Source organism: Papaver somniferum, chromosome 4 (assembly GCF_003573695.1).
Source record: "Papaver somniferum cultivar HN1 chromosome 4, ASM357369v1, whole genome shotgun sequence".
Taxonomy (NCBI): domain Eukaryota; kingdom Viridiplantae; phylum Streptophyta; class Magnoliopsida; order Ranunculales; family Papaveraceae; genus Papaver; species Papaver somniferum.
This window is the reverse complement of record NC_039361.1, coordinates 110,142,374-110,214,067: the sequence shown is the minus strand read 5'-3', so window position 1 is coordinate 110,214,067 and position 71,694 is coordinate 110,142,374. Positions and strand designations below refer to the sequence as shown.

The following is a 71,694-nucleotide window of genomic DNA, read 5'->3' as shown; positions in this document are numbered from 1 at the left end:
GGTCTGGAATTTGATCTTTGGTTGGGATTTGATCTTTACTCTGTCCCACTGTGTTACGATCTCATCCCAAATTTTTGGTTATACTCGCCCACTGTGGATGCTCTAACTCCCTGAGTTTCATTCCAACTTAAGGGGAAAAAAATGTTACATACCCTTGGATCGAAAATTCCCCTTCTGGCCTAAAATTCATTTCTAGCGAAAATATGTCGAAATCTCCCTCCCAGTGGTGGAGCTGGAAAATAAAGGTGGTCCCTCCTAATTAGAGATCTCCATAACAACATAAAACTGCCACAGAGAGTAATTACAGAATATGTTTGGTAATCCAAGAACTATATATGTTCTAACTCGAAATCAGCCATAGTAAACTTTACCCGATCTTGTATGAACATGTTCTAGACTCCTCCTGGTATTATTGTAGGCAGTACCAACTCTGGATTAACCAATACGAGTCATTAGAGTCGCACAAGCTGCATCGCTTCTTGCAGCTCCCTCAGACTTGTCCATAAGGTGCCTTAACTCATTGTTCAGTGTGTAATAATAATCACCCAGGGGTAATTAGGTCAGTTCAGTGTGTAAATTGAAATAGTTCCAGTTCGAAAGAGTGTAGAAAAAAGTAAGTACTTACTTTTGGTTCATCACAATAAATCTCATCATCTCCTCTTCCATTAAAAAGAAAAACAAGGTCTATATATTTCTTCTTGTAATTCTGTTTATTTTATTTTTAGTCTTCTTTCCATTTGGGTTTTAATAACTTACTGTCTGTTAAAACCTCATTCAGGGTTTAGTCCTCTGCAAAGTTTGCTTCTGTTGATTTGAAATGGAGGGTTCTTCAATGGATTTTGTACAATTGCTTGATAGTGACTTATCCTCTAAAACTCTGTCGAATTTGGATGATCCATCTGATGTTGTTCGTGTTGCTTGTGTTTCGCATTCCTGGCGCCATTTTGGTGAGCTCAACTGACTTCATTTTACCCTATTTGTTTGCCATTACATTGAAATTGAAGTTTCTTCAGCAAAAACATAGGAGAATCTGACATTCAACACTTGGAATAAGAGATTTGGTGAGCTTCTTTAGCAAGAGATCAGAACCTAGTACAAAAACTGAAGTGAATTAGGTTGACTAAGGTTTTACACAAATAGGACTGAAATTGGCTGCCCACCTCCGCAGCGTTGAGAAGTACCAAGGCCTCTGCATTGTCTAATGAGACTTGAGCTTTCTAGAAGATCTGGAATGAGAAGCAATAATAAAATGATATGAAATTCGGGTAACCATGTGAGTTGACAGTAGGAGTATGTGGTATGCTAGGTGTATGTGGAAAGAGAGCAAGTGTAAGTAGAGGCGTGTAGTCGATAATTTGTTGGCCGACTGTAAATTAACCGCTATTGGTGACAGACTGATGGAGCTTAGCGTCTCCCTTTTCGGGGATACTGAACTGAGAATTTTTCTGAATTTGAGGTTATGGATGAAATGTGTGATTTAGTGCACAACATGAATTTCATAGATCTCCAGTCAAAGCTGGTCTATGGCCGTCTATCTTTTAGTTGTTTCATTTAGTATTTGGAGAGTTCTGCTTAAAATATCTAACTTGTTTCAACTGGTACTTGTTTTAGTAGTTTGTTTGATGAAATCTGGTTGATGGGATGGTCATGCATACAGTACTTCATTCTTTCTTATTTTGTGCGGGGCTACTAACGATCTTTGTCACCCCCGTAATAGATTAAGTGGAAATATTAATAGAGCTAGATGAGCAGTTTCAAGTGTTTTTATTGTTTCCCAATACTGTATTTGACAATTTGAAATACGGGTTCAATGTGTTCTGCAGTGATTGCAAGGGGGTTCTCTAAGATTGTTTCCAGAAACATCAAGCGTTATTACAGCCATTGAAGAATAGTAGAGCCTTTGGAGGTCGAGACTTCCGTTAGTGTGAAAGCGGAGAAGCTGAAGAAGAATCATCAAGTTTATGCTTTGCTAGCACGAGGTCTAGCTCCTTTTTGACAAAACATTGCATTTTCGAGGCTATAAGTCTAGCGCTGATCATTATCCAGAAGAAATGATTCAGCTCACTTTGGAACCTAGTGATAGGGTGTACGGGAAGCCTTCTTAGTGGTCAAGTATGGGAGAGAGTAACCCGGAGGTGCCTCAGACATTAACTTACAAATTGGTATCCAAGTTGTGTTTCGTTACTGAGATCAACATCCAACCGTTCCAAGGTTATTTTCATTTTATTGTGGTTCCTAGTCATGTCGTTTGACTTAATTTTCTGTTTTTTCAGTTCTGATGAAAAATATTTATATTTTCCTACACAGTGTTTTTTCGATGATGATTGTCCTGTATGGACATACACTTCAGAAAAGTTTCCAATGGTTCAGGTGTGTTTTAGTTTCCATTTAATGAATCAACATCTCTCATTAGTCATTATCTATTTTGCGAATGGATGAGGGTAAACTGCAGAACAGATTTTTTGATTGTTTAATTTTTCGTTTGAAATCTGGATTCTCAAATCTTGCCAACTCTAACTGATTTTACCATCAAACAGTAAAATTTGTTTGCGAAAGTTCAAGTTACCAGAACCTGTTCTTGCCATTGGTGTACTTCTGTAGATTGAACTGTTGGGATGGGTGGTGCTTGCAATTGATGGCCTATTCTACTTTTGGTTAGTATTCAACTCTTTTGTTGTTAGTTAAAGAGGAACCACTCTTGTGTCTCAAAGATTTATCTGATATAATACTTGACATCCATGGATCTACTCTAGCACTTATCGAGATTATATTCATCTCTTACTTGGCAGAGTTCGGTAACAATGTTTCTAATTCTTCCTATTTGTCACTGGACTACATTGTAGTTTTACTCACGTTCAAGTTGTAGGACGCCGACTCAGAGATAATTTTGTTGCTGAAATAATTAATCACTCTAGGAAATGCGTCTAGAAGTACAACCCAGAAATAGCTTCCTGTAACAATTGAAGCATATAACTATCTCAAGTTTGTGCATCAGATATGGTGTACTAAGAGTGTGTGAAAACTATATTTCTCTTTTTATCTTTTAACACCTTTGTTATCTCTGTGTCTGTATCTTGGACAGAATCAGGTGTTGAACTGTTTACTCTAATAGTTTATTACTATCAGAACTCCATGGAAAATACCTTTAATAATATTATTAGGTATTCAGATCGCAAACAAATACTTCGAAAAACAGTTTCATTACATTCGATACTTTTCAATCACTTTCCCAGTACAATTTTTCCACATATCTTTTCGGATATGTGGATGGAGCAGTTTAACAACCTCTTTCCTTTATTACTGTTGATGGTAAGGAAACTGTAAACCTGGGGTTTCTGGTGAGCTGTTTTAATGGAACCTTCTCAGATTCTGGTTCTTCTGCTATTTGTGGCTTAACAGTGGCTGGTGATATTTCTCTTCACTGGGATACTTCATCTTCTTATCAAGGTAATGATCAAATTCTAGTTGGTGACTGATTTTGTTTCGATAACACATACTTGCAATGGTTCTTTACTGTACCCTGTTTGTTGCATATTTTGCGAAATATGGTTCCCTCTCGATGTAGAGGGATGTGCATAGAAAAAGATTATTTGCTAAGTTTCCTGTCATTTGCTTGATAGAGCTTATAAATTTGTTTAAGACTTGTCCATACCGTAACTTGTTATTGGAAATAAATGACAAGAACAAAATTAGGTTGACTGTTTCCTTATATTTGGCAGATTCTGATATTGTTCTCAAAGCTCAAGAGTTTTCGACTCTGTTAATAATAGTCAATACTTGATATTTTGTGAATTCAAATCGAATAGATGAGACTGATTGTTACGTTGTTGAACTATAAACTTCAATTTTTACTGTGGTTTTGACTACAGAAAATAAATTACAAGTACATTCAATTTTTCACCTTAAAATCATATAACTAACTAAGTCATTTAGTTAAGTTTGTTCTTATATTATAACTTGGTAAGCCAATGCATGGCTAACTATGTCCTTTAATTGGGGTTGTTCTTATTATATCTCAACTTGACAAGTTTAGAACAGGATATGCATGATACACAATAAACAAATAAAACCAATCCATGAGATTTAAAAGTTAGAAACATTATGCAGAATAAAGCCTGTTGTTCTTTGTAGAAAGAAGAAGAAGATGAAGAAACATTAGTTTTTGTTTATCTAGCTAATGTGTATTTTCACGTGTTTCCAAGCACTTCGTCAACTCATATCCACTTGGAGATGTTCTTAGGAAAGTCAAATTCCCAACCTTCCCAATGGGTAGATGATAGGAAACCGTCTTATCAGACGGTGATTCCTCTAGGAAAAACTCTATAAATGTTTGGTTTGGATTATTTGTCTCCACTGACGTTCCTAATTTAGTTCCTGAACAGACTGAAAGAGGTCTCTTATTGTTACCATAGATTTCATCCCATTTTCCACTATAAACAGAAGGTCAACAGATTAGGCAAAACGTCTTTAATATGTTCACTTCTGCTTAGTTTGATCTTCTTTCGTTGATAATTTAGGCCTCCGGCTATGACTTGAGATATCTGAACTTGTTAATAATACATTTCTGTGGAATATCTTCTCCAAAAAAAAAAAAATGTTTCTTTTTGGTTAAATATTTTTACTTTGTTCTGTTATTAATATGAAAAGGGTTTAAGATTCAGTGACAATATGTATTGTATTGGAGCATCTTCAGTGCTGCCAATTTAATTCAATCCTGTAATTTGACATTAGTTAGAGTTCCAGTACTTACTTTTTGTTTAAATCTCATTCAGGGTTTGGCTCTCTACAAAGCTGTTGTTTTGGATGGAGGCTTCTCAGGATTTTCTACAGTTGCTCAACCGTGACTTATCGTTGAAAATTTTCTCGTATTTGTATGAACCAGCTGATGTTTTTCTTGCTAGTTCTGTTTCGCATTCTTGGCGCAAATTTGGTGAGTATAGTGACCTTAATTTGTTTAATTTATCTGTATGCATTCACCTAATTTACTTTTTTTGTGTGTGGTTATTGCTATGACATAGTTTTTTTTTTTTTGATGGAAATGACATAGTTAAACTATAGGTAATTGGTGCAATACATATGAACTAGTGTAGGGTTGGTTTAAGAAATCCAAGCCGGTTTAATAAAATATTTGTAGCCCAATTATAAGCAGTAATACAAATCCAAGGACAGAACTTATTAACAATTAAGGTGAATTCACCCACTATTTAATAAAATATTTGTAGCCCAATTATAAGCAGTAATACAAATCCAAGGTGATGCTGTCACTATTTAGGGAGAACTTATTGGATGTTTCACTTAGTATTGGGATAGTTTTGTTTTCTTGTATATGACTCGATTCTTATATAATTCCCTTGTGATGTACAAGATCATTGCAAACCACTATTTGTTTTACTTTTCTGTCATTATCTCAATAGAACTTACAAAGAATTTGTTTGTAGGGTGTCCAATGCACCCTTAATTTCTTCAATTTGGTAGATAGGATGGTCCTAAATACTTCATTGTTTCTGACTTCAATACACGTCAACTAAATTTTCAAACACGTGATCTTTGTTATTCCCTACAAAAGTATTAGCAGAACTGGGTGAGCAGTTTCAACTGTCGACTTATGTCCAAATCTTAGTTTATTTATGTTTCTGGAAATGAATATCAAGAACGAAATGGAGTTGATAGTCTTCCAGTATTTGGCAACTTCTAATACGGGCTTTGATATGATGTTCTGCAGTGATTGCAAATGGAGTCTCTAAGAGTCTTAGCTTAAGATGCTGTCCAGAAACATCATGTGCTATAAAAGCCATTGAAGATGACGATATAATAGAGCCTTTGGAAGTCGAGACCAACGGTAGTGTGGAAATGGAGAAGTTGAAGAAAAACCATCGAGTCTATGCCTTCCTAGCACGACGTCTACATTACTATGTGACAAGGGATTGCATTTCGGAGGCTATATGTGCGTCTAGTACAAATAATTATCTGAAAGAAAATATTCACAATACTTTAGTACTTAATGGGGGGACTTCTTACTGGTCAAGTAGAGGAGAGATTAGTCCTGATGTGCCTGAGACATTGACCTATAAATTGGTACCGGAGTTGCGTTTTATTACTAAGATCAGAATCCATCTAATCCAAGGTTATTTTCATGATATTTTGGTACCTTGTTATGTGGTTTGACTCCATTATCTGGTTTTTATTCTATTCTGATGACAAGTCCTTGTTTTCTCTACCCAGCTTTGGTCCAGGCTGTGCGATTTCGAATGTGCCATTTTAGGGAACCAGAACGAGAGGCTGATCTTGCAGGTGACTATGAGCCATATCCTACATCCTTTTGAGGATCACCTTGTATGGACATACACCTCAGAAAAGTTTCCACTGGTTCACGTATGGTCAGTTCCAGTATCCATGAAATGTATCAGCCTCTTCCTTTTACCCATTATGGAAACGGATTGATGGTATAATTGAGAGCAGATTGTATCTGGATTCCCCAAGATTTAACAACTTTGACGGAATTTGCCATTGGCAGAAAAATTGCTTAGGAACGTTCAGTTTACCAGAACCTGTCCCTGGCTCCCTGCCATTGGTGGATATTTGCAAGTTGGATTTTTGGGTCGGCTTCCTGGCTTCTTATGGTTAGTTTTTGTAACTTCTTGTTTGGTCAAAGAGGATCCACTCTTTTGTCATGTAGATCTGTCTAATACTATCTCATCATGAAGTTTACACTAATATCTCACTTAAAGTTACTTGTCTTGCCCTTTGTTGTTTGCCTGGACTACATTGAAGTGTGTCCGAAGTCGAAGTCTTGGGACGCGCACTCACAGGTGATTACATTCTTGAGCCGATGGACCATTTTGGGAAATACTCGCTGAAATATAAACCAGTTAAAGCTACTGGTGGCAAATATTATGAATGGGGAGAGTCTGGGCGATGCTGTCAGTGATGAAACTGTGATTGATTTTGTGTGTGCTTATGATGACAGACACTCTTCTTACCTTACACCTTGTCTCTGTTAGTAAATTAGTATGCTGTATTATTTGTAACCTACTTCAATGGTTATCTGAAAAAACAATCAACTTGGAAGAGTGAAACTCAACCTTCTTGTTGCTTACTAATTACTATGGGGATCTTAGATATCCAACAAGCCTTTGTAGGAACAACAAGCGCATCTGGTGTAGTGGTATCATAGTACCCTCCCACGGTACTGACCAGGGTTCGATTCCCTGGATGCGCATTTTTTCTTTTTCATTCAGATTTGCTCATAATTCAGCCAAGGGTAATAAGGTAAGTTCAGTGGGTAAGTGAAGTGAAATAAGTTCCAATTAGGTATAATTTTTTTAAAAAATTTTCAGCAAATTAATCTCTCATCTCCTGTTCCAATTTTAAAAACAAGGTTTGTATATATTTCTTCTTGTAATTCTGTTTATTTTTAATCTTCTTCTTTCATTTGGGGTTTACTAACTTGTTAAAATCTCTTTCATTCAGGGTTTAGTTCTCTACAAAGCTTGCTTCTGTTAATTTGAATGGAGGGTTCAATTGATTTTCTTCAATTGCTTGATAGTGACTTATCCTCTAAAATTCTCTCCAATTTGGATGATCCAGCTGATGTTGTTCGTGTTGCTTCTGTTTCGCATTCCTGGCGCCATTTTGGTGAGCTCAACTGACTTCATTTTACCCTATTTGTTTGCCATTACATTGAAATTGAAGTTTGTTAAGCAAAATCGTAGGAGAATCTGGCATGCAACACTTGGCGTAAGAGATTTGATGAGCTTCTTAGTAAGAGAATCAGTCAATCTAGTACAAAAACACATGTGAATTAGGTTGACTAAGGTTCTACTATATAACACAAATTGGACTCTATGAAATTGGAAGTTTACTGATGAAGCTGACTGTAAATTTACCACTATTGGTAAAAGACCGATGAAGCTTGTTGTCCCCCTTTTTGGGGATACTAAATTGAGTTTTCTAAATTTTAGGTTATCGATGAAATGTGTGATTTAATTTTATTGCAGAACATGAGTTTCATACATCTCCAGTCAAAACTGGTCTATGGCCGTCTAGTACTAGTTTCCTTTTTATCTTTCCGTTGTTTCATTTAGTATTTTAAGGGTTCTGCTTAACATATCTAACTTGTTTCACCTGGTTCTTATTTTAGTAGTTTGTTTGATGCAATCTGGTTGATAGGATGGTCCTGCATCCTTCATTCTTTCTGATTTTGTGCGGGGAAAAACACGACAATCAAAAAACAGACTAATGATCTGTGTCACTCTCGTGGTAGATTAACTAGAAATATTAATTGAGAGCTAGATGAGAAGTTTCAAATCTTGTTATTGTTTCCCAATATTTGAAATACGGTTTCAATGTGTTCGGCAGTGATTGCAAGTGAATTCTCCAAGATTCTTTGCTTAAGATTGTTTCCAGAAACATCAAGCGTTATTGCAGCCATTGAAGAAAACAATATAATAGAGCCTTCGGAGGTCGAGAGCACCGGTAGTGTGGAAGTGGAGAAGCTGAAGAAGAACCATCAAATTTATGCTTTGCTAGCACGAGGTCTGGCTCCTTCTTTGACAAAAGATTGCATTTTCGAGGCTATAAGTGCGTCTAGTACTGATCATTATCCGGAAGAAATGATTCACCTCACTTTGGAACCTACTGATAGAGTATATGGGAGGCCTTCTTACTGGTCAAGTTTGGGAGAGAGTAATCCTGAGGTGCCTGAGACGTTAACTTACAAATTGGTGTCCAAGTTGTGTTTTATTACTGAAATCAACATCCAACCATTCCAAGGTTATTTTCATTGTACTGTGGCACCTAGCTATGTTGTTTGACTTCATTTTCTGGTTTTTCATTTATTCTAATGAAAAATATTTATGTTTTCCTACTCAGTGTTTTACGATGATTTTCCAATATGTTCGGCCAAGGCCGTCCGATTTCGAGTAGGACATGTCAGGGATTTGCAGCGAGAGAGATATCTTATAGGTGATTATAGGGCAGGTCGTAGATCCATTGAAGATCAAGCAGTATGGACATACACTTCAGAAAAGTTTCCAATGATTCAGGTTTGTTTATCCATGAAATGCATGTGTCTCTGTTTTTCTATCTTGGAAATTGGATGAGGGTAAACTGGAGAACAGATTCTGTGATTGTCTAATTTCCCACTGGAATCTGGGTTCCCGAATCTTGCCAACTCTAATAGATTTTACTATCAAACAGGAAAATTGTTTACAAAATTTCAAGCTACCAGAACCTGTTCTTGCCGTTGGTGGACTTCTGCAGATCGAACTGTTGGGACGAGTGGCGCTTGCAGTTGATGACTTATTCTACTTTTGGTTAGTATCCAACTCTATTTTTTTATTTAAAGAGGAACCACTCGGTGTCCAATTTATTAGATATAATCCATGACGTCCATGGATCTACTCTAGCACTCATCGAGATTATAGAAATCTCTTAGTTGGCAGAGTTCGATAACAATGTTACTAATTCTTCCTCTTTGTGGGACTATGTTGTAGTATCACTCACGTTCAAGTTGTGGGACGACCACTCGGAGATGATTTTGTTGCTGAGTTAATTGATCAGTCTAGGAAATGCGTCTTGAAGTACAACCCAGAAACAGCTACTTGTAACAATTGAAGCATATAATTATCTGAAGTTTGTGCATCAGATATGGTGTATTTAGAGTGTGTGAAAACTGTTATTTCTTATTTTATCTTTTGCCATTGTGTTTTCTCTGTGCCTAAATTTAAGACAGAATCAGGTGTTTCATGAAACTGTTGTAATATTTTTCCTCAATAAAACATGACATCTTTCATGGAAAATCAATTGGAATATTCTATTTCGAGTATTAATCTTTTTGGAATGTAGATGAAGCAGTTGAGCTACCTCCTTCCTTTCTGATGAGCTGCTCAAATGTAGATTTGGAGTCAGTTCTGTAGATTTCTGATGAGCTGCTTAAATGTAACCTCCTGAGATACTGTTTCTTCTGCTATTCTTCGGTTAACAGTGGCTGGTGAGGTATGAGTTTCTCTTTCAATTGCTGTTAATCAACAATTTATGCCACACAATCCATGTTAAAAAAATCAGTTGCAAATTTGTAGAGGAGCTCGTGCTATTGCTAATTATCTTCATGGGATTAAAAGTAATAGTTAATTTTTCTGTTTGGTAAGTCAATGCATGATGTAGCTAACTAAGTCCTTCATGGGGTTGTTTTTATAAGTCAATGCATGATTAACTTAATAAGTCAATGCATGATTATCAATCAATAAATAAAACCAATGAGATTTAGATAATAGAAAATATCAAAAACATTGCAGAATAAAGTTTGCTTTTCTTTGTAGAAAGACAATGACTGGGAAATATTAGTTTTGTTTTTGTTTATATCTAGCTTATGTGTGTCTTTTTACGTGTTCCTAACAGCTTTGCCAACTCATCTTCACTCGGAGAATCTGTTAGGAAAGTCAAACTCTCAACCTTTCCAACAGGTAGGTGATAGGAAACCGCCTTACTAGAGGGTGGTTCCTCTAGGCAAAACTGTATAAATATCTGGCTTGAGGTATTTGTCTCCACTAACAATTCTAAAGTTTCATTCACCTTATAAATAATGAAAGAGGAGATCTCTTGTTGTGTTACCATGGATTTCATCTTCTCTTACATTATAAACTCTGCGGGTTTGTAAATTCGTCTTTAATCTGTGTGTTTTTCTTAGTTTGATCTTCTTTTGTTGATAATTTAGGCGACTTCTCAACACTTAAAATATGTAAACCTGTTACTAATACATTTCTGTAGAATTTCTTCTCAAATTTATTTATTTTCAGTTAAATGCTCTTCCTTTTTTGTTTATTATGTTATTAATGTAAGGAACCATCTTTTCGTCATATAAAGATATGTTTGTCAGGGTTTTGGAGCATCTTAAATGCTGCTCAATTGACATTAGCAAGAGTTCAAGCACTTACTTTCTATGGAAATCTCATTCAGGGTTTGGCCCGAAGCTGTTGACTGAAATGGATGATTTTCTACCACTGCTCAACCGTGACTTGTCATTGAAAATTTTCTCGTGTTTGGATGAACCAGCTGATGTTGTTCGCGCTAGTGCTGTTTCACATTCCTTGCGCGCATTTGGTGGGTTATGGTGACCTTTATTTGATTTATCTGCATACATTTACCTAATTGACATGCCTTATTATTTTCTTTAGAACATTTTACAGCCTTATAAGCATTGCAGAAGACTATTTGTATTACTTTTCTGTCATGTATACAATAGAACTTACAAATAAGTCGTTTATAGTTTGTCCAATGAATTTTAATCTCCTCAATTTGGTCAATAAGATGGTCATGAATACTTTTTGGTTTTCCGACTTCAAAACACGTCAACTTAATTTCGGAACACACTTACAGACAATGTTACTCCCTAAAAGGTAATAGCAGATATACCGATTGAGAACTGGGAGCAGTTTCAAATTTCAAGTCTTTTCTGAATCTTTGTATATTTATTTTTCTGGAAATGAATGACAAGAATGAAGCTGAATTGATTATCTTCCAATATTTGGCGAATTCAAATACAGATTTTATATGTTTTGCAGTGATTGCAAATGGAGTCTCTAAGAGTCTTTGCTTAAGGTGGTGTCCAGAAACATCATGCGCTATAGAAGCCATTGCAGGGACAATATAATAGAGCCTTTGAAAGTCGAGACCAACGGTGATGTGGAAATGGAGAAGTTGAAGAAAAACCATCGAGTCTATGCCTTCCTAGCACGAGGTCTGGATTGCTTTGTGACAAATGATTGCATTTCAGAGGCTATATGTGTGTCTAGTACAGATAATTTTCTGGAAGAGAATATTGGCAACACTTTGGTACTTGATGTGGTGGGATCTTACTGGTCAAGTGCAAGAGAGAGCAATCCTGATCTTCCTGAGACGTTGACGTATAAATTGGTACCCGAATTGCGTTTCATTACTAAAATCAGAGTCCAGCTATTTCAAGGTTATTTTCATGATATCTTGGTACCTAATTACATATGTGGTTTAATTCCATTCTCTGTTTTTTTTGCTTATTGACAGTACTTGTTTTTACTACCCAGCTTCGGCCAAGGCTGTGCGATTTCGAATGGGCCATTTCAGGAAACCAGAAGGAGAGACTGATCTCGTGGGTGATTATGAAGCACATCCCAGATCCATTGAAGATCACGTAGTGTGGACATACACCTCAGAAAAGTTTCCAATGCTTCAGGTGTTTTTAGTTATCCATGAAATGCATCAGCCTCTCTCTTTTATCCATTATGGGAACGGGAGGAGGGGGAAACCGAGAACAGATTGTATGATTGTTTAATTTTCGGTTTTCCCCTAGACTTAACAACTCTGTTTCATTTTACCTTCGACAGGAAACTTCCTTGCAAATGTTCAGGTTACCAAAACCTGTTTTTTCCATTGGTGGACTTCTGCAGATTGAACTGTTGGATCGGGTTCCTGGTGTCTTACACTTGCGGTTAGTTTCTTAACTTTTTACAAACAGGATCCACTCGTGTCTGGTGAATCTGTCTAAAATACTGTATAATCCTTGGACTCATCGTGAATATTATACATACTGATTTCATACTTGATGAATAGTAGTTCAATAGTAATGTTATTGATTTTTGTTCTTTGTATGGACTATATTGAAGTGTCTCAAGTTGAAGCTGTGGGACGCCCACTCACAGGTGATTTCATTGTTGAGCCAATTGGTCGCTCCGGAAAATACATGCTGAAGCACAACCCATATGCAGATACTTGTACCAGATATTATCAATGTGGAGACGGAGACTGTATTCGATGCCACCAGTGACAACCCTATGATGAAGAAGAGAGACAGAAGTGATGATTCTGTGTGTGCTTGTGGGAAGACTTTTTTTGACTAAATTTGTGTATTTTGGTAGTAAAAAAGAAAAAGGAAAACTGAAAAAAATCCAGATGTCATTCATTATAATTTGAATTTCTAATATCAATAAATTTTGTAAATTTCATCAACAATATAAAGAATATTTCCCATTTTAAACCACCAAAGCAATTCCCAAACCCATCAACAAAACTCCTCCAAATCTTGAGCTGCTGCTGATAGTAGTAGCACCACTAGTGGGAGAAACAGCTGGTGCATCAACTGGTGAAGGTGCAGGTGCAGTACTTCTTGGTGCCATTACAACAACAATCAGTTTCTGGCCTTTCTCACAATGTCCTTTAGCTCCACTGATAAAATAATAAGGACCAGATTTGTTGAGCTCAACTTTTGTGTTTTCTCCATCTTTGTATTCAGCAACTGGTTTTGTCAAAACACAGTTTAAGTAATTCTCTCTTGTTACTTGCAACACCGAGTCTTTGCCTGTTTCATATTCCCATACTGGAAAAACAAAAACAAAAATGTTGATTAATTTCAGAAATTAAACAGATTATTAGATATGAAAAAGAAGTAATAATTTTTGCTTACCTAGAGAATCACCAAGCTGGAAACGAGAAGATTGAGCCCAGTGATTTAATGGTTGAGATTGAGGTGATGATGGGATTTCCCATCCATTTGATTTGCCTCCAACTAAGAAGTCTTTAGCTTCTGAGAAGTTACTGGATATGATCAGATTAACAAGAACCAAAGACGTAGACAAACCGACATATATTGGTGAAATTGCCATTGATACTGGTTTAGTTTGGAGCTCAGAAATTTTGAGTGAGTGTGAGAGAAGATAAGATAGATTTGTCAAGGCAGTAAATTATTGTGTTGTAGGTTTTCTCAAATGTTGAGTCGGTAATTTATAGAATGGTGGAGGAAAAACTAGCCGTTGGGCAGGTGCAGAGTAAGTACACGTTGCGGAAACCATCGAGTTGTTTTGAGCAACGGTCAAAAATGAAAAGTAAAAATAAAATCAAAGAAAATATGTAATAGCCGTTGGGTAGTTAATCTATATAGCCGTTGGGGGCCAAAATGATCGAGTAGCAAAATTATTTGCGCTCGGGTCACCTTTTACTGGTTTAGTCATCAACGTGGTCCATGACTTCACTGGATCAGTTCGGAGGTATGGGTTTCCTCTGTAATAACTTGGTTAATCATGAACATTGCTAAACATGTTGGTTACAATTTTGGGAACCTTTCATATTCCCTCTTGTTTGATGGACGATCGAGATTAAATGATAATTCTAAATCCTATGAACCTTGGTCTTCCTTCTACCTATAAAAGGAACTCATAACCATCAATATTGGTTCAAGAATTTTATTGATTCATTATACAAAAGATTAAGAAGGAGAAACTAAGAGTTCCTCCACAAGGTATTACGGCTACGGTGAGATGGTCGATGATTCATTGTGGATTAGCGCTATAAGGTATTTTCCATAAACTCTATTCGTATATTATTTTCTGATAATCATGAAGTTCAACGATCCTGATTAAGTATTTATAAAATAAATCTTATAGTTAACATCTAGAGTTTGTGTTTAGAACTCATGATTATCCATTTTTTATATGCAATAGTCGTATTATCGTTGGTTCAATGACATGTTCTTTTAAGCATGATGTTCTTCCTATTCGGACTGTTAACGCTAACATCTGATGAAAATAACTTGGCCGCTCTAAATATTCGTGCGTTTTCGCTGTTAAGTCTGTTCTTTTTCCTCTATATGAAAAGACGATCTGAAAAAGAATTAACTAAACTATTTTTTAACGGTTCGAATCGTGTTGGAAGGCTTTAGACATTTGTAATGGGCCTGTGGACTCTATGTATATATTTGTCTAAAACGTTTTTTTTTTTTTAAATAAATAAATGAATAAGCCTTCATAATTTAACGTTTCATGCATGAACAAGGGGTCAAAGACGTTTTGTTTCCATTACGAAGTCTTGATCGGACTGTAAATTTTTTTTTTGTTGATCTGACCATTGACATGTTGCTGACCCTTCCAATTCTTTCAGTTGTTTTCAGCGCTTATTTTAGGGGTGTAGTGTTAATGTGAATGTATTAAACTGAAAAGGAGTTAATGTTTTAATGTTAAATTTCACTTAAGGTGTCAAAATGCTTGATTTATTACATGGGTCATTTATATTTACCAATTCGGTTTAAGATCACCGTTTTTCCGTTTAAAAGATTACAGGCAGTCCAATAATGTTCTAGGTCTATTGATTAGGACCGATTAAGCCTGAACAAGTTAATTGTTGACCCGTTAGAGTTGACTTTGACCGGAACCTTTGCCCCTACATTTAGATTTGTTTTGGTATAAGTTTAATTTAATCTGGTTTGGTATGGTTAATAATGTAAGTCGTTCACCGTAAACCAATTTTTTAATTGCAATTAATTCACATATAGAATCATTTTGATTATGATGCGTAGACAATTATAAAGGAGTTCCTTTCACAGAGAAAATTGTGAATGAACTAGTATGCTCCCGCTTTATCGAAACAATAAAGCAATTTTTTTATCAAGTTTCATTATAAATTTTATGATCAAAATCATTTTTTGACACCATTAAATTTGTGTGTGCATCATGATATGGTTTGTGTGCTTGCGCGTTATGGTATAGTTTCTCTCACATTTTTGTTTTTCTTTAAATTTTATGGGATTATACTAAAAATTATTATTGGATTCTTTAGTTATCATCACAGTGATGCTATAATCATAATGTCATTATAAACATGAATTTGCAAACCGTAAAGTGTAGGTTTTTGCAGTTATCGACATCACGTGATAATGACATTATTTTAGTTGATTGGCTATCACCACAGTGATGTCAAATCACTTTTGGTCATGATCACAATTTTGTGAAATGCTTGTAATCTTGTTTTTCTTACATATATCTGAACAAAATTTACCCACAGGAAATTGGAGTTCACATATTTAAGAAAACACTAACTGATATGATTGTTGATCATACATTATGGATATGAATTGATTTAAATCTTGAGGGTGTCTAGTGTCATTATGTTTAATTTTCTTTTGACCATTTTTGATAGAAACGTTCAAATAAAATCATGATTAAGTAAACGCCACATGATTTTTGGTACATACTTTTTTTAAAATGCTTATTTAAAGTTTTTTAAATACTTATATAGAATTGAGTAACCCACAATGGATTTTAATATTTTAAATGTGCAATCAAATATGTTACTTTAAGTCTAAAGCTCGAAGCATTTTTAAAGAAGAAATAAAGAATTATTGTTTTTTGGGTTATTTCTTATATTTGTGAAAATAATTATTTACACTATAACCTTTATTTACTCTGATCCTTAAAACTAGTATCGAATTTAACTAGCGATGCATCAAAGAACTTTCTTTGACGAAATTTTATTATTGATATGTACTTATTTTTTAATTAAAGGGTGTTGGACATTTTCACAAATAATATATGACATACTTTTGAGTAAATGGTTATGATTAATGTTTCAGGGTTACTCATAATTATTTATAATCGACTAATTTTATGAGCAGATCAAGGATGTCCACATCATTGACTAGGACCATGCAATGTCACAAGAAAATCTAGTGTGATATTTGTAATTGTACATATTTTTCGGATTGTTTAGTTATCACCACAGTGATGCTAAACTATTATCTTGTAAGTATTTTATATTTTGAGTCATTTTAGTTTGACTTAACGATTGGAACAATGTTTCGCACAAGTAGTTTTGGTTCACATGTTTAACCAAGCATTAACTTTATCTAAATGTTTCATATACATGTAAAATAATAGCTACCCACCGGTGACTATTATTCCGATGTATTAGGTTGAACATTAGAATTATTTGAGTTTGTTAATACATGATAGAACGATATTATCCCACAGGTGATTCTAGTTGTGGTATTAAACAAACATAATGTTGTGTGTATGAGAAGGTAAAATATATACTTATTTTTTCATGTCTCACATTGTTCCTTGATAAGGTTTTACCCACAGGAGAATCTTATTGAAGGTATGAAACTATTGTAAGCTTAATTGTCATTTATCTCTATTATAAATTTCAGCTTTTGTTCTTATTAATTTATTAATTTTTGATTATTGATTATTTTGTAGACTTTTAATGGTCCAATTTTTGGAAGATAAAATTGTTTATCACCTGATGATTTTTCGCGTTACTGTGTACATCTATCAATTGCATTATGAATCTCAATCCGTGGATGTTTTCTCGAACATACATTACTGAAATTGAGAGGCAATTATAGAGAAAGTAAAAATAATAAAGTCTGATAAAGGTGGTGAATATTGTGAAAGGTATGACAAAACAGGATAATATCCTAAATCTTTTACGTAGTATCTCCAAAAGTTTGGAGTTGTTGCTCAATACACAAGGCCAACTTATCCTTGGCATAATGGTGTATAACAAAAGGAAAAATCATACTTTTATGAAAATGGCTAGAAGCATGATGAGTTATGCATGATGACCATATATCAGTGAATGTATGTTCTCTCAACAACTGCGTAATTTAAATAGATTTCCGAGTAAAACAGTTTCAAAGACACACTTTGGACTAGAATGGCTGGAAACCTAGTTTAAATCACCTTTAAGTTATGGTTGTTCAGTTGGGGGTGAGGGCTTACATTCCAAAGAATGAAAATTGGATTTGGAAATTATTATTGGTTCATTGGTTTTCCTGAATAATCCAAATGGTATTCTTTAACGTTCTAACCGTAGTATGAGACTTATTAAAACCGAAAATATAAATTCGTTAATGATGGCATAATCAGTGGGAGTACGTGGATATATATGTTCAAGAAATCATGATAATGATTCCTTTATTTAAGATAATGAATCTTCTCATTATCATAATGTTAGATGATGAAAGACCACAAATTACTGATCCAATACTCCATAATATAACTACTGCCAATAAAGATTTTTTTTTTATAACAACATGAACCAGCATTAAGAAGGTCTCGAAGGATATTGAAAGGAAGTTATTCATGTTGTTTCGGTAATTTTCTTACAAGAATTATTTCATTTTGATATATAATGGCAAAGACTCGGTTTCCGGTTCACAAATATTATGTGTAATAATTTTGATTAATGAATTGATGTTATGTGAGCGAAAATCAATGGTTGAAAGTTAAGTCTCGGATATTGTTTAATTGCTTGAAGGAAAAATCAGTTGTATGAAATTAAGTGGGTCTTTCTGACCTAACACGACTGTAATAGCAATGTTAAACGGTATAAAACAAGACTTGTAGCCAAAGATTTTACTCTATAACGATGCATTTATAAATAAGTTTTTCTCTCATGTCAAAGAAAGATTTATTCAGAATTATCATAGTGTTATTTGTAGCTCTGTACCTAAGAGTTGCATTAACTAAATGTGAAAATAGTCTTTATTAATGATAAATTATAGTCTACAAATTTCAGAAATCAAAGTATGAAATTTAAGCATATACCTCACATTGTTCCTATAATGGTACATGAAATTCACAAAACTATAAATGTTTCCAGTTTTGGGTGAAATTATTACAGATTTATGCATATACCTCAAGATCAGTGGGAGAAACTCATACTCTTTGTCTTGTATGTTAAAACATACTACTTACGAGTAGTGATCTTGACTATATGCATATTTCTATATTTTTTAAATAAAAGATATCAGTGGAGCTTACCATGTGATAGTACATATCATATGGATTACTAAAGCTCTCATATAAAGAACATATCGAATATTCAAAGAATTTAGAGATAATAACATATTTAACAAATTTTGTTTTATGTTGGATACAAGATATAAATTTAGTCTTCATTATGTCTTATAATTCTGATATAAGAAGATGTTGATATGTTAACTAAATGCCAGAAATGAAGAATAAATTATGGGAAAGTTATCAAGAATCTTGAGATACTAATCTTGAATTATGTTTTACAATTATTTAGCCTATCCAATTAGAGTTGATTGGATTTTCAAACCTCAATTTTGGTGGATTTACGGATTCTATAAAGAAAGAATCCATTAATACTATAGTCCCAAAATTAAGTTTGAATATTTATATATGTCTGCAAGACTTGGGGCCTTAAGGTTCGTCTCCACATTGCTGAAATTTACTGTCTTAGCTTCGCAACATTAAAGCACGATATGATACAAAAGGAACACAACACATGAACCTTGAGTATATATACGTGAATCAAGCAATTTAGAAACAATAGTTGTTCATATATCACTTAAGCACAATTGCATAGGAAATGGACTTATTGAACAGTTACCTTTTAAGACCTCTTAAGAAAAGATTAAAATCTTGAGTCTGTGTGAGTAATTGATTATTGAATTCAGCTAATTTATGTGCCTATGAACATTTCTTAAGATCTTATTAATGTCGTTATGAATTATTTATGTATCCATGTTTAGTATACACTTATGTGAATGGATGAATGTTAACAGATTGTCTTTTTTTGAAGACATCACTGGACCATTATGATATCCCTACTTAAGGCCTGATTAACTAAGTTGCTTGTGTTGTGGTGCATGGAAGGGAACACGTTGGTAACAAGACAATGTGCCACCGCCATGACTCGCATAAGTGATTTGCTTCGTTAAGGTATTACGTTTAACCATTAAATTTTATTTAGCAATGATGCGCGCTTATGTTTTTCTACGATTAACTATTAAATAGATTACAACATGGACCAGTGGGAGAATGTAAGAATATTTCTACACATATGAAATATCCTCTTGGGCCATGTAATAATTTGGTTAATCATGAACATTGCTAAACATGTTGGTTACAATTTTGGGAACCTTTCATATTCCCTCTTCCTTGATGGACGGTCGAGATTAAATGATAATTCTAAATCCTATGAACCTTGGTCCTCCTTCTACCTATAAAAGGAACTCATAACCATCAGTATTGGTTCAAGAATTTTATTGATTCATTATACAAAAGGTCAAGAAGGAGAAACTAAGAGTTCCTCCACAAGGTATTACGGCTACAGTGAGATGATCGATGATTCATTGCGGATTAGCGCTATAAGGTATTTTCCATAAACTCTATTCGTATATTATTGTGTGATAATCATGAAGCTCAACAATCCTGATTAAGTATCTATAAAATAAATCTTATGTCCTCCACCCCCACTCTGTTGCCGGTGAAACTTCATTGACTGATCAAAGGCTAGCAAGCATATCTTTTTTTTCTCAAATTGAATCTTCCATAAGCCTACAAACGAGGGTAGAGATTTTCTTTTGGGTAGAGATTTTCTATTCTCTGTGGTACATAACTTTGTATATACCTTTTCTCTTTTTATATATCCTTTTTCCTCAAAAAAAAAAAGAGCCTACAAACGAGGCTCAAATATGCCCCGTAGCCTAAAATATTCATGTTGGCCAAAAATATGGCTTGTGGCTTTAACTTTGTCGCACATGTATGATCTAAAATCTCCATTGTAACGAGAAAGCTCTGCCATCGACTTAAAAATTGTCGCAGTGTAACACTAAATATGACTCGTAACTCAAAAAACTAAAAAGTAACTCAAAATCCGTTATCCAGCCTAATTTGGGGCCTAATGTGATTATTTGGGGCATTTTACTAAAAGAACAAAAAGGATCATTAAGAAGTAATCTCTAGAAACTCCTTATCTATCTATTTATGTTAATGGATAATATGCCTTATTTATGATGATTAATTAAGTTAGTATTAATCTAAATTAATTAGTGTTTGATAATAATTGTAGTGTTAGAATTAGAGTAGAAATCCATTTCCTTTTCTAAGGTTTGGAGAAGAAGAAGAAGTGGAGGGAAAAAATAAAAACTAGGGTTTGTGATTTTCCTAACAAAAATGAAACTCTATAGTGACGATGGAAACTCTAGTAACCATGAAGAAGTGTGTGCATCTGATAATCTTGATTTTGATCCTACTGAGTTGGATTATTTGTTGAATGAAGAAGAGCATGTCAACCAAAGAAATCTTGAGGATATTAGGATAGTACAAGAACAATATTAATGAGAAGAAGAAGGTTATAATGCTTCCAATGGGCAGGCATGCGTTCTAAAGATCTCCAAACACATATTTGCATGTCATAATCGCCCAAAAAGAGAAAAATTTCAAAACTTTAACCCAGAATCGGTTTATTCGATAGCACCACATAAACCAATTCTGGGTAAAGTCCTCAAATTGGGATTTACAATCGGTCATTGTTCATCACCATACAAACCGATTGTAGCAAACTTTTGGCGCGATAGGTACGGGACCAAAATCGGTTTTTGTTAGTGATGTACATATGCCGATTCCTTCACTTGGATATTCACGTAAAATACACAAAGCTCACAATCAGGTTATTTACGTGTATATGTAATCTGGTTGTTAAGACGAAATGTTCCAGGAAAAATAGGGATAAAAATCGGATTACATGTTATGCAACGTGAATCGACTGTGAAATTTGGGAATTTTTTCAGAAATCATCAATTCCTTAATCGGATTTTATAATTGTACATATAAAAAGTTTCTTGACAATCGGTTGTTTCGACTGTGTTGCAACAAAGGGTTATAAGCTGTATAATCCTAAGACAAGAAAGATAATCATTAACCGAGATGTTATTTTTGATGAATCAAGTCAGTGGGACTGGAATTCAATAGAAGATAGTGTTGTTTCTGAAGAGAAAGGAATTTTAACTTTACAAGATAACATCACCGTTCCTAATAAAACTGAAGTGACTACCACTACTACTATTATGGAGAACATAACACAACAAGAAGGAGAAGCATTAACACGTCCTTTACGTAATCGTGTTGCATCAATATGACTTGAAGATTATGTGGTGACAAGAGATGATGAAAATGAAGATGAAGACCTTATTAACTTTGCCTTATTTGGAGACAATGATCCAATCAAATTTGAAGAAGCATCTCAAAAAAGGTTGGAAAGAAGCAATGGAAAATGAAATTCAAGCAATTGAGAAGAATGAAACTTGGAAACTCACTACACTTCCGCATGATAAGAAATCCATAGGAGTTAAATGGGTTTACAAGACAAAATATAGACCTAATGGTGAGGTTGATCATCTTAAAGTTAGACTGGTTGCTAAGGGGTACAAACAAAAACCAGGAATTGATTACTTTGAAGTCTTTGCTCCTGTTGCAAGGCTTGATACTGTGCGATTATTAATTGCAATAGTTGCACAACACAAGTTCAAAATATATCAGATGGATGTACAATCTGCATTTCTGAATGGTGTGCTTGAAGAAGAGGTATATGTTGAGCAACCTGATGGATATATAAAAGAAGGAGAAGAAAAATATGTATACAAGCTACACAAAGCCTTGTATGGCTTAAAGCAAGAACCACGTGCTTGGTACACACGAATTGATACATACTTCATTAACAATGGCTTTGAAAAGTGTCCATACGAACATACACTTTATATGAAGACTGATTTTCAAGGTAATATGATTATTGTGTGCATGTATGTTGATGATCTTATCTTCATGGGAAACACATGGCAATGATCAATGTATTCAGGGAGGCCATGACTAAAGAATTTGAGATGACTGATATTGGATTAATGTCCTACTTTCTGGGACTTGAAGTTCTTCAAACAGAAGATGGAATCTTTGTTTCACAACAAATATATGCAAAGGAGACTCTGAAACGCTTTAAGATGAATGACTGCAAATCTATCTTAACTCCTATTGAGAGCAGATTAAAGCTTACAAAAGAAGAAACTGGTGAACTTGTTAACCCAACAGAATATAACTGTTTTGTGGGAAGTTTACGCTATTTGACTTCCACTAGACCAGACATTGTTTTTGGTGTTGGCTTAATCAGTCGATTTATGGAATCTCCTAAACAATCTCATTTACAAGATGCAAAGAGGATTCTAAGGTACATCAGTGGAACAATTGATTATGGAATTCTATATAATTCTACAGAAACTATGGAGTTAGTTGGATATACTGAGAGCGCCTGGTCTGAAAATATATAAGAAAGGAAAAACACTTCAGGATTTGCTTTTCATATAGGATCTGGTTATTTTTCTTGGTCATCTAAGAAACAACAAGCGGTTTCTCTATCTACAACAGAAGCAAGATACATATCCGCAGCTTCATGTGCAACACATGCAGTTAGGTTAAGAAGAATGTTGAAGTCTCTATATCATGAACAGAAAGCTCCTACTCAGATAGTGTGTGATAACAAATCAACTATTGCACTTACAAAAAATCATGTATTTCATGGGAGGAGTAAGCATATCGACATCAAATATCATTATATACGAGAGCTAATCAACAACAAAGAGATAGTTGTCGAGTTTTGTCAAAGCAATGAGCAGGTGATAGACGCATTTATGTGTCTATTTTGTTCTCAATGTTCTGTATTGTTAGACTCGATTAAGTACTTATTGTTTTATTTTGTGTTCTTGTAGGAAATTTTAGAGAAATAAGCCCTTGCGGCGAAATGGGCTCAAAAAGCAGTGTTTTACACCCCGGAGAAATGTACCGTAGGCACCCCAGAAATGTGCCGGAGGAACCCAGAAAAATTACTATTTCCACCCCAATTGATATTCGCACCCCATCACTCTGGATAAGGGACACCTTCTTCAACAATTTGAATTTGTGTTTTTGGCGGGAAATGAAGTTCTCAACAATTAGAGTTTCAATCAACAAAATGAAGATGTTTTAGGGAGATTCAATCTCTCAAACTTGGTAGGAAGATGTGATATGGCATGAGGAACACATTATGGGCAGTGGGTTCGATCAGAAGTGGCTGGAAAACGCGTGATGATCCTTGAGCCCAAAACAGAGCACGTGCACTGTAACACGAGAAAATATGGAGTTCTTGTGTGCATGGAAGAGTCCTAATAGCGTTGGAAGAGTGTTGAGGCGTGGAGAAGACATTTGGGAGCGTGCATGATCAAAGTTAACGCGTGCATGGGATTAAAAATGGAAATTTTCGTTATTATTGGCAGCCGAGAATATTTGGATTAAATGGAGAATATATGCAATCAATGGTCGGCTTTTTGGCTCCAATTCACTATAAATACAAGGCAAAACAGTTTGGGAAAGTGTCGAGAGTTTGGGGCCGAGAGGAGGTCCAGAGAAGCAGAAATCAAGAGTTGATGAAACTATGTTGCTGCTACTGCTGCTGATGAAGAACACCAAGAACACGAAGAACGGACTCGCAAGGACAGTCGTTTATGAACAGTGTCTAAGACGCGCACCGGTGGGTCGCAGCGCAGTCTAAACAGCAGCAGCACTTGTCTTTTATCGTTCATTCTGTGACGCTTTTTGTGCGTCGCAGATTACAGTTTTACACCATTTTCTCTTCTTCTCATCATTTGTAAATCATTTTTGAGCCATAATAAATTATTTTGAGAGCATTTATGCTATGATGAGCTAATTCCCTCGTAACCAAGGCAATGGAGGAAGCTATTCACGCAACATAAATGGATAACTATTTCATTTAATTATATAATTCACCTAATCGCTGCTTTTGCAGAGTTTTAAATTGTTTGAATGATTGTCTTAATTATTTGTTATTCAGTTTGATAGGTTATGCTTGGTTTAATCTCTTGATAATATATGCTTAAGGTTTACAAATAATGTTTGAGAATCTTTATGATTGATAGTGAATTAAAGATAAAAGATGACTTAAGAATTGAATAGAGTTTTGAAATATTTATCATTCAATTTTGCATAATAGTGGAATCTAGTGTCTTGGTTACCTCTCGCACCCATTGTTAATATTTTTGTTTATATAATTTTATCAAATCTTTAAATTTAATCTTCACAAGTCCGAGAGTTTGAACCTCATTACTACAACCCACAAAAAATCTTTATCATTTTGGCGCCGCTGCCGGGGATTTGTGCTTAGGTAGAATTTTTAGGTTTTTATTATTTGTTTACTATTATTTGTTCATTTTTACGTTTCTTTTTGTGTCTTTGATTTACAGGTTGGAAGTGGAATACTAAGGACTTGGGAACAAAAAGATTAAAGCTAAAAGAGAAGAAAAAAAAGACATAATTTTTTTTTTAGGATTTGTAAATAGGCTTTATTTTTCATAATTTTTGTAATTTTTGGACTTTTTATTTGGACTTTATTCTGTACAATTGGACTTTATTCTTTTTTTTAACCCTACGGAAGGGTATTATTATTAAAAAAAAAATAACTTCGAGGTGTGCTTAAGAAAGTAACCAATATCCTTCGAAAAAATTTCCTAATAAGCGCGTTACCCTATCGGTCTCGTTCTAGTCAAGTTTTAAGCTTGGGTTCGCGTTAGGTTTCGTTTTCCTAAGGCGGGCAAGAAGGGAGCGATTACTATATTGTCTCGGCCCCTCGGGTTCGTACATGACATAGGAGTCGTGGCCCGAGTCGACTTCAACGGTTCATCCCCGTCTGGTACGGGAGGTAAGTCCATCGAAACACTCGCGAATCTCCTGTCAGCGGGTTTACTGTATTCCTTAAGGTGATTCATTGATTGAGGACGAATTTGGACTGTTTTTAAATTCCTAGTAAAGGGCAAGGCCTGGCCAGTACAAGATAAGGGTTCGGATTTCATCACCGTTCTCTTCTTGCCCGCCTTAGGAAAACGAAACCAAACGCGATCCTAAGCCTAAAATTTTGACTAGAACAAGACCTATAAAGTAACGAGCTTTATAGGAAACTCGTTCGAAAAATATTGGTTTCTCTTTAAGCACACTTCAAAGTTCATGATGGTTTCTGTGAGTTGGATGCGTGACTACGCCGCCTTCTAATGCGGTGAGGCCTTGGGTATCAAAGATCTACTAAGCTTCCCTCGTCTCTATTCAACTTACTTTGACTCGGATTGATTCCATAGGGGTTTGCTCAAATTGTAACGAATTCCCTTTCGAAAGATAGAAGCTGGTATAGAAACAATCTAAGTGGAGCCATCATGCTTTTTGTTTGCTAGAATTTATAGGTTTGATTTGGTCGAGTCAGCCTTGTTTGTGATTGTGTAGAATTCCTCTACAGTTTGTGTTTCCTCGGTGATGAATCCTTTTCAGGAGACGCCACCTGAGATGACGTTACGAGAATATATGTCTAGAAATTCTCGTTATCAAGAGACGTCTTCGGAAATGACTCTTGGTGAATATATGTGTGGGCAGCGATTTATGGATACTCCAACTTTTGTTGAGGAATCACCTCTAACGGTCTATGAGAAATATTATAAACATAGACCATGTAGTTGGGAACAAAGCTTGAGAATTCGTGAATATCAAAAATTATATTGTGATGATGATGAGGAGGAGGATGGTGATGATTATTATAATAATATTTCTAGTTCAAATCCAAATAATTTTAATAATTATTTACCTATTCAAAAGGACAAGGATTTGACTAGAAATACCCTCGTTTTAGACGATGATTACGAAACCGATGATGGTTTAGAGGAACCAGTTTATCTTGAGAGTACTGTTTTCGAGTCAAACGATTTAGAAACAATAGTCTTAGATGAACTCGTAGAGATTAGCGGGGATGAACCTGACTTAGAAAAATCAATCGCCCACTTTCAGGAATCTGATGACCTAGAAATTAGGGAGATTATGACCAGTCTACCTAGAGACGCCGAAAACTCTAAGTTTGGGGGTGATTATCATTATCCATGTTCTTTAACTCTTACAAAAATCCCTCACGTGGGACTTGACATCAATGCCTCAACCATCTTACAAGACTATCTTCGTACTCGTTTTCCCGAACTTAATAATATTCAACACGAGTCTCAATTATTAGAAACCCATCCTCTAGTTGATGAGGTTAGCCCAGGCAATAATACCAAGATTGACTTTGTTTTCCCACCAAAAACTTTTCTACCAATTGTGGGAACATATAAATTTCAGATGTGTCAATTATTAAGTTTTGAGACTAAACCTAATTACTTTAGGAGATTAGGGTCGACACATCTGTTTAAGGAAGACCACCACTCTCTTTGTGGTCAGCTGTGTAAGTCAAATCTGATTGACTTTAAGGATCCCCAGTTATTCATGTTGTTATTATTTTTAATTGAGTTTTTCCAGACTTTTAAACCTGAACTGTTGGATCTTAGCTATGAGGAAGTGCATCCAATGAATATATTCTATCAAGATCCTTTCATGGAACCTGAACCACAATGGGACATAGGTATCTTAATCAGGAAACTAGATAAGGGTATGCAGTACATGTTCATTTTCTTGGCTTGTTGCAGATTCCTTTTACTTGTGATAACTCTATTTGGTTTTGATAACCCACAATTATTTCGGCTATTGCTATATGATTCGAGGTAATTAAACCTTTCTTAGTCTGGCTGAAGACTATAAACTTAGCACTTCTTGGGAGGTAACCCAATCTCATGCAACCCGGTAATATCCTTCCTTCACTCTTTTGCTTCAAATAGTAACTGTCTCTCCCTGTTCATGCTTTTAATTCCATCTTTAGAACATTGAGGACAATGTTAATATTAAGTTTGGGGGTATGGGAGAAACTTTTTAGTTGCAATAAATAAACTCCAGAGCCTAGAAACTTACGCCTATTAAGGATAGCACTAACCAATCTAAGTGGATGGAAACATTTTTGTTTTAGGACTTGAGGAACCAATCTGACTAGATGGAAACATCTATAGAGTCTATTCATAAAAGCACAGAGCCCAGGTGTTAGAATTAACATGATAGTTTCTCCATATCTCGTCGAGTCCTTTTCACTTTCTATTTTTAGTTTTCTTTTATTTCAAGTGATTTGGTGGGGCACACGATTCAATTTGTTACCTTTGCTAGGGTGAAATAGAGTGACTGAGTTACCTTTTCAAAAAAAAAGATCATACCAGTAGACCAATCGGAATAAATACTAACACTTGGATAGCAATATGTGTGTGTTCTCCCTGTCTCCGTCGCCTAAACAAGCGTGGAATGCAGGATCCACGGGAATCACCATGTAATCTGCTGACAAGAAACATGCGCTTCGGTCCACAAGGTCCAATCATGTTGTTAGTTCTTAAATAAATGTGTGTTTAATAAAGTCGACCACTGGTACCCTTGTATATGCCAGTTGTGTTGACCTAGAGTTAGGATTATTAACCACTGGTTCCCTTGTATATGCCAGTGTCTTAATATTAGTCAGACCGGTATCTCAGTCATTTAGGTTAGGTTCATCTTGGCAGAGGCCTTCAGACAGATATGGGAAACACCGTTCGCTTTTCAACCATCTACATTTTTCTTTTTCCATCTTCTTAATCTTTTCATGTGATTAGTCTGACTCCGAGTATGATGTCCATAGTGAAACTATCTTAGTAGAGATCTTTCACTTATATGAATTTTAGTATGCTTGAGTGCAAACTCGTGTACATCAATAGGAATTTCGCATCAGGGTTCTTCCTCCCATAAGCAATAAGTATGCCAACCAATGAGGTTCTTTAGTGCCTTCCAAGGTTCTGCGTAGATAGCTAGGGTCTGGAATAAAGGTTTTGTGGGTAAACCTCTGGTAAACCTTCCCGAGATTAACTCGGTCACTATTTTATTTTGTAGTTTTGATTTGCTCGGGACTAGCAAATAATAAGTTTGGGGGTATTTGATAGACGCATTTATGTGTCTATTTTGTTCTCAATGTTCTGTATTGTTAGACTCGATTAAGTACTTATTGTGTTATTTTGTGCTTTTTATAGGAAAATTTAGAGAAATAAGCCCTTGCGGCGAAATGGGCTCAAAAAGCAGTGTTTTACACCCCGGAGAAATGTACCGTAGGCACCCCAGAAATGCACCGGAAGCGTCCCAAAAATGTCCCGGAGGAACCCAGAAAAATTACTATTTCCACCCCAATTGATATTCGCACCCCATCACTCTGGATAAGGGGCACCTTCTTCAACAATTTGAATTTGTGTTTTTGGCGGGAAATGAAGTTCTAAACAGTTAGAGTTTCAATCAACAAAATGAAGATGTTTTAGGGAGATTCAATCTCTCAAACTTGGTAGGAAGATGTGATATGGCATGAGGAACACATTATGGGCAGTGGGTTCGATCAGAAGTGGCTGGAAAACGCGTGATGATCCTTGAGCCCAAAACAGAGCACGTGCACTGTAACACGAGCAAAAATGGAGTTCTTGTGTGCATGGAAGAGTCCTAATAGCGTTGGAAGAGTGTTGAGGCGTGGAGAAGACATTTGGGAGCGTGCAGGATCAAAGTTAACGCGTGCATGGGATTAAAAATGGAAATTTTCGTTATTATTGGCAGCCGAGAATATTTGGATTAAATGGAGAATTTATGCAATCAATGGTCGGCTTTTTGGCTCCAATTCACTATAAATACAAGGCAAAACAGTTTGGGAAAGTGCCGAGAGTTTGGGGTCGAGAGGAGGTCCAGAGAAGCAGAAATCAAGAGTTGATGAAACTCTGTTGCTGCTGCTGATGAAGAACACCAAGAACACGAAGAACGGACTCGCAAGGACAGTCGTTTATGAACAGTGTCTAAGACGCACACCGGTGGGTCGCAGCGCAGTCTAAACAGCAGCAGCACTTGTCTTTTATCGTTCATTCTATGACGCTTTTTGTGCGTCGCAGATTACAGTTTTACACCATTTTCTCTTCTTCTCATCATTTGTAAATCATTTTTGAGCCATAATAAATTATTTTGAGAGCATTTATGCTATGATGAGCTAATTCCCTCGTAACCAAGGCAATGGAGGAAGCTATTCACGCAACATAAATGGGTAATTATTTCATTTAATTATATAATTCACCTAATCGCTGCTTTTGCAGAGTTTTAAATTGTTTTAATGATTGTCTTAATTATTTGTTATTCAGTTTGATAGGTTATGCTTGGTTTAATCTCTTGATAATTTATGCTTAAGGTTTACAAATAATGTGTGAGAATCTGTATGATTGATAGTGAATTAAAGATAAAAGAGGACTTAAGAATTGAATAGAGTTTTGAAATATTTATCATTCAATTTTGCATAATAGTGGAACCTAGTGTCTTGGTTACCTCTCGCACCCATTGTTAATATTTTTGTATATATAATTTTATCAAATCTTTAAATTTAATCTTCACAAGTCCGAGAGTTTGAACCTCATTACTACAACCCACAAAAAATCTTTATCAACAGGTAGCTGACATATTCACAAAACCTCTAAAGGGTGACACATTTGTGTACTTAAGAGGAAAAATGGGAATGATCGGACAACATAGTATCGACTTTAGGGGGTTGTTGGAAGTTAAGATCAAGCGAGACTATTGGAGATGCAACTAGTTATGCTTGATTGTTACATTTTAAGTTCTGTCTAGAACATTCTGGAAGTTTTCAGAACTAAACTTGGAAGTCACGTTTGTTCTTATTTTTAGTAGTTTGCTTGTCTAGAAAGTTTAGTTATTTACGGAACTTTTACTTAGTGTTCTAGAATTATGTTTGGCTTTGAACTAGTATAAATAGGCTACAAGCCTTAAGAGTTTTGTATGCGCATCAAAAGAGTTTATTGCTTTAACAGATTCTTGTTTGGCAAAGGTCTTTGTGTGTTCTTATCTTCTTCTAGTTTTATCTTCTTGTCAGATCCTACATGACTGACTGGTATAACAGCTGCCGAGCGTAAATATGCAAGTGCCACAGCAGTTTTTGATGCAATCATCAATCGACCTTCCCAGGAAATAGATGATAACCCAGCAACCTTGTGATGCATATGCTCGAAGAGAGTACCATTGGAAACATATTCATAAACGAGTAAGGGGACTTGAGTCTCTAGACAACATCCCATGAGCCTCACCACATTTCGATGATGAACTTGTGTTAAAAATGACAACCTCATTTAAGAATTGCTCAATCTGACTCTGAACAATTATTTGAGACTTATTGATATGTGTATGATCACTCGACCTCTGTACCCCCAGCAAATGCATGAGCAATGACGGAGTCAAAAATCTTTTTTTTTTCTTTTTTGCTCAGCTGACTAAACTGTCAAAATTACTATAAGAGGTGCACTACTATACAGCTAAATGTGTAGTATCGAGCAAGATAGAGGAGAGCACACACGGAAGCAATAAAACAATTACATTGATAATCAGTTTGGTGTACATTTTCTCATGGCTTACTAGCCTACTTATAGTCTCACAAACTTGAGAATCACTCAAAATAGTTTTCTAATAAAAATAAACTCTAAATATAGTAAAACTCTAAAACAAGGAACCGACACAACTTGCTCTTCTAGTTAACTCGAACTTCCAAATATCGCATAGTGTGTCAACTGTTCATGTTGATCCAACTTGAATGTGTCAACTGCAGCAGTTGATCCATTAGGACTGGATCAACATCATATGTTGATCCACGAACCAAAACACCAAATCTTGGTTTAACTTCCAACATCCTCCCTTAAACCAAGATATCATTCAACGAGAATTCTGTAACCCTCTTCTACTCCTCATCTTCTTCCATAGATCGACATTAGCACGTCCTTGTCTTTTATCATTTTCCATTCCTCTTCTTCCATAGATAAACGTTAACACGTTCTTGTCTTTTCTCATTCTTCTTCAAAGATACCACCAACTGCCTACCTCTCTTGAGTTACTTTGTCCCAGCTAAAAGTCAGATATGACTAAAGATAAAAGAAGATAAATGGTTCCAACAGGAGACCCTTGGAAACTGATTCCCCTTCCTGCTCATGTTCAAGTTCCCGTTCTCGTTCCAATTCCTGCTACCGTTCCAGAGCTTCAGTTCCTGCCGAGTGATGGTCTGAGCCAGACCATCCAAGAGGCGTATATATCGAAGATCCAAGGATCTAATTTTAGAATTAATCTCTTCCTAAGTTCCTCTATACGTGCATAGACGACCTTTTTAGGTATCATACGTCCATCTTCGAAGAACAGCGGAATTGCCCTACCTAGGGGTATACCAACATCACCTGAATCCTGAAATTCTGCTGACATCCCTAAAGTTATCTTCATGTAAGAAGCGTTGAGTGGATAAACATACCTCTCTAGTATGTTAAATAACTCAAAGTAAAAATCTCCCAATCGTAGATGTTCGGGTAATCCTCCGCTGAATCTCATAATCTAGGATATCGGGATACTCCTCCTTATAAATCAGAGAAGTATATAAACAACCCGGGAAGTTCAGCCCCATTACTGGAAAGGCTCGGCTTCAAAAACGTACGTGGAGCTTCCGCCTCATACGACTACTCTCGGGATGGAGGTAGGCCCAGGCTTGTGCAGTTAAGGTTGTTGTACACTACTCAAACAAAACAATCACGAGGTCCAGAAAAATTCTGCCATCGCTTTGATTACAACTCCGAGACATTCCAATAGAAAAACAAATTCTAGTCATTTATGCGGATATCAATGGATGATGGAAAACCATCTAGCTCGGATGCTCAGAAACATCGTAAGAGAAGTCGTCCTGACAAATGGTTATTTCAGACCTACGTGGAAAGCTTTCGACAGAAAAAGAAAGTGAGACTCGTGCTGCTAGAAGAATTGATCCGAAAGGTCTTGGGAAGAACATACTTGAATGATGCACCAGATGCACTTCTTAAGCCCAGATAACTTCATCCTCCATTTCCATTAGGCCCTCTATGTCGATCTAGCAAAGAATGGAAGATCCCGTCCATAGACCACCAGTAGATATCCCAAGAAAGAAAGATCAGTCAAGGCATAAAGGAACAACATAACAATCTTCCAATTCACTTAACATAGGATGAAACATAAGCTTAAGAATGAAGAGTCTGCACCTCTTCTCTCCTCTACCAGGAAGAGGCTAATATGATCTTGTAAGAAGGATGTATAGCTAAGGCATAAAGAGAACCGAAGGAAGTATTTTTTTTCTCTTTCATCGGTCCTTCTTCATCTGGAGGAATGTCTTAGAAAGATGATGGCATTTTCAAGATCATTTGTTGGTCCAGGACCCAGGACGGGATCGTGAATCAAGGATGTAGGGTAGTGGTCTGCATAACACGGGAGCTGCAGGGCTGTCGGATTGTGTGAGGCCGCCGGTTAAGAGTCTAAGTCTAATGTGATCTTAATTTATAGGGCCTCAAAGGAGATGTACCCCGAACAGGTATAGGTTCTAAAGGTAGTATAATAGGTCCTTCTTTCTCTCAAGCTTCTGATGTGAAAGAGCTCAGCTTTTGACCACTGTAATAGGTGGTTTCTGCCCGGAAAAAATTGCCTTCAATTTGGTTTTCTATGTCGTCGACTGCCTGCCGAGTGTTGGTCGTTTTGTAACCATCGGAGCGGCTTTCACAAATATGGATAATGTAAATCAGACCTTTCCATTGACCTTTAATTCTCTTTCTTTGTGCATCAAGTTCAAAGAATATCTCAATCTATAATGAAGAAATGATAGTAGATGGTTGTTTTATAGGTTTTATTCTATTCAGTCGAAGGAGTTTAGGTCAGACTTTTAAAGCGACCTTCGACACAAGAATGGAGGCTATTCAAGAAGAATTGCAGCAAGTTCCGAATCCTAACGAAGTCGTTCTTCTGGAAACCTAAAATCGATGAAATACCAGATAGATGAAGACTAGAAATTGCTGAAGAGGATATGTTTACAGCTAGGAGAGATATTATAGCGTTAGGCAGGTGTGGGTTTGGATCTGTGTTCAGTTCTTTGATCGCATCTGTAGCGAGGATGTGAACATAAGACTAGAGCCCAGGCCTGAACCGCTTAATTCCTTTTTGCACCTGCTCACTAATATTGATTGGATTCTCTTATATTGGATTCATGGAGTACCCTATCTTGCATGAGTTGGCGGAGACCAGACGAGAGAGTCGGAATAGATCAACACATCGCCAACGGTACTGAGCCGCCTAAACTGAAGGTCATAAGAGTCGCTGCTTTGTGGTCCCCTGCACAATCCTTTGCGGTATTGGATTAGTTTGATAGTGGAAATGCCATAAAGTGCGAACCAACATCCATGATACGAACACCAAAATCAGAATAAGAAAGAAAAAGATATCGTGATGTAAGTCCATGATTCCTTACTCCTTGATACTCGATAATAGCTCATCCCAACTTCATGATCATACCGGAATTCCGCCAATCAAACTCAAATGAAAAAAAACAAAGCACAAACAGCAAATTAACTAAAAACGAAGCAATCTTCTAATTTTTCTTAACAACAATCTGCAAACAAATTCCATAATGTCGTCTTATAGCAACCAGCACAAACTTTTTTCTTCTTCATCGCAGCGGAACATCATTCTTAACAAATCCTTAACAAGCTACAAACACCTCATTGTGCTCTATTCAACTTGCTAACCAAACACAAAACCAATTTCTTAACTCATCACCGAGCATTGTAGCTCACCTTCTCAACACTTTTTTACCTACTTCACTCGCAGGATTTCCACTCAACTCTTCAAATTCCACACTGGAATTTCTTCACAACTCTAGCCAAATCCCCACTGGGATTGCTTCACACAACTCTAGCCAAATCCCCACTGGGATTGTTTCACTCAACTTGTAGACTTTACTCGCCTATAATCTTGTTTCACACTGACAACCTTGTGACGTCTCTTCCAAAATTCATAGGCTTAACCTCCTTTTGTTGTCTTCTCACACATCACCCCTGGTGATTACTTCTCTTACTTCACAACCTTATTGTTGTATTTCTTCTTCTCTTGTCTTCTTTACTTCTTTGTTCCAGTCACGCTTGTTAGAGTCGAGACTTTCACAGTTCTTTCACAAGATTCTCTCACAATCTTTCTCTTGTTACGCTTCTGCCACAAGCAATAACTAACACAAAGTCTGCCACACTTTGTCAGGTATTCCAAGTTTTTTGCCACAAATTCTTCAACCTTTCTTCACGGTTTCCAACATGTTTGAGCTTACACTCTAACACGCCATCCTCCCTTAAGCTCAAACATCACCATCAAACAATCCTTGTCATTCCAAGTCTTTGAACTCGATCAACTTTAATCAAACTGAACCAAGCTTTCCCATATGCAATACCAAATTTGATCTTCTCTTGCGTATATTTCGAATCCATGACTTAACCCTTTGAATATACCACATACCCTAATCTTCTTACCTTAACCAACATCAAATCAGCTTTCTGCAATGCCTGTGACATCAAACTGTCACAGTTTTTCGCTGTTACAACACTTTCGTCACTGTCACAACTGTGAAACTTTCTTCTATCATACTTCTCTTAAACTGTAACACTTTTCTATAACAAACCTTTGGTAACGCTCAAACTGTTACTAGCTCCCAGTAACACTTCTGTCCAATGGTAGGCCCGGAGATGTGTATAATTGAAGCGATAAAAACGGGGGCCTACAGTAATACCGCAAGTGCACGGTCGTCAGTTGTAGCTCGTGCAAGTACGGGTCGATCCACAGAGATCGGGTGTGTTTTGGAGTTTTCTAGCTATTTTGGGTTCTAGTTGCTATTGGGCTATGAAGCCTTTTGGGTGATTTGGGCTTAATGGGTTTGTTTTTAACAATAAAATACTTTAGGTCTTGGTCCTGTGAAATGAACTGAATCTTGGACTCAGTTAGTTTGGTCTTCGGCTTTTGAGTTTAGGCTTATGGATTAAGCCCACAGGTTGGTTGAATTGGGCTTTGATTTTTAATGAACTGGGCTTCAACTTTTGGTTCAAACCTGGGCTTGGTAACTGTGGACTGGGCCTTAACTTTTTGGAATGAGCTGAGCTTTGGGCTCAGTTGGATTGGCCTTTGCTTGGCTGCAGGAAGCAGCAGCAACAACAAGAACAGAAGTGGAGTGGCAGCAGCAGCAGGAGCAAGAGCTGCACAGCAAGGCCAAGGAAGGCAGCAGCAACAGAGTTGCAGCAAGCCAAGTGCAGAGGCAGTGGGAAGAGAACAATGCAGCAAAGGAGCTGCAGCAGACAACAGCAACAGCAGAAGGGAAGGCAGCAGCAGCTGCAGCTGCACAAGCAGTGCACAGCAGCACAAGGGAGCACACAGCAGGGGAAAGCAAATAGCAGCAAAGGCCTAAGCCACAGAAAACAATGCAAGCAAAGATGAACAAAAGCAACAGAAAACAACACAAGATGAACCAAGGCCTAAGCCAAGGGCAAGGATGATGGTGAAGCTGAAATGAAGCAAGGCTAGGCTAAGGCATTCAGGAGGTATACTAAAAGAATGGGAAGAGAACTAGCTTGCTATAAGCACTAGTTTCTCCCAATGCACAATCAACACTGCATCCTAAGCATACAAAAGGAATGGTAAGAAAATCAGCTTGCTATGAGCACTGATTTCTTCCATTGCACAATCAACACATTGCTTCACAGAAATCTAGCCTAGCATTCCATCAATTGTGACAGAAAATTTAAACATGACATTACACAAACATTACATGGCAGTGAGCATAACAGTGAACATTTAACAGTGAATAGAATTATCAGTGAACATCACACTAAACAGGAATTAACAGAACATGAACATTAACTATAAATAACAGGAGCATTAACACAATTAACATGAACATAACTGAAACTAACAATGAACAATTAACAATGAACATAACTGAAATTTAACTGAAACATGGACATGAAAATTAGCAGAACTGAGCATAAAATGAAACTGAGCTTGTAAATTAACATTTTAACAGAACTTGGAAGTTCTGGATGTTGGCTACTCCAAACATAGTTTTTACATCATACTCACACCCATATATATACCCACAGACAATTAGGGTTTACAATAAAAATCCCCAAATTTGAGAAATTAGGGCTTTTAGAAATTGGAGAAATCTCACCTAATTCTCTGAAATTGTTGTCGACCCATAACTCCTCTGTACTTGTTCTTCCTCCTGCTCCAACAACTCTACTGATTCCCTAACTCGAGGTGTTTTATCTGCCCTCACCTAGGTTTCGAAAGGTGAGAGATGGTAAAACAACTAGGTTAGGGGGATAGTGATTTCGGGCTTTGTTGCTGTCGAGTGAATGGGGTGGTGATGGTGATGGTATGGTGGTGGCAGAAGGTGGCAGGGAGAGGTGGTGGTAGTGAGTTGGTGGCAGAGGTGGAGAAGGTGGTGGTGTACGGTTTCTGCAGAGGGAGGTGATGGAGGAGAGGGGCTCGATGGTTTGGGAGAAGGGTGCGTTTGGGTAGGGTGTAGGTGCTCGGTCGCTAGGGTGTGAGGCGGGTCTATCAAGAGATGATGTTTCGTGAGATGGGCCGTGGGATGTGAAGCTGGTTGGTAGATCGGACGGTGATACGGAGGCAAGCGGGTATCGACCGTCGGATGAATGGATACAACGAAACGGACGGTACTTGATGGAGTTAGGTACTGTAGTGTAAGTCGGAGATATCAAACGTTGATGAACAGCAAGGGAGCGACCGTTGGATTCAACTACCATCTAATCTGAAGGCTTGGAATTTCAGCGTTGTGGTGCTCGGCAGAGACTTCGGATTTTGATGCTCTATGAAGGAGCGACCGTCGGATGCTTCTGAGAACTGATCTGATGGCTGAGAACGGAGGCGCTTTTGTGTGTAGAAAATGAGGTTGTGCGCACCATTCTTCGCGGCTTCCTTGCGTAATTTCTCCCGGCTTTTCACTACTTTTCTGCTCTTTTTGCTCCGCAAGTCATCCAGACTTTATTTATTACCTAAAAATGCAAAATTAAGTAAGAAAAATATTTATTCTTGAAAACAATGAAAATACAGAATATGGGATAAAATGTAGAATTAATGCACAAAAGATGAGTTAAATGCCAACAAAAAGGGATAAATATATACAATATTTGGCACTCATCATCCAACTGTAACAATTCTTCTGAAACTGTAACACAAACCCTTTGTAACAATCTTCCAATAACACTTTTTTTTTTTGAAGCAAAAATTTCCGTTACTCACCTGATATTAGGGTTGTGAAACCCAAAATCTCCAGCAACGTCGCACCATCATTGGCAGCAACATCATCTTCTCTGTTTTTTTCTTCACTGCACCTTCAATTGATCAACAAAAATCACCACCTCCAACTCCTCGGACTCGTGTTCCCAGTCGATGGAAACAACTCTTCTCTTTCTCCCGATCGATAAACTCCATCACCATGGTCAGCAACATCTCCATCGAAGTAACATCAATTTACGGCAAACAACAGTAACCTTGTACCAGCTCTCACCTAGTCTTGGGATTGTGAACGTCGCCCTAAAGCTCTGCTCAATTAATATCTCTATCACCGAAGATCAATGAACTCCATCAGCCAATCACCCTTGTGATCATCAGCATCTCTGCTACTACGAGAACTATCAACATCCAGACCATCTTGACAACTTTTGTCATCCGCTCCGTGACTGTTCTTTCCTTTTTCGAAATACACAGCTCCAACTCCAACAACATCTTCTCTTCTAGTTTACATCCATGATGGACTCGAGCTCTCTCTGGCACCATCGCGATTACCACCACCAACACCTCTCTGCATCCCAGTTCTCGTTAACCCCATCTTTTCTTCACAAACTTCTTATTCAGGTCCTAACCGATGACAAACAACACTCTTTTATCTCGTGTTTATAGTTCGCTTGAACCTGGCAGACAACTTGCAGGGGGTTAGTCCTCGAGTGATTTCGGGGGAGTTGAGAGTATTTTAAATCTCAGGGATTTTGAGAGAGTTTGAGAGAGTGTAGGGAGTTTGAGTGAGTTTTGTGTTTTTGAGTTCAGGGAGTTTGGGGGAGTGTAGGGAGTTTGGGAGTTTATTAGAGGGAGTTTGGGGGAGTTTGAGAGAGTTCACTCCTAACTCATTCTCTTTTAAGAAACAATAAACCCTTATTTGCAAATAACATTGATCTTTAATCAAAAGAAAAAAATAAATGAAAATGATCATATCTCTGTATCAATAGTATGTTATTTTGTGTAACGAGATAATTTTTTTTCCCTTCAATTTAACGGTCTCCATACAATTCTAACTCCCTTTGTTCACGAACATTTTCTCACATATCATCTGTTATACTCTTTCTCCATGCATTAGCTTCTTGACGTTGTTGTTCTTGAGTTTGTTGTGTCAAAATTTCATCGTCATTTACAAGCGTTGATGGATGGCTATCTTCCTCTTCCTCTTCCTCGATCGGAAACTCATCTGAACGGCATTCTTTTCGTAAGAAGTTGTGTAGGCCTGCACAAGCTGTCATTATCTCCGCTTGCACCTGATACGGAAATGGAGGTTGATACTTAAAGATCAAGAAACGAGACTTCACAACACTGAACAATCTTTCAACTACATTCCTCAAAGAAGCATGACGCATGTTAAATGATTCTTCAGCCTTTTTCGCATGATTACCCGTACCAGAAATTCTTTCAAATGATAACGTTGGCCACGAAATGGTGTTAAACAATATCGTCGGTTTGCAAACCCACCATCCCCCAAGTAATATTTACCTGAATAAAACACAAAAAGAAAACTTCTTCAAGTAGAACCCGAATATAACTTAACCAAAAAACTCAAAACTTCACATTAGATAAAAGTAAAATTACCTTGCGGTATTTTCAGTCCATTTCTTTTTGTCATTGCGTCGTTAAGTATTTTCGAATCATGAGCAGACCCTTCCCATCCACTGAGCACGTATATGAACTCCAAGTCGAAGTTGCAAACCGCTAACACATTTTGAGATGTAATTTCATGTCGATTCCGATAAACGGATGCATTTCTTTTCTCTACCATTGCTGGGATATGTATACTGTCCATAGCTCCAATGCAATCCTCAAAGTAAGGATAAAATCGTGTACTCTCACGAATTTTAAATGGAGTTGCACTTGTTGGCTTAGCCATCATCCTCGGGGCTATAGAATTTAAAGCTCGCAACATCCTGTTGAAGTTTTTACTAACTATCCACCGAGAGCGATCAAATGTGTCACGTATTGTGCAATATCGTGAACTTTGGCCAACAACGAGAAAAAATGTACCAAGCATTTCTTCAATAGAAACACATCTTGTATCACATAATGATGTAGTTTCTCTAATGATACAACATAGTTTTAGAAAAATATCAGGGTACATCCTATAACTTCTTCGAAAGTCTTCTGGGTCTTGACGCAAAACTCTCCTTATATAGTTATATCCAAACAAAGTAACTGGGCGTCTCATTGGTCTTTCAATACGCTGACTTTGTATGTATTGCAATTGCTTGATTATATCCATCAACCATGAATGCACCGCTGAAAGTATATTAAAAAATATGGATAGTTCAAATTCATTATTGCTGCTTACCTCTTCATCACCATTGCTTTCTTCTTCTGTATCAAAGGCTTCATCTTCACTATCTGTAGATAAATCCAAATCAGACATGTTCACTTAAAAAGATGATAAAAGTACTTTTTTTTATTAGAATCATCATTATTTCAAAAGCATAAAAGTATATGTATATAGAAAATAAGCATATAGAATATAAAGTTCATAAATTCAATCATAATAACCATAAAGATGTCAACCCATAAAAATTAGTAGCAATCAATCCATAACAATAAGTTCTCAACTAGGAGAAAAGAAAAATTAAATGCTAATAGTTATGAAGAAAAACGATCAAATGTTGTAACTCTAAAAGCCCATTAAACCTAATAGAAACTTGCAAAGATGACAGGTTTATGCTTTTAACTTTGGACCAATCCACAACTTTCTCTCTTCAGGAGTAAAACGTATGAATAAGTTCTTCTTGTGATTGTTGTCCAGAATTTCAATTACTTTCAGCTTATCTTCCAAAGAAATTTCATTCATGCCATAAACAAGATCCCATACTTGGTTATCTTTCTTATCCCTATCAATTCTGCGCATTTCTTTTTCAATTTTGCGGTCTTCTTTCTCTTTCGCAATAAGAGCATGCATTGAATCAATATAAGAAGCAATCAATGAACTGTTGGCAATCAATTTCTCTAGATAATCAGACTGCCCAGTAGGATTAGTTGATGTATAAGAGTCACCAATGTCACACCTTGGTCTTTTCTTTGGTGTCGTTTTTCTGACAGGAATTTTCTTTGTGTTCATATCTTGAGTTTCATCTTTATCTTGTTCATCACTTTCCTCTAAGCCATATCCCACGTATGATACGTTAAAAGAATTATCATATTGCTCTCGTTGAGTATAATCAACATCGAAGTAATCATCTTGTTCATCTTCCTTATCACAGGTTCTAGCACTTGTACCCTCATGGGTAAGATCAACTGTAACTTTTCCAGAAGCACATTTATTCCCAAAAACAATAAGCAAGTCACCATAGTCTTTACCATTATCTTCCCTTAAGTTAGTTTGGTTTGGATGGCTCTGTTAACATACAAAAAATAAATAAAGGATAAAGCATGAATTAGAACTCTGCACAAAATAGAAGAAAAAAATATCAAATTTAGTTTTCAGTAAGTAACACACACATACCTCAAAGTAATTGTTCCACATCTCGTCGGATCCAGTAATCATCTTGTTAGCATCATCCCAACCGAATCCAGAAGTACAAGATTTAAAAAAATCTTGGTATTGACCAAATCTAGTCTTCAGCCATCTATGTTTCCCTTTATAGTTCTCAAAAGATTTGTCACAACCACATGCTTGGTTAAGTTTTCGAAGTATCTCCTCTTCCACTATTCTCTTAGTAAAACATCCACTAGTGTCTTTCTTCTACTGAAGTGTAGCTTCTACCAACAGTTCCAATAATTTCTCAGTCTCTCGAGTTGTCCATTGTTTGTAATTCGTAGTCACTTCCGTTTCCGGTTCCGTGTTCTTATTCTTCCTAACATTCTTTTTCTTCTTGTTGTTTTCAGCAGGTTGGCTGGATTTTTCCATTTTATGGTGTGACATGTTAGCTACATTAGTACTTAGACTAATACTAGAACTTAACAAAGCAAGGATAGTAATAACGCCAAACAGTCTAATGTAAACATGATAAAAAAATGTGATACTAGATTACATAGTACTAACACGCAGAGCTACTTAGCCAAATTGTTAATCAAATAAAATCTCTTAGCAACTCCTTGCAATAAAAGCACCGTATGAATTGGCTAAAACACGCCAATACGGAATGAAGTACGCCACTGTATTGAACTTTAACATATAGAATAGAAGAGAAGTATGTGTCTAAATAAGATGACTTAACAAGTGATAGTGATTCTCAATGACACCCATGCAAAGTATCAAGCCAATTAATGCATGATGACATAACAAATTATGAATATAGCTGTAAAGGAATTCTGTTTCAACGAAACACAGTTTCAGATTGTCCAATCTTTGCAGCACTAATACTTACCTGATCCTCTTTAAATTTTTATGGTACACTTACAACTCAATATTCCACAACACACTAAAAAATCATAGCATTCCAACGGTTCATTAAAAAGATACATTACTCAGAACCCGACTACTTTCAATACGTGCATACAGAATTCAGTTCCCGATTTCTCACACTTTGGTGTACCTAAAGTGATCAGAACTTCATGAAATTTCTACAGTAGGTAACCTTCATATATACAAACATCATACTAAAATTTCAGCTTTGTACGATAAGCGGAGTATGAGATAAATAGGAATCAGTCCCCTATTCGGGATTTAAACTCAGCAGACCATAGTCATATATTGTGCAAGCTTTGCAGTAGCAAACGTGACCTGATCCGCGTGAAAATTTTACTGTACTTCTATACCAAGGTAAACTACGACATACTCAAATTTCATCATATTCCAACGATTGAATTTAAAGATATCATTATAATCAAATCATGCAATTTCTTACCAAGATCTTTTGAACCACAAATTACGGTTTTGACAGAGAGAGAGTACCCACAAAAAAAAACTACACAATCAAAATAAACAATCATGGAGATCAAAGATATGAAAAAAAATCAAAATATTACATAAATCAAACTATTATAAACAATCATGGAGATCAAAGAAGAAAAAAAACATACCTGGAAAAAAACGTTTCCTCTTCTTTCTCCTATGGTTTTCTACGCACCAAACTCCTTCCCAAATCTCTATTCTTTTGAGAGATTTGTTGTGAGACCAAAATACACTAAAAACTCCTTCGAACTCTCCAAAGCAACCAACTCCCTAGTATTGTAGGGTTTTATGACTAACAGGGAGTTCAAGAGCTTTTTTAAAACTCCCCAGCGACTAACAGGTGTTTTCTAGAGAGTTTAGGAGACTCCTCTAAACTCCCCCACGACTAACGGAGATTTGTAAAGACTCCCTCAAACTCCCTCAGGACTAACAGGAGAAAACCTAAATACATTAAAATCTCTCAAACTCTCCCACGACTAACCCCCTGTTGGTTTTTGAAACCCTTTAGTTATCACCAGTTTGCTCCAAACTTCAGAACCACATTCACCTTCTTTTCTCCGAACCCTAGCTCCAACCGCACAACCTCGAAAGTGAACGATCTTCTCGGCTTAGAACTGTTTCTTTATTGTTTTTTTTTTTATAAAGCTCTTGACCTTGCTCAAAGTCCTTTTCCTTCGGGACTCACACGAACCCAACACAAACACTCTCGACATCCAACGAGTCACGAAACAAAACCTTGCTTTCATAATTGCATCTTCCTTCCTCTGAAAAATCAGCAACAACTATTCTTCATCTTCTTCCTTATTTTTTTATAACTCTCAAACCCCTAACACAGCAACAAGGCTTGATAGACCTTCAAACACTTTTTTCTTCTTCTTCTTTAAATCGTCAGAACTTTGCACAGCTTCTCTAACAATTCTCTACTACCGAAAAAACTAAAGACTTTTCTCGAACTCTTTTTCCTTCTCTTCTCTTCTCCCCTCCTCTCACCTTGCTCTGATACCAAATGTAGTATCGAGCAAGAGAGAGGAGAGCACACGCGAAAGCAATAAAACGATTACATTGATAATCAGTTTGGTGTACATTGTCTCATGGCTTACTAGCCTACTTATAGTCTCACAAACTTGAGAATCACTCAAAGTAGTTTCCTAATAAAAACAAACTCTAAATATAGTAAAATTCTAAAACAAAGAACCGACACAACTTGCTCTTCTAGTTAACTCGAACTTCCAAATATCACATAGTGTGTCAACTGTTCCTGTTGATCCAACTTGACTATGTCAACTGCAACAGTTGATCCATTCGGACTGGACCAATATCATATGTTGATCCACGAACCAGAACACCATATCTTGGTCAACAAAATGCAAACTCAATAGTCGAAAAAATCAAGCTCCTTCAATTCACTGGTTGGACATCATCCTTGAATTCACTACTGTATAAACAAAGCACTAGGACCCAAAACAAATATCCACTGATGGTCCCTATCCCTCCAAGAGTTAACAGCTCATGGCTACCCTAACTTCTACAATGTAGTGAGGTTGTTCAGTGATCACATGCACAATGCATCGCATCGAACAATCTAACGACAATATTGGACCGAATAACTGAAAGCATCATATGTCGTCAATCATCTCATATTTATCATTTGTACAAACTTTCAGCAGTGTTTTTATTAGGTCACCTCCATTCAGAATAGAAGAAAATGATTGGCCAGAATCTAACTGGAAATGGGCCAGGATAGGTGAACTCCGTTGTGGAGGTGCGACCAATAAATGCCCTATAATTCGTAGACAAGCATTTCATTTCCAAAAACAAGTTCTAAAAGGACAGACATGTCCTTGCACTCCAAAAACAGATGGAATCATACAGACAAAAAGGTAACTGTGATCGCCCGCCAATGGATCACGTAAAAGTACACAGAGATATTTTGTTGGTTGACAAGGGGTTAATCAAGGGATTAATAAATTATGAAACATTTGTTCGAAATTTATTTACATTTTTCTAGGTAAAATTTTGATCTAACAGCATCACAAACGTTTGGCGATAAATGATATAAGCAAACCGTAATTTAACCATAGTTATCTTTTTTATTTTTGTAATTTTAGCAGCCGTAGTTTTTGTGGAAGCATACAAACACTTTTTTTTGTAGCAGCTGAGGAAGTTTACTTCGATAAAGTGCGCTCACCATAATCTAGTTGATCTTCTTATACGTCCGGCAGGTTCCAGATTCACTATGAAATTTTTTTTGAACACATTTGAGGGTTTTATGTTCGGTTTTGAAGTTATATCGCAATACTGGATCATCCCCGAATCCAACCATACAGTATAGCACATAGTTAATGAACGGCAGCTGTTTCGGAGGTTTAGCTAGATGACGTCACCAATGCCATGCATGAAAATCATTGACGTATTTACAAATAGAAAATTAGAAGACGTTTGAAATTGAAGCCGACGTCACCAGGAATGTTCTCTCGTGAGGTAGTATTAGAAGACGTTAATTATGAGAGGATCTAGTGTTCAAATATCATCTGGGGTAGTTTCCTTTTTCTAATTGCCGATTAATTCCTTTTTTTTGGTCTAGCAGCACCATGGACAGCCATTTGGCTATTTATGATGTAAGCAAACTCTTGTTTAACGGAAGATTTATTTGGCTTTTTAGCTGCCGTATCTTTAGAAATAATACAAGATCTATTAGTTTCCTATTTGCGGGGATATATTTCTTTTTTTTAGCTTACCTGTTGCGTCTTTGCCTTGCTTCAAAAAAGTCAATTGTATTGTAAAAGTGCTTACTTCGTTCTTGAGACCTTTTGATCAGTGTGTAGTTGAAGCAATAGTGGTAAGGACGAAGAATCGGTCTGGGGACTGCCGGCAAAGTCCATACATGTAGAAAAGGATTGGCATTCTTGCGTGTTCTTGTCTAGGCTTTTTTGTCAAATGAATAAATGATGCAATAGTGAGCTGTGAGCTACAAATAAACTTGGAGAAAACCTCAAATTCGGGATTAAGACATGCATTTTCTGGAGCATTTTTTTTTTCTTATCAATTTGGAACTTTGCTAGTCTGCAAGGCCTGTGAAAATTTTGCAAGTAACTAAGATAGGTTCATGAGTACGGTAAGATGGTTGTCACATATTGTTATTGTTTATATGCAATTGTCAGAGCTCTTTAGCACTTATGTTGGAGCAACGTATTTCTGGTTGACATCCACTTATAATATGAGCTACATATTACTTGGTTAGTAAACTTGCCACTGTATTTGTTTGATTATTACTTTAAATCTATAAATATGTACGCATCTAACTGAAATAACTTACAATTGCTCGTAGCAGGGTGATTGCGTTTTGTTCGATAATGTGAGTTGCAGCATTATCTAGTCGATCTTCTTATCAGGTTGCAGTACTACTGTAGCGAATCAAGTTTCAGTAATGAAGGTTTTGAATCAAGTTTCAGTAATGAAGGTTTTGAATTGCCTGAAAGTTTTTATGTTTGGTTTACAGCATTTCGATGAAAGTTCATGTCGAAACTTAAAGTATTATGCATACAGCAGTTATCGTTAACTAGTACGCTTTTTTTTCCTCATCTTAAGTTTTAGCTTTTCATTTTCAAGTTAATCTTACTCCAGTTTCAGTTAGAAGAACTGATAATCACAAATTAATTTGCTCACATATATTCATATAAGGTCCTATTTATAATGCTGTTTTCTTGTCTATATATAAAAATGTCTCGTCAATTGATCCAGATGAAAACATTAAAGTTTGTTTCTGAAATGATGACTTTCATTAATTACTTAAACTCATTATTTTCCATATATATAACTTCATGCCGTTTCAGAAAGTTGAAAATCTCCAAATCGTACACGTGGACCGGAATAGGGTTTTCTGTTAATCCTCGATCTTGGATTTTTAGCGGGTTTAAGATTTTAGATTATGTTATAAAAATACGGCAACAAAACTAATCGCCAACAATGGAATAAAACTCCCGTAACCAAGAGTTTGCTTACATCATAAATAGCCAAATGGCTGTTCATGGTGCTGCTTGAGCAAAAAAAAAAATCCTGTTTCCCCACTTGCTGAGCTACTAATGTCAATTGGATATGAAATATAGTTGCTGCAAATCTGTAGTCTCTTCAATTAATTTAGTTTTCAATATTTGGAAGCGATATTCAACCAGTACCAATAACTCATATCATATATTTAGAGATTCTCCTCGTCTCAATTGCATATGACATATGCTTGATAGAGATCGTATGTATCGCAACAACTCGTAACACCAAAAGATAATGGATTTGTTTTAAAATACGTTTGCTGAAAATTTGCATCTTAAGTCAAAAAGATAAATGCAGTTAAATCATAGTTTGCTAAATCTTTCCCATTTTTTTATCAGTTTCGTATGAAAGGAAACTAACCATTTGATTAGATATCTTCAAAATGACTTACTTTGTAAACCTGCTGTAGCCAAGAAAAGGGGTGTTTTGATTTTGAGGCAACTAATTAGGCTGAGGAACACTTTAAAAAATGCGAGTAAACTATATTTCCCTAGGTCTTACATTTCATACTGCCAACAACAAAAAGTTGTTTGATGATTATGTTGGATTAACTTCAACATAGAAGTCACTAACAAGCTGGTTAGGACAAGATTAGAAAATTGATGTAATCCTAAGGGAATTAGAAGTCATCTAGTTCTAAGAAAAGGAAAGACATGTAATAAGGTAATAGGACTAGGAAAAGGAATTCATAGTTCTATATATATATGATCACCAAAGTTGTAGTTGATCATATGAGCAAGATTAGAGCTTGTGTTTAGTTTTGAGAGATTTTATGAACATCAATAAAGAGAGTTGTCTTTATATAAGCTAAGTTTCATCTTGCAGCTGTCATTAATTGGTATCAGAGCTTGTTTCTGAGCCATGGAAAACGAAACCACCATTGTGGGTGCAAAACAGTTCACGCCACCATCAATACAAGTTCCAATCCTCAACGCCACAAACTACACAGTATGGGCCATGAGAATGAAGGTACTGATGAAAATCTACAAAGTTTGGGAAACAATTGATCCTGGTACATTGGAAAAAACAATGTTGCCATTGGATTACTCTTTCAAGCAATACCAGAATGTCTTGTTCTACAAGTTGGTGAACATGAAACTTCAAAGAAAATTTGGGATGCAATAAAGGCACGTAATCTCGGAGCTGATCGAGTTAAAGAATCCCGTCTGCAAACCTTAATGTCTGAATTTGAAAGAGTGAAGATGAAAGAAACTGATACCATTGATACTCTTGCTAGAAAGCTATCAGAGATAGCCTCAAAAGCTGCGTCACTTGGACAATCCATTGATGAAGATAAACTGGAAAAGAAGTTTCTCAATAGTTTACCAAGATCCAAGTATATTCACATCATAGCTTCTCTCGAACAAGTCTTAGATTTAAAGAAGACTAGCTATGAAGATATAATTGGAAGATTGAAAGCATATGAAGAGAGAATCCTTGATGAAGAAAACAATGGAGAAACTCAAGGAAAACTCTTGTACACAAACTCTTACCAACAAAACTATGCGACAAGAGGAAGAGGTCGTGGAAGAGGTGGTAGAGTAAACAAAGGCCGAGGAAGGGGAGGAAGGTTTAAATCACAAGATAGAACAACAAGTCAGAATGATCAAAACCAAGGGAAAGAAAAGAAGGATAGATCAAACATTATTTGTTACAGATGTGATAAACCAGGACACTTCTCCTCTGTATGCCCTGAAAGAATACAAAAGATGGAAGAAGCAAACAAGAATGAAACAAGGGAAGCATATACAGCTCTTTTCATGCACGAAGTTGTATTCTTAAACGAAGGGAAACTAATACCAAAGAACTACGAATCAAAGGATGGAGAAGAAGGAATCTGGTATTTAGATAATGGAGCCAACAATCACATGACTGGTAAGAGACACTACTTTTCTGAACTCAATGATAAAATCAAAGGACAAGTGAATTTTGGGGATGGATCTTCTATAGAGATCAAAGGGAAAGGATCAATCCTATTTCAAAGTAAAACAGGAGAACAGAAACTCATCACAAACATCTACTTCATCCCAAACTTACAAAGCAACATTCTAAGTTTAGGACGAGCTACAGAAGTTGGATGTGATGTTAGAATGCGACAAGATTATCTAACAGTTCATGACCCAAGTGGAAGACTTTTAGTTAGAGTCTCACGCTCACAGAATAGACTCTACAAGATAAGTCTCATGATTGGAAGGCCATTGTGTCTGAATATGAGACTGGAAGATCAGACATGGAAGTGGCACGCAAGGTTAGGACACATAAGTTTCAGAACCTTAAAAACTATGTCTCAGAACAAGATGGTGCGAGGGCTACCACAGATAAACGATGAATCAAAGATCTGTGAATCATGTTTAGTTGGGAAACAAACGCGTCAAGGTTTTCCAAAAGCAACAACATTCAGAGCCTCAATGCTTAGAACTTATAGAGGAGGAGAGTTCACTTCATTAGAGTTCAACAAGTTCTGTAATTCAAATGGAATCAAACGACAACTCACAGCACCATATACACCACAAAAAAACGGAGTGGTGGAGAGGAGAAACAGGACTCTAATGGAGATGAAAAGAAGTTCTTTAAAGGCTATGCAGGTACCTAATTATCTATGGGGAGAAGTTGTACGACACTCCACATACCTAATAAACAGGATACCTACGAAAGCTCTGAAAGACATGACTCCATATGAAAGTTTGCGAAAGATAAAACCAAACATAGATCATTTGAGAGTGTTTGGTTGCTTAGCATACGCAAAAGTTGATTCTGCAACTGTTAAAAAACTGGATGATCGATCTCAGACTCTTGTGCATCTAGGAATTGAGCCTGGATCCAAAGCTTACAGATTATTCAATTCAACAACGAAAAGAGTAATAGTGAGTCGAGATGTGGTGTTTGATGATACATCACATTGGAACTGGATAGAAACAACCAATGAATCGAGAAGGGATCCAGGTATGTTTTACATGATATGGGGTCAAGTAATTGATGAAGGAGAAGGACCCATAACCATCAACACTGCAGAGAATCACTATGATAATCAAGAAGAAGAAGAGAATATTGAAAACACTGAGAATAACGTAGAAGAAGAAGAAGAAAACCAAGAAGCTCAAGCTATCCCACCACTGCGAAAATCAACAAGACGGATACAAAAGCCACAATATCTGAAGGATTATGTTCTTCAAGCTGCAGAAGAATGTGAGATTATGCTACTTTCTGTTAATGATGAACCAAGGAATTTTCAAGAAGAAAAGGTCTTGACTAAATGGACACAAGCATGTAGAGAAGAAATTATTTCAATCAACAGAAACAAGACTTGGTTTCTAGTTGATAAGCCAGGAGGGGTAAAAGTGATTGGTCTTAAGTGGATCTTCAAGGTTAAAAGAAATGCTGATGGAACTATTAACAAATATAAGGCAAGACTTGTAGATAAAGGATACGTTCAAGAATCAGGCATAGACTTTGATGAAGTTTTCGCACCAGTTGCTAGACTAGAGACAATTCGTCTCTTAATAGCAGAAGCTGCATCAAACTCATGGGAAATTCACCACTTAGACGTTAAGACAGCATTCTTACATGGTGAATTGCGAGAAGATGTGTATGTTGAACAACCAGAAGGTTTTGAAGTAAAAGGACAAGAGCATAAGGTTTATAAGTTATCAAAAGCTCTATATGGTCTAAGACAAGCTCCTCGAGCCTGGAATACAAAGTTAGATCAAATCTTAATAGAAATCAGATTTGTTAAGTGCTCTAAAGAAACATCAGTATACAGAAGAGAAGAAAAGGAAACGCTTCTTGTGATTGCAGTCTATGTAGATGATCTATTTTTGACTGGCAACTCCCTTAAGGTGATCAATGAGTTCAAGAAAGAAATGTCATCAAAGTTTGAGATGTCAGACCTCGAAAAACTCACTTATTACCTTGGCATAGAAGTCCATCAAGGAGTAGATGGGATTCAGATTAAACAAGAAGCTTATGCAAGGAAAATTCTGAAAGAAGCAGGACTTGAAACTTGTAATCCAACGAAGATACCAATGGAGTTTGGACTTAAAGTTTCAAAGGCACAAGAATAAGCAGAGATTGATCCAACAAGTTATAGAAGAAATGTTGGATGCCTTAGATACTTATTACACACAAGACCAGATTTGGCTTTCTCTGTGGAGTAGCAAGCCGTTATATGCAGAGCCCACGCAAGTCTCATGGTGATGTAATAAAGCAGATATTAAAATATCTAAGAGGAACAATCAGCTGTGGATTGAAGTATGGTCGAGGAGGATCAAAAGGAATTGTTGGGTATAGTGACAGCAATCATAATATTGACCAAGATGATGGAAAAGGTACAACTGGTCATATATTTTATCTAGGTGAAGCACCTATTACATGGTGTTCACAGAAGCAAGACACTGTAGCCCTCTCATCCTGTGAAGCTGAGTTTATGGCTGCAACAGAAGCAGCTAAACAATCAATATGGCTTCAAGAACTGTTGGGTGAAATCAAAGGAAGAGAACCTGAAAAAGTTCTCATCAAGATTGATAATAAGTCTGCAATTGCACTCACTAAAAATCCAGTGTTTCATGGGAAGACGAACCACATTCACAAAAGGTATCATTTCATACGAGAATGCATCGAGAATGAGGTCATTAACGTAGAACACATACCAGGAACTGAGCAGAGAGCAGATATATTGACAAAGGCATTAGCTCGGATCAAGTTTGAAGAAATGAGACAACTGATTGGAGTACAAGATATGTCACGGGTAAGGTTGAAGCTTAACGGGGAGAATGTTGGATTAACTTCAACATAGAAGTCACTAACAAGCTGGTTAGGACAAGATTAGGAAATTGATGTAATCCTAAGGGAATTAGAAGTCATCTAGTTCTAAGAAAAGGAAAGACATGTAATAAGGTAATAGGACTAGGAAAAGGAATTCAAAGTTCTATATATATATGATCACCAAAGTTGTGGTTGATCATATGAACAAGATTAGAGCTTGTGTTTAGTTTTAAGAGATTTTCTAAACATCAATAAAGAGAGTTGTGTTTGGTAGAAAGTGGTGTTGGTGATGGGATTTGTTTGGTAAACATACTAACACAAGGAACATCCCAAGTGCTATGGTGAACACTGACTCTTCGTATTTGGATAGAAATTCTGTATTCACTTTTGGATACGATGAATCTAGTAAGTCCTTTAAGAGTGTTTGTATCACTAATTTCGATCTAGAAGATAATACAAGAAATCTTGTAACTCTAATTCAAGTTCTCAAGTATCCTGACACTAGATGGAGAGAGTTGTGTATTAAATATTTCCCAATGGGTCGTAACCCACTTACCTCATACTGTAGGGGATCAATTTACGTTTTATCAGAAACCCCAAGGAATGTTAATAATGCAGCTGCATCTATGTTGGCATTAAATCTCGCTAATGATAGTGTTCAAGTTCACCAACTCCCACTGGCGTTAGCAATGCTTCTTTCTACTTCAGATCATGATCACCAGTTGGATTTGACCATGATTGAGGCAAATGGCAGTATAGGACTTGTTCGTACATTGGATAAATCTCATCTTAGATTTTTCCTTGTGAAAGAAATTAAGAAGAGTATTGAAGAATATTGCAACTGGAATATTGTGGATGTGAGATTGCCAACTGAATGTGAAGCTCCTCGGGCAAGCATCAAAATTGATACACTAAGACGGTTGTCGCAGCTACTCATTGAAGTTCATGTGAAACAGAATTTTATTGAAGAGCACGTATATTTCTATACAATCGACTGGCGAAGTATCAAAGAAAACTGGAATAGGGATTATGAAAAGGTATGGAAGTGCCAGCAAGTTGAGATTCCTGGTTTGCCAAAAATAATTAATTACCTTACTTTGAAAAGTAACAGAACTTTGGATGGAACTTTTTATAAAATGCCGTTCCCGTTTGAAGCAAGCATCAGGCAATTAATATCCAGAGATTATGGATTCGGTTTGGACAAGAGCAAGGGGGAGGGGCCTTCCATCAAACGCCCTAGTTGGAAGGAAGAGACGTTTTTTCGTCTTCTTTGTCCGCTAACAAAAACTAGTAGGGTTATAGCAGGGACGGACCCAGGAAAGATAAATATCTTTTTAAGATCCGGGATAGAAATCTTGGTCGAGCAAAAAAAAAAAAAATTGGCTTGTGGATTGGGAAGTCTATCCGGACTAAAGCCCCCTTTAGTCCAGTTGTAGGTCCGTCATTGGGTTATAGGATCTGATGACACCCTACTTAAGGCCTTGAAAAGGGATACAGGGGCGGAGATTGAGGTCGATGAACCTGTTGTTGGGTCCAATGAGACAGTGATTAGTATTTTTAGAATGATTTTTTAGGAATCATGGTTTTTTTGGGGACCATGGTCTTATTAGGCCACCTTCCATATAGTTATAGGGGGTGTCCTAAAACATTGAAATGACTAACCTACCATTAACTTAATTTAATTTAAAACCAACACAATAACCACCTCTCTCTATATATATATATATATATAACCACCTCCTCCCACCACCGCCGATTACCACCACCACCAACAACCACCGATTACCACCACCGCCCACCACCGCCGATTACCACCACCACCACCTCCAATTATCACCACCAACAACCACCGATTACCACCACCACCTCCGATTACCACCACCACCACTATATATATAGCTTAATTTAAAACATTAACAAAGATATTCTCACAGACCCATTACTTGTAATTCGTTTTTGGTTGAATAAATGAGAACTAAATGAGTTGAAAATGGAAGTTGCAGAGAGGTTTAATGGAGTTTTTTTTTCATTAAAAAGTTCGGTTATCACAAATTATTTTTATCTTAACCGAACTCAAAGTTCGGTTGATTCGCAAAAAAATACTTTTAACCGAACTCCTTGTATTAGAACAATACAAGTCCATAAGTTCGGTTCGTTCGCAAAATTATTAAGTTTTCTTTGTAACCAAACTCTATCTATAAGCCTAGTTCGGTTGATTCGCAAAATATGTTGAAGTTTGCGAACAACCGAACTTCTAACACTAGGTTACTTTTAACCTGAAGTTCGGTTGGGAACTTGGTTGCGTTGAAGTTTGCGAACTAACCCAACACACAAGATGTACTCAAATAAATTGTCAAGTTCAAAGTTCGGTTACCTACCATTTTATCCTAGGTAACCGAACATTGCATTGTACGACCAAAACCACCATTAACGAGCGAGTTCGGTAACCTGCGTGTTTGGAAAACGTAACCGAACTACACTTTCAGGTGTGTTCGGTTACATATTCTTGACATATGGTAACCGAACTACACTTTCAGATGTGTTCGGTTACATGTTGTTGACATATGGTTAACCGAACTGGCCCAAATTTACATAAAAAAATTCATTTTTTTGAAAGTTTGGAGCAATTCAACCAACATTATCTAAGTTTGAAGCATACCTGGGTACCCAAATACCCTTCCTCCGGTTGTGGTTGGTAAAATCCATCGTTTTTCATGTTTTCCTTCTTCATCTTCTCTAACTTTACTCTCTCAATAATTCTTCTTTAAAAAAAAACTCATCTGATTTTTTAATCTCACTAATTATCTTTAACTTAATCATCTCACTAATCATTACATTAATTATTATTAACACTAGTTAATCATCACCCAAAATTAATCAGGAGGGTAATTTAGGTATTAATGCAAAATATCTAAATAAAGGGTGACCTAGATTTACTTCTAATGTCTTTACCCAAAATAAAACCATGGTCCCCAAAAAAAATCATGGTCCCAAAAAAAATCATGGTCCCAAAAAAATCGTTCTATTTTTAGCCATGCAGCGAAAAGACCCTGGTCCTCTGACTCCTATGAGCCCGATTATTCAGTTGAGGATTTTGATGGGTTCGAGCTACATTGTTCAGCCCAGTTCGCACTAATGAAAGTTAATGAAAAGATAATCCAGGAAGATATTTGTGCTGGTAAGAGCCTTACGGTGCGCCTTCTTGTTCCTAATAATCAAGTAGGGTGCCTCTTAGGTGTAGGTGGGAACACTATTCAGGGTTTGGGAGAACTTTCTGGTGCAACTATTCAGGTTCCTCCGTCTTCAGCCCAACTTCCAACTTGTGCTATGCCTACTGATCGACTAGTCCAGGTAACCTCATTTTTTGTCTTAACTATTTACCCCACTTGCGCAGTTCTTGTATTTTGACAGTTGTAGGGGGTATTAGAAGTCTAAGATTTGGTCAGAAGTGTCCTGCATGGTCATTGTGGCCCATATCTTTAACATCTAAAAGATTTTTTCAGATAACTGGAATATCAGCAACTGAAGCAAGGAGGGCTCTGTATGAAATTTCATGTCTCTTGCACAAGAATCCACGTGAGCCGGTGAAATATGCTAGTCCCCCAAGGTCTCAGCGAATTGCTAGGCCTCATGATGCTCCACGGTCTTGGGCTCTCTATCGCAATGTAACGCATCAGAACCCTAATCTTCATATGAATACTGGTGGCTCTATCTTTAACCTCCCTGGTCCTCCTTCCACTGTGAACATGCTGCGACAAGAGAACCGTTACCCACCATTGTCTCAGCAAAATGCTGGGCTATATGGTGCTCCACAGTCTACTGCTCCTCACAGACAGCCTCAGGTATCTCATCTGTTTCATGGTTTTGCCTCATAGTAAGTAGCGAGGTCAGATCCAGACATAGGCTGCCTTGAAGGCAAAGCATTCTGCTAAACCTCAAGATCATGTTTTGTTCTGAAAACATCTTTTAGATGTTCTTCATGTATTTAGAACTCTGTCAAGCAAGTCATGGTGGCTCCTTGTTGAACTTTACAAATGCTACACATATGAATGTGTACCTAGACCGCTCTCACGTGGGAATGTGTACCTGACCCTGACTCATTACCAAATTCTTTAATATTTATCATCGCACTAAACTGTTGTGTGATCATAACATTTCTTTAACATGAGTAGACAGTTTCTATGATGGCTGCTAACATGGTACGAATTCTTGTAGAGTGCTGTAATATGAACCTCAGAATTGTCCAATCCGTTCGTCTGCTACAGCTAGGTATGTCTTTACCTACCAGTTTTTGCCGTTTCTTATTCTTTTGCAAGATGATTATTTTTTCTTCTTTTGCTACTGGGATAAAAAAGAGAACCACATAAAGGAAAAGAAATTTCTATCTAGTGATGAAAACCCCTTTATCTTTAATTATTTACAGATATCCAGACCAAAGGCACTCTATGGATATCAAGTTTCATGGTGTGGAAGATGCTGCTGTTGTTGCCTCAGGCAGAGACTGGATTTCTAACATTGGCCAGGTAGTTTCTAGTTGTTTTTTAGTCTTCAACACTGTTAAGTGGAATGCAAAACCTCTTCAGCAATACATAAGAGTTGTTGAGCACTACTAACACTCAAGACAATGCGGCTTCTAGTCATTTTTACTTGGTTGCACAATTCTTCTGTTTTAATTATTTTCCCTAATTGTATCATCCATGTAACCTTCAGAGGACAGGAGCTGAAGTGAAGTTGGTTGATCAGGAGGGCGGTCCTGTTGTTAGAATTTCTGGGTCTAATCAGCAAATGGTTGCAAGTCTAGATCATCTTCAAGCCAGCATTGCTTCAATCATACAAAGCCGACGTCATCAAGTTCATCATCAACAAGGTGGCACACGTCATCAACAAGCCACTGTACAAGCCTCCCAGCAAGGTGGTAGTTACCAGCAACATGCTTCTCAGCGAGGTGCCCTTACCAGCAATCCTCGCAGCCAGGAGGGTAACCTAGCAGCCAGGTGGCCTGAAAAACTTTGATAGGTGTCACTGTTCTTCTTCTGTTGTTGTTGCTTTATAGGGATTTTGTTATCTTGTGCACCCATGCACAAGATTCTTTCCTTTTTGACTTCTTTAGAAGGTTTGATGTACAAAACAGAAGGCTTCTAGGGACGGCCCATTCTCAAAAAACCGTCCCCAGAATGCAGAAGTTGGGACGACCCGTCTAACCGTCCTTAGCGATGTGTATTTGAGACGGTGCCAAAAAAATCATCCCAACTGGTCCATTATTAGGGACGAACTATATCCGAGTGTCACTACTGGTGTACTAGTAGGGACGAATTTTTTTGTGCGTCCCTAAAAGCTTCTAGCCGTCCCAGTAAGTAGAATCATCCAATGGTGGTGATTATATCGTCGGTAACTTAACTTCTGAACTCCCTAGAACATAGTGAAACTAATCTATTTCATTTTTCCTCTCAAGTTTTCATCGCCTATTTTGCTCATGTTTTCATCGACTCTACTAAAACCCTAAAACTCTCCTTCGTGCGATTCGTCATCACTTTCTTCTCCATCTCCTTCGTGATACTCATCAGAAGTGAAATCTTCACTTTCTTCTCATCATGCAAACTTAGGGTAAGAATCTCTGTAATTTATCTGGTTTGGTATTTGATTAATTTGCACGATTTCATCTTTGATGTTTTTGGATTCAAAATTTAACCTAATTCTCTCGATTTGCGTTGGGTTTATTTCTGTAATTTTTTTTGCGCAGTCGAATTCTCTCTATTGTAATTTTGGTTTGCCTTAATTGATTGTTTGTTAGTTGAACTATTAGTATTGTTATTTCAGTTTCGAGTGTGATGATTACATGAATTGTTATTTGATTAATTTGCATGATTTCATCTTTGATGTTTTTGGATTCAAAATTTAACCTGATTCTCTCGATTTGGGTTGGGTTTATTAAGATATCTGTGGGAAGAGTCTCCTTCATGATTACAGTTTGAGCAGTATAATCTTTTTTTTGAGGATATGAGACGGTATATTTTGGAAAACTTAGGTTGTAATTTGAACTTAAATGAAAGTGTAGAGGACATATCATCTGATTTTACATGGTGCTGGAAAGAATTTGAAAGACTATCAGAAAAAATTGGATAATAGAGCTAGAGACATGATGTATATGATAAATCATTTTGTTGTTTTAATCCTATGTTTAGCAGCTAGACATTGTGAGCGATGAGTACACTGGGTCGATGGTACTGATAGTAATAAGCCATTTGAACTTGCTGCATCTTTGTTATAGTTGGAGTTTCATTTCAGGATTTTCTTTCGTGCTGTTGTGTATTTTTCCTCTTAGGATCTCCTGGCATCTTTGTAAACCCCTGACAGTCTTAATTTCCAGAGATTACAGATTACAGTTGATGAAGAATGAAAATACAGATCTATAAAAAGTACATACTGATTGTAGTTTATCCTGTATCCTACTTGAAAACTGAATTCATAATTGCTAGTTTTTTGAACTTGAAAATAAAATCTGTGCATTCAACTTAAAGCTAGTGACAGAAAATAAAGTTCTGTGATAGGTGCCCTCGGGACAACCTAAGTTTTCCAAATTTATTGCAATTACTGCAGTACAATAATGTCATTGCATTTTCGTGCTTACTGCTTGCAAAGAAAAGAAATTTGAATTCTAGTGCTTACGGCTTACAAAGAAAAGAATTTTGTAAAGAAGAACTGGTCATTTTGGGAACGTTTTGGAGTAAGAAACTAGATTGTTCAGAGGGCTGGGATGGATGCTAATTGGTTTGAATATTGAGTTTGTGCAAAATCTGAGAGGAATCAGGAAGCTAAAAGATTGCCATGATTATGTATATTGCAGCCTTGTTATTTCTAAATCTAACAGCGTCATTGCACTAGTAAAAGCAGCTGACCCATCAACTAATTGTGTTGCTGACCCACCACTAGTTGTATTGTCCCTGCTTAATTTGGTTGAGTTCATTGTGATTTTTTAAAGGTTGCATAGGTTTATCTGTATGGTAGTTCATCCTAATTCCTTTAGTGGTGGTAGTTCATCACTAATTTTATTGTGCCTGCTTAATTTGCCAGCTTTTGAGTTCATCCTGATTCCTGCTGCTTGGTATAGTGTTAAACTCATGTTTATGTTGGATCATAAGAATTAAGAATGGCAGAGATGAATAGCTTTGGTGATATGATACCGTTCTTAGGTTGGTGCTGCCTGGGGCATTGAACACATTTGATAAAATTAGGAAAAAAGGAAAGTGTTTATCATATTCTTTACTGTTTATCATGTCTGTTTAGCTTGTTATATTGTAGTATCACGTATTCACATGGACTGTACCACTTGTCTGAGTTAGCATATGCTGCTAGATTCCTTACCGTTACCTTATTTTTCTTAACGATGCTCTATCGACTATATTATATCTATGTCCAATGTACTACATCTATCTTCATATCTAGCTTGTACTTATTTTATTTTATTTCTATCAATGTACTCACTGACTTAAGGTGTGTTCCGCCAGGTGCATATTGCTGGTGTTGGCGATTAGGTTCATATCATTGCAGGATCATTCGCTGGCTTGCATGCTCATAATCATCGATCGCTACTAACTTATAAAGTAATGGTATTGTTAAATTTGTCAAGTTTTATGTAACTATCACCAAGTAATTCATTACTAATTTGGGTATGTTCTGCGTTTTTTCCTCTTTCTGTTGTGTATGGGACTTTTGTGTGCATGTGTGACTAGTGGTTTCCGTTAATCGTAAGTTTATTCCTTAGTCAGTTTGTAGAAACCATGAATAAGAGTTGGGTTCACAAGGATCGGTCGGGTAAAGAGTATGAAGATGGTTTGAGGATGTTCTTGGACCATGCATTCAAGGAAGGGGTTGTTACTGAAGATAACAAAATGAAATGTCCTTGCAGAAAGTGCAATAATGTTAATTACAAAGTTAAGGTGAAATATTCAGTGACTTGATATTGCACGGTATGATGAGAAATTATACTACATGGTTTCATCATGGTGAGAGTTTAAGCTCAACGGTCTCATCAAGTATCGCACCACAGGATACATGTTTTGAGGTCGGAAATAACAATAATGATGGACCAGGGGATGACCTTTTGGGCATGTTGCGAGCTGTGTGTGGAATACCAAGAAAGATAAAGTACGTATTTTCTGTCATCCATGCTCTTATTATCCCTTTTATCATTTACCCACTAGCGCAAGTCTCACAGCAAGCATCGTTTGTTATTATTTTCTTTTGAAACAGGAGTTGGCGGCTAAAAATAAACTAAATAGGTCCAAACAAACAATTCAACACACTGGTGGCTCCAAGCCACATGGAATATGCAAAAGAGGTAAAGCTTCTGTTTGGTTTGATCTTGGTGAGGATGTTTCGTATGTTATATGCAACCAACAGCACAAAATTTCATTTTACAGATGCTAGCCGAAATAGGAAGATTCCCTGAACGGCATGAAGTATTTCTTAGGAGCAGGACAAAGAAAAGAAAAACATCATATCCAAATGAAGAAGTGATGAATCCTGTTGCTTCTGAACAATACGTATACCTTTATACTTTTTAAGTTTTCTTTCGGGTCATCTGTTTTTTGCATTTGTAGTTCGAATTGACCTAACTTTCGAGATTGATTTACTTGTAGGCTCGAATGGTGGAAATACACAACCAGGCTAACCAACCTGGATCTGGAGTCGTTTTAGGTGGATGAAATGATGCATTTGCAGCTGTTATGGGACCAGATAGACATGGTCGGATTCGTTGCTTTGGCAGCACTGTGAAGCCGAAACAGTTTTGGGGCGAGTCATCATCATCAAGTAGAGTTGTTCAATTGAAAGAGGAAAATGCAATGCTCAAACGAAGGGTTGCAGAATTGGAGGCTCAAGTTGCAGTATTACCACCAAACCAGAACAATGAAGGACTCGAGGTATCGTGCATCATTCACTTTTTTTTTACATAGAATTTGAGTCATTGTGAATTGATAAGATTAATCTTAGACCCAGTGGTTATTTAGGTATGCATGAGCTTCTGTGTTATCTAATTAACTATGTCTTAAGCCAAGGCGAGTATAGGTTTTTGTCCCATGTAGGTTACTTATAAGTTTGATAACTCTTCCCAGGTGCAGTTTAAATGTCACTTGTATACAGTAATCTAATTTATCTAGTACTCGTTCACTCCCAATGCACCACTGTTGACATCCTATATGTACCAACTAACAAATGGTAATTTCACTTTAATGAACCGGAGATGTTCATTACTGCAGAACTGATTGTGAATGTGTTGAGCTTTTTTTTTTCCTGGCTGAGAAGAATGTAACTATCGATTATCTATTGAGTAGATTTCTGTTTGTTGCAGGATATGTGATATGGAAAGGTGCAGGAAGGGTTAGTTTCCAGATATTAACAGATGATAAAATAGCACTCAAACGCCGCAGGCCACTGATTGTAGTTAACAGATGATAAACAGAGACACCATTTACTGTAGAGAGTGTATGAACCTAAATTTTTGCTTGTTTTTTTGAGAATGGGAGGTCTCTTTTGTAAACAAATAACATGGTTTTTGAGTATCTATAGAAAAATAATCTTCTATGAATTCGTCTATGATTCTCTATTCTGTGGATGTATGGCATTCTATTTGTCTCTGTTTTGTGGATGTATGGCATCTAATCCTGGTATGTGAATGTATGAGGGATGGCATTCTGCCAATTAAAGCAGGGAAATGGAGCTTCAGTAATATTCAGATATTAGGGACGGTTTATTAACCGTCTCCATTGTTCCAGTTTATACTAGGGACGGTTTTGTTAAACCATCCCTATGATGCACTAGGGGCGGTTTTAACTTGTTTTTCCGGACGTTTCAAAACCGTCCCTAGAAGATGAAGCCGTCCCTAGAAGTATTAGTCGCGGCCAAGAAAAAATGTCCCTAGAAGATGAAGCCGTCCCTATTAGTACTACTGACGGCCACTCAACCGTCCCTAGAAGGCAAATCCGTCCCTAATAGTATTAGTGACGGTGGATCTGGGGACGCAGCAACAAACGTCCCTAATATCTTTTTGGGACGGCTTTCCGGTTGTTGGGACGTTTTTCTGACCATCCCTAGAGACCTTCTGTTTTGTAGTATATGTTCTGCAGTGATTGCAAGTGGGTTCTCGAAGAGTCTTTGCTTAAGATTGTTTCCAGAAATATCAAACGCTGTTAAAGCCATTGTAGAAAACAGTATAATAGAGCCCTTCGAAGTCGAGACCACTGGTAGTGTGGAAGTGGAGAAGTTGAAGAAAAACCATAGAGTATATGCCTTCCTAGCAAGAGGTCTGGCTCCTTCTTTAACAGCAGGTTGCATTTTTAAGGCTGTAAGTGCGTCTAGTACTGATCATTATCGGGAAGAAAATATTCACAACACTTTGGAACCTAGAGAGAGAGTCAGGGGGAGGCTTTCCTACTGGTCAAGCATGGGAGAGAGTAATCCTGAGGTGCATGAGACATTGACTTATAAATTGGTATCCAAGTTGTGCTGCATCACTGAGATCAACATCCGACCGTTCCAAGGTTATTTTCATGAAACTCTTAGTTATGTGGTTTGACTCCATTCTCTGGTATTTTTTTATTTTACTTTTGAAGCATTCTGGTATTTTATTTATTCTGATGACAATTGCTTTTTTGATTCTACCTAGATCATTTCGACCATGATTTTCCTATCTATTCGGCCAGGGCTGAGCGATTTCGAATGGGCCATGTTAGAGAACCGCAACAGGGAAGAAACCTTTTGGGTGATTATAAGGCAGGTCGTAGATCCATTGAAGATCACGTAGTATGGACATACACCTCAGAAAAGTTTCCAATGGTTCAGGTGTGTTAGTTATCCATGAATTCATTAGCGTTATTAAGTCTTGACAATCTAGTTGATTTTGTGATTGTTTAGTTTTTCATTGATATCTGGGTTCTTAAGTCTTGACAACTCTGGTTGATTTGACCATCAAGCAGGAAAATTGTTTACAAAAGTTCAAGTTACCAGAACCTGTTCTTGCCATCGGTGGACTTCTGCAGATTGAACTGTTGGGTCGGGTCCAGCTTGCATCGGATTACTTATACTACTTATGGTTAGTTTTTAACACTTCTCTTACCCATCGCTATCTCGCTAGATAATTACTCATAGTTCGATTATAGATTCTTAACCTTTGTTCTCTCGCTGGACTGTGCTTCAGTGTGTCTCACGTTCAAGTCGTGGAACGCCCACTCACAAATGATTTCGCTGCGGAATTAATCGATAACTCTGGGAAATGCGTCTTGAAGTACAACAAAATGGCGGCTGTTTGTGACAACACTAATCCAAAAGTAGGTTTGAGCCTTTAGCTGGAGAGCGAGTATACTGTTACCTTACCTTGGAGTGTGAATGGTGTTGTCAATCATATTAGTGTTTGAAAAAGATGAAGGTGAAATGATCATTTTGCTGGAGGTTACGGATATAAGGTTTGTGTAAGTGTGCTGATGAGATATGTTGTTTCAGTAAATCGTGCATGTTGGTGTATATTTATAGCTTAATGTTGGTTCATTACCTAGATTATCTGTAATAACAATACACAATTCTGACAATCCTCAAAATTTTGATTATCTAGGTCCAATCCCAATAATCAGTAAAAGTAAAACTACAGTTTGCAACAGTGAAGATTGATCTGCTCTGGTAAATCTTTTCCAAGAGTAACATTGTGATACAGATTCTGAGGTCACTTGAAATTGAATCAAATATTGCATTCCTAATCCTATAGAACGTTATTGTGTTCCAAGAGTAACGTGTAATCCCAATAATATCAGCTAAACTACAGGGGACCTGTGTTAATTTTCCAAAGAGTAACCGTGCCGACCAACACATTTGACATTTCATTAGGTTGGCTTTGAGGGGACCTGTGATAATGTGATACATCAAGGAACCCCTAATTCCTAACCAGCAATCAATTGATTTTGCCATGAATTGGACATTTGCTTACAAATGTTAAGGTTACTAAACTACATATGTGCATATCACAAGCAAAAGTGCTTCTGCTTTCCCATAAGCGAAGTCAATCCCATAAGTCAAACTTTTGCTTCTCAAAAAGTTCACTTTTTCGTATCTAGAAGTTGTTCTGAAATTGCGTTATCAACCTATCTTCCACCTTTTCGACTTAATTAGGTTGAAAAGTAACTTCTTCTTTTGTATCCAAACACCTCTAACAACATAATTCAATCCCAAAAGTGTGCTTGATAAAAATTTACTACTAATTTTTGTTTCTAGAAATAGTTCTGAAGTTATCTCGAGTTAAGTCGAAAAGTAACTTTTCAACCGATCCCAAACACCAAAGGTCCACTTTTCTGTCAATTTACACCCTAAACCTCCACCCACTCCTCCGACAACAAAAATTTTCAATTTTAAACCTTGATAATCCAATCATCAGAATTTCTCTTCAATAATTTCGCTTCATACTCATTGCACGAATCAATTTGTAGGAATCATGTATTCTATACACTAGATCAAATCAATGGTTGCTAGCAGAGATTTTTCAAAGACTTCGTGAAGAAACCAGTAACATCGATAGTCGTGATGTTGACGGGTTGTCTCATCATTTTCATGCAATTAGCATAGACGTTAATGAATACGTGGCTTTGATCATGCAAATTGAAAAAACCAGGGTATAACACACCCAACTTTTTCGTTTTGATATGAGTATGAACGTATGTTATACTTTAAACAATCAAAAGATGCGTAAAAGTAAAAAAGCACACACACAAGAATTTTGTTAACTTGGAAACCGCAATAGCAGAAAAACCCCGGGACCTCGTCCAGTTTGAACACCACATTGTATTAAGCCGCTACAGATCGGTCTACTATTAGACTTCGGACAGGAAAGTAGTCGAGACTGAATCCACCCTCCAAGCGATTCAGTTACAGTCGCGCTTTGAAAAAGCGGGGGTCTAACAACACCACCCAATATTTCGCTTAGCAATCTGTATGGACAAACTCGAATATACTTTTAAGAGAATCAACAAGACTCAATCAATTAAAAGTATATCAACCAGTTTATATCTCTCTCTTGATTTGATTTACTCAAGCAGAACCTGCGAGTTCTAATCAAATACAAGGAATAACTTGGACGGTACCAAAGACCAATGTCCAAGGATCAATCAATGATAATCAACAACCAAAGGTTGGATCAATCTAACTGATGATCTAAACGCACAACCTGTATTATTTCAATTATAAAGATAAAAAATATAATGCGGAAACTGAAATAACACAGACACCATAAATTTTGTTAACGAGGAAATCGCAGATGCAGAAAAACCCCGGGACGTAGTCCAGATTGAATAGACATTGTATTAAGTCGCTACAGACATTAGCCTACTCCAAGATAACTTCGGACTGGATTGTAGTTGAAACCCAATCAGTCTCCCACTGATCCAAGGTACAGTTGTACTCCCTACGCCTCTGATCCCAGCAGGATACTGCACACTTGATTCCCTTAGTTGATCTCACCTACAACTAAGAGTCGCTACGACCCAAAATCACAGGCTTTGACAATAAACAAATCTGTCTCACACAAACAAGTCTATCAAAGGATCAATCTGTCTCCCACAGATAAACCCTAAAGTTTTTGTTCCGTCTTTTGATAATAATCAAGGTGAACAGGAACCAATTGATAATTCGGTCTTATATTCCCGAAGAACAACCTAGATTGATCAATCACCTCACAACAATCTTAATTGTATGGTAGCAAAACAAGATGTTGCGGAATCACAAACAATGAGACGAAGGTGTTTGTGATTACTTTTTATATCTTGCCTATCGGAGAAATCAAACAATCTCAAGCCAATCAATATGATTGTACTCGTACGATAGAAGATGCAAGATCAGATCACACAATTACGATAAAACTAGTATCGGTCTGGTTTCACAATCCCAATGAAGTCTTTAAGTCGTTTAACCTGGTTTTAGAAGAAGAAAACCAAAGGTTAAAGGATAACCGACTCTAGCACGCAAACTAGTATAACACGTAAGGTGTCGGGATTAGTTTTGCAGAGTTGCTAGATGTCCCCTTATATAGTCTTTCAAATCAGGGTTTTGCCTTGGTAACAAAGCAATCAATATCCACCGTTAGATGAAAACCTGATTTGGATTCAAGCTAATATTTATCAACTGTTAGATCGAAAACTTAGCTTGTTATACACAAATGAACTGCACGCTTCTAGGTTTGTTAACCGTACCCAAACGTGTGCATTGTTGGTTCGACAATAGTTAACCAAAAGGTTAGCCATATGAGCATTTCATACCAACCATGTTTTTCTTCACCATAACTAGTTCAAATGACTAAAATGAACTAGTTAGAGAGTTTTTCAATTGCAAGGAAATCTTATTTAACTACACAAGGCACAATTGAAGCAAAGATGACTTGATTCACTCGAATCGATTCATGAACTTTTATAGCCACGATTTGCAAATAGCATTCCTTAGTCTTTTAAGATTAAGTTCAGAAATCATCTTTAGATATATAACCTTCTCAAGTTCGCAGACTAGGTTCGCACACTTAAGACATCGGACAGAGTTTACAAACTCCAGCAGAAATTCTCAGGATGAGAACTTCGTCGGTTCACGGACTTAGCTCACGCAAGTAGTTTGTCAACGCCAGCAGAAATTCTCGGATTTGAGAACTTCGGCAGTTCGCGGACTTGGCACTTGCCATCCTTCTGGTTCTCTTGATCAACAAAGTTCGAAAACTTCGGTTCAAGGAATATGACATATACATAACTGTGTTTCCACAACAATGATTATGTCCACCATTGGTTATGTAATCTAAACTCTCATTCCAATCATTGAAACATTCTTAGAGGACGTTATATAGTTGTTACACCATTTCTCGTCAAAGCAATTTCCAAAGTGATTGAAATATATCATGACTTTCGTCACTAGGTAAAGATAAACGTGGTCGAAGCGAAAAGCTTACCAACACATATTTCGAGATATAAATAGGCGAGGTATACCCGGCTCGAAATACCAAATGTGTATAATCATAGTCTATATATATAACATATGACTTTTTGTCTCAAAGAGTAGGAGATAGAATAGATAGACTTTTGAGTGACAGATAAGTTAAAGTCTCCACATACCTTTTTGTCGAGAAGTTCCACCGGTTCCTTGAGTAGATCTTCGTCTTATGTGATGAATCGCCATGGAGTCCTTGAGCTCAACTACACTTACTATCCTAGTCCGAGACTTAGCTATAGTAGACTAGAAATCAAGACTTATAGTTTTGATTACTAACATTGAGAAACATGCTTGAGATAGCAACGCATGCGAGTTAGACCGAGAAATGCTCTAACACGCTCCTTATGTCTCTTGAACCTATCAAGGTTCTACGCGCTTGATTCCCTTAGTTGACGTCCTTTAAAGCTTAAGAGTTGCTTCAGCCGAAGTGAAGACTTTTGATACCAATCCGCCTCTAACAGATAAGCCTATTTGATTTCCATTTAGATCAAAGATCAAGGTGTGGAAATCTAATGCACTAGACAAGCTAGCAAGCCTCACAAATCCGGAACTTACGTCTCTTGAAGAGCATCCTAGATTCCTAATCACCTCTCAAGAACAATCGTTGAAAGATCAACTAAGATCAGTCTTTAGATATCTATCTTGAGGAATCACAAAGTCTGAGACGACTAGAACTTTGCGATTACTATCTATCTTGCCTGAAAGAGATTACGAAAGCCCCGATAACACAAAAGCAAGATCAGGATTCACGAACTATCAAGGTAAAGATATTTGGACATGGCTTCACGAATCCCCAAGTGAAGTCTTCTTAGTGGTAGACCTAAAAGGTCAATAGAGGCGACTCTAGAATCAACGAGGACACAATATGCCAGGGATGGAATTTCCCAGTTGATAGAGATACTTTATTTGTAGTTTTCAAAGATCAAGTTTAGCTTAGAATTCAAGCTAAGATAACTTGAGAATCAAGCAAACAAATTAGGTCTTCAAACTATAATAGAAGACTATACACATAGGTTCAGTTATTGAACCTTGTATAATGACTGTTCGGTTTTCCGAGTTATCCAAAGAACTAAAAGCTATTTGATGTTCATTTAAATACTTAAGAATTTAATCAAAGTTCATACACATAAGTGCTTAAGTGATCAATGACTTCTTATAAGTTTTGGCAATGTTAAACATAATAAAATAATAAGTCTTTAAGCATATGTTAAACATTGTCGGGACAGTTGGTACAATGGTTTTCCAACCGTAAGACTTGTCAACGACTCAGAATGCTACGGTTCGTGAACCGCGTTCGCCAAACCTACTAGACTGCCGGACTTAGTTGACCACGGTTCGTGAACCGGGTCCGCCAACTGCTAGCCAATTTATCCAACTTACAAAATTAGTTCACCACGGTTTACTAACCGGGTTCGTGAACTGTTCCCAACTGAACTTGTGGTTTGCAAACTAATTCTCCAACCTTCCTTGTATTTCTATATCTTAGATATCTATAGTTTGCAAACTGGTTCTCCAACCTACCATGAGTAGAAATTTCAGTAAGTTCATATTTCTCTCTTATGATGTTCGAAACATTCCCAAGTGATAAAATCATTTGCATGGGAAATTTTCAAATGATCCACAAATTAATTCATAAAACTAACATTGTTAAGGATCTTTGAACATCTAACCGTTAAATCATATTTCAAGATTTTTCACAAGACAAGATTGACTCGAAACATCTTCTTTTTGAATCTACTAAGTCATATGACATAGTCTCAATAGATAGAATGATGGTATAATGAGTAAAATGAAATTGTTCAGTCTTTACGTACCTGATATGGAAGTCCTCCAAATGTCTTCATCGATCTTCAGTCTTCAAGGATGATCTTTGATACTCAATTACAATTCTAACTTATCCGAAACTTGACTTAGTAAACTAAAAATCAATATATATTTTTGATCACCTAACAGTGGCAACAAGCATGAGATAGCAAAACTTGTGGGTTTAATCGAGCAATGCTCTAACACAAATGTGGTGATCCAAAAGAAGTGGTGACGGTGAACCAGATGTGGAACGAAAATATCGGGAAGAGTGCGAAAGGTCCCACAAATCTAGTTTCCATAATGAATCTTTATTCAACATTTTGAAGGTGCTTAAAAAGTTTAATCCATACTTGTTGGAGGCTTATCAAATGCCAGCAAGATCACCATTTGGTCCAATCTCGCAGAATTTTCAGAATGGTGGGCATGCTTCCTCACCGGAAGGAAATATACCTCCATATGATGGGTCTCCAAGTAGTCAGGAACAACATAACTTTGATATGGACATAACACCAACTCCAAGAGAAGATGAGGAGGATGACAAAGAGTTGGAAAAACAGCGAGAGGTGTACCCCAAAAAGCATTAAAAGGAGGTTTAAACGAGTTCAACTATTCAGAGTTCAAGGAATTCGAAAAGAATGTATAACACGAGCATGGATCATGGCTTGGAAATAAGGTAACTTTGAAAAATTCGTCTTTCACGAGATCAACACTACAATGATTTGAACAAGAAAACGCTACTCTCCATGAACACCTCAATGATGAATCCACGACAACTTGCTATATGGAATAGGAAAGTGGATAAGGCGGAACAATAACTGCATGAAAAACAATACCCAAAACCTGACCAGTATGAGAATATAGCCTTAATTAGTTAGATGTATAGTCTCACTGCATTACATCTAATTAAAATAAACAACATTTAATTGAAAAAAAAATCATTTGCCCAGATTTTTACCACCAAGCGTATCGGCTCTTGCTCATTTTGTATCCCAAAGGTGCTTAGTTAGATCTTCCCTTAGTTGTCCATATATGCCATAATTTTGAATTCTATCAGTGGTCAGTCTGTATTCTCTTGCAGCACGACCACGTTGCACAACAAGCATCGACCTCAAATCTTCATCCGTTAAACTAGTCCAAGTGGAGTTTCGCCTGGTTTCCTCTATGACAATGTTATGCAGAATGATGCAAGTTAGTATAATTTTGTTCATTTCTTGAAGATCAAAAAAGCGTGTCGGCCCAGCTATGATGGCGAGCTTCCTTTTCAAAATGCCAAAAGAGCGTTCAACATCCTTCCTTAGTTTCATTTGTTGAGTGTTAAAATATTTCATATCCTTCACAGCCGTTGGTCCAAACCATGTTTGACTATAAGCTTGAAATATAGTTTACCATTCTGGATAGATCTCGTCTGCAAGATAATACCCCTGAGTGTAGTCATGACCGTTGATGGTGAAATTACAGTGCGACGTGATCCCATGCTTAAGGTCTTCAACTAATGATGACTTATACAAAACGTTGAGATCGTTATTCAATACCAACAATCATAAGTAGCCAACGATTCCAAAACTGCAGTTGGTTTTGGATAATGACCCTTATGTTGACCTGCCCACTCAACCGTACACGAATTCCACGTCCAGTGCATGCAGTCAAGACTACCTAGCATTCTTGGAAAACCCCTCTTTGTGTTTTCAGTAGTGATTCTTTCAACATCCTCCTGAGTAGGTTTCCGTAAGAAAGTTGGACTAAAATGCTCGACTATATTGTTTCGCAAAACATTTTGAGATACCTAAATGCAGTTGTTTTTCCCATACGGATGTACTCATGTGTGGACTCCGATGGTACCCCATAACATAATATACGAAGGGATACAATGACCTATTCGGGACTAAATCCTCATACATGCCGTGCATCAAACAGATAATTAAATAAAGATTGTACCTTTCTGCATAGGAATAGACACATCCATGATTAAAATTAACATGCATCATCTTTTCGTGGTAAAAATGTTTATATCGTCTCGTCCATCTTCTACTCAAAACTTCTTGTGGCTATAAAGGTTTTGGTATCATCCCTGAATGTAATTGCAACATCAAATTTCGCCTTCTTCTATCTTGAATTGCATCTTCATTCATTTGACGCAAAATCTCTCTATATATTTATTGCTTTTCTTCATACAACTTTTCATCCATTTCTATATCTTCCTCAAAAGGACCAAAATCAGGATTCATGGTTGAAAACTGAAAGCGATTGAAATTGAGAAAAGATTGATTGGATGAAAGATAGTTTCGAATTTGGGAAATAAAACCCGAGTAATATTTATTGGGTAGTGCAGTCTGGGGACTGTTAAAAATTAGTCGCTAGTGGTCTATGAAAATTCGCCAGCGGTTGAACTTAAACCGTCTGCGGATTATGTTTGTCCGCGTGTCTGATTTTAATCCGCTCACTGCATTTCCATAGTGAAAAAACGTGTTTGCTCATCCACCTGGCTCAACAAAACAAATTATTTGGAAATTTCCATAGGAACTTTCCTAAGAGTACCAAATGTAACTGGCATATGGAAACAACAATGCATATTCTTCTTGAATGTCCATTAGCAAGAGCTATGTGGTTTGGAACGGGCTATATGGTCACTGAAACTGAATGGTCTTCTCCAGTAGAATGAATGTATAGCTATATTAATCACTCTGACAAGACTATGGTTTCTAAAATGACAATTAATATTAGCTGGCACATATGGATGGAAATTAAGATGCAGTGCAGTCTTCAGCAATAAATTCTCAAACACCTCAACAGATTTTACACAGAATCGACACTTTTTCTAAAGATGCTAAACTAAATTGCAGACCTAAGAACCAAACTATTACATTTTTATTATCCATAAATGGTCTCCATCTGCTGGAGATATGGTCTAATATTTTGTAACTTTGCATGCGTCCATCTAGCATCAGCATGTGCAAACTTCAAAGGAGCACCAGGTCTAGAACTATTGGAGTGTTTAGCTGTTTTGGAATCTGTAAAATTTGCATTGCAATTAAACTATAATAAGATTACCATTGAAACAAACTATATTGCTCTTTTCAAAATAATCTAGGGTGGAGAAACTGATGTTACTATGGAGTCAAGAAGAATAATTGAAGATGTCTCGTTTTTTTTATTGTCACTTTGAAAGTTGGTAATGTATGCACACAAATAAACTTGCCAATAAGTGTGTGGACAAGTTAGCAAAATATGCTCATAAAGAGGGTTTATCTAATACTTGGTTAGGAGTTCCCCCTAATTTCTTGTTAAACTTCATTCAGCACGATTGTGCTTAGTTAATTTATTATTGGTTTGAATCAAAAAATCGAAAAAGAAAAAAAAAAACTAATTAAGAGAAATAAGTTGATAGTTGGTTTAAGTTTTAAGGCTAAGTATTATGGGATATATTTATCTTATAGATTAGACAAAATTCGTTGTCCATTCTTATTTTCTACTTCTCTCTCCAGATGTATCTCGAATGCCAACTAGTAGCGATATAGT

The 71,694-nt window shown here is 36.8% G+C and overlaps 5 protein-coding genes, 1 long non-coding RNA gene and 1 other non-coding gene across 8 annotated transcripts; 5 read left to right on the top strand and 2 right to left on the bottom strand.

Annotated features, from left to right (window-relative positions):
- Positions 1–639: 639 nt before the first annotated feature.
- On the top strand, positions 640–3,282 carry LOC113274186. 2 transcript variants are annotated; one of them, XR_003322850.1, is made up of 6 exons: positions 640–682; positions 779–947; positions 1,824–2,211; positions 2,308–2,370; positions 2,538–2,654; positions 3,083–3,282. It is a non-coding gene; the product is annotated as an uncharacterized LOC113274186 (long non-coding RNA). The 2 variants fall into 2 exon arrangements; XR_003322849.1 differs by having other exon boundaries at positions 2,538–3,282.
- A 65-nt stretch (positions 3,283–3,347) lies between these two features.
- On the top strand, positions 3,348–7,119 carry LOC113274184 (F-box protein At4g00755-like). The gene is made up of 5 exons (XM_026523653.1): positions 3,348–3,447; positions 4,773–4,930; positions 5,723–6,124; positions 6,223–6,620; positions 6,772–7,119. Exons 2-4 carry the CDS (start codon positions 4,804–4,806, stop codon positions 6,321–6,323), a joined length of 630 nt encoding a protein of 209 aa, XP_026379438.1. The 5' UTR covers positions 3,348–3,447; positions 4,773–4,803; the 3' UTR covers positions 6,324–6,620; positions 6,772–7,119.
- A 29-nt stretch (positions 7,120–7,148) lies between these two features.
- Positions 7,149–7,219, top strand: TRNAG-CCC. The gene has a single exon. It is a non-coding gene; the product is annotated as a tRNA-Gly (tRNA).
- Positions 7,220–7,324: 105 nt separating this feature from the next.
- Positions 7,325–9,830, top strand: LOC113274183 (F-box protein At4g00755-like). Its single transcript, XM_026523652.1, has 6 exons — positions 7,325–7,378; positions 7,471–7,635; positions 8,359–8,772; positions 8,872–9,044; positions 9,199–9,314; positions 9,495–9,830. The coding sequence occupies exons 2-6, from the start codon at positions 7,509–7,511 to the stop codon at positions 9,613–9,615; spliced, it is 951 nt and encodes a 316-aa protein (XP_026379437.1). The 5' UTR covers positions 7,325–7,378; positions 7,471–7,508; the 3' UTR covers positions 9,616–9,830.
- Positions 9,831–10,781: 951 nt separating this feature from the next.
- Positions 10,782–12,779, top strand: LOC113272998 (F-box protein At4g00755-like). Its single transcript, XM_026522773.1, has 5 exons — positions 10,782–11,100; positions 11,585–11,962; positions 12,060–12,208; positions 12,360–12,463; positions 12,639–12,779. The coding sequence occupies exons 1-5, from the start codon at positions 10,866–10,868 to the stop codon at positions 12,649–12,651; spliced, it is 879 nt and encodes a 292-aa protein (XP_026378558.1). The 5' UTR covers positions 10,782–10,865; the 3' UTR covers positions 12,652–12,779.
- A 131-nt stretch (positions 12,780–12,910) lies between these two features.
- Positions 12,911–13,709, bottom strand: LOC113274182 (early nodulin-like protein 1). Its single transcript, XM_026523651.1, has 2 exons — positions 13,436–13,709; positions 12,911–13,348 (listed from the first exon to the last, which is right to left on the bottom strand). Exons 1-2 carry the CDS (start codon positions 13,632–13,634, stop codon positions 13,005–13,007), a joined length of 543 nt encoding a protein of 180 aa, XP_026379436.1. The 5' UTR covers positions 13,635–13,709; the 3' UTR covers positions 12,911–13,004.
- Positions 13,710–37,989: 24,280 nt separating this feature from the next.
- LOC113272997 lies at positions 37,990–39,576 on the bottom strand. Its single transcript, XM_026522772.1, has 3 exons — positions 39,282–39,576; positions 38,745–38,865; positions 37,990–38,161 (listed from the first exon to the last, which is right to left on the bottom strand). Exons 1-3 carry the CDS (start codon positions 39,574–39,576, stop codon positions 37,990–37,992), a joined length of 588 nt encoding a protein of 195 aa, XP_026378557.1.
- Positions 39,577–71,694: the final 32,118 nt, after the last annotated feature.

Coding starts and splice junctions, on each gene's coding strand:
- LOC113272998 (XM_026522773.1), top strand. CDS start 10,866: ATGTTTGTCAGGGTTTTGGAGCATCTTAAATGCTGCTCAATTGACATT. Junction 11,101..11,584: donor ACATTCCTTGCGCGCATTTG/GTGGGTTATGGT, acceptor GGAGTCTCTAAG/AGTCTTTGCTTAAGGTGGTG. Junction 12,209..12,359: donor AAAAGTTTCCAATGCTTCAG/GTGTTTTTAGTT, acceptor TACCTTCGACAG/GAAACTTCCTTGCAAATGTT.
- LOC113274182 (XM_026523651.1), bottom strand. CDS start 13,634: ATGGCAATTTCACCAATATATGTCGGTTTGTCTACGTCTTTGGTTCTT. Junction 13,349..13,435: donor CCAGCTTGGTGATTCTCTAG/GTAAGCAAAAAT, acceptor TTGTTTTTCCAG/TATGGGAATATGAAACAGGC.
- LOC113272997 (XM_026522772.1), bottom strand. CDS start 39,576: ATGGCTAAGCCAACAAGTGCAACTCCATTTAAAATTCGTGAGAGTACA. Junction 38,866..39,281: donor TGGACTGAAAATACCGCAAG/GTAATTTTACTT, acceptor CGATCGAGGAAG/AGGAAGAGGAAGATAGCCAT. Junction 38,162..38,744: donor AAGAGTATAACAGATGATAT/GTGAGAAAATGT, acceptor GATGTAAACTAG/AAGAGAAGATGTTGTTGGAG.
- LOC113274183 (XM_026523652.1), top strand. CDS start 7,509: ATGGAGGGTTCAATTGATTTTCTTCAATTGCTTGATAGTGACTTATCC. Junction 9,045..9,198: donor AAAAGTTTCCAATGATTCAG/GTTTGTTTATCC, acceptor ACTATCAAACAG/GAAAATTGTTTACAAAATTT. Junction 9,315..9,494: donor GATGACTTATTCTACTTTTG/GTTAGTATCCAA, acceptor ACTATGTTGTAG/TATCACTCACGTTCAAGTTG.
- LOC113274184 (XM_026523653.1), top strand. CDS start 4,804: ATGGAGGCTTCTCAGGATTTTCTACAGTTGCTCAACCGTGACTTATCG. Junction 4,931..5,722: donor GCATTCTTGGCGCAAATTTG/GTGAGTATAGTG, acceptor GATGTTCTGCAG/TGATTGCAAATGGAGTCTCT. Junction 6,125..6,222: donor CAGAATCCATCTAATCCAAG/GTTATTTTCATG, acceptor TTCTCTACCCAG/CTTTGGTCCAGGCTGTGCGA.